We start from the raw sequence: 51784 nt of genomic DNA, 5'->3' as shown, positions 1-51784 counted from the left end.
CAAAAACTACCATAAAAGCCCAAAAAACCTTTTTATTTTGCTCTTCATCATCAACTCCAGAAGGTCTAGTGAAGTTTCAAATTATGGCCTTGTGCCCCTCCCCCTGTTGTCCCTTTTGGGATTCCCCGCAGTAGACTGACTGTACGACTATCAACAACAGTCCACCTGACAATCAACATTTTTTTTGTCCTCATCATGATACAGATAGTCATGATGCTCTACCGATGAGGACAAAACAAAGACGTCGACTATCGGGTGGACTGTTGTTGTTGATAGTCGTACGGTCAGTCTATTGCTTACTGAATGGTAGCGAAATCAACTCAGCTTTACTGACAATTTCTACTGGTTATTAATTATTTGATATATAACAATTTTAGAATTCGGATAGACAAAATATTGCCCTGTGCATGATCTAGCTCGTGATGTATTTTACAATCAGAAAATAACTTGTGTAATACGGTTTACTATCATTTCTAACCTGCGATAGTATCTAATCCGATCATATATAACCCAATAATTTCTAACCCGGTTGTTTTTAACCCGATCACTTCTAACTATTTCTAACTAATTTTTTTGAAACCGATCATTTTTAACCAGACCATTTCTAACCTGATCGTTTCTAACCAAAACAGTAAAAATTTGTTGTTTTTAAGATTAATTTGTATCAATATTTATTTTTAAAACAAACTAAGCTAAACACATTTTTATTAAATTAAAATATAATTTTCTTATTAAAAACAATTAAATACATTGACTTTTTTCTTTATATCAATCTGCTTAAGTCGAAATTTTTTTGATAAAACATGATTTAATAGATTGTTCTACTTTTTTTAAAATTTTGCTTTGTTGAATTCTAAAAATAAGCTGATATTACTAGGTTTGAATCATATCTTATTGTCATTTACGTAACTAGAATATAATCTAACGCAAGTAAATTTTAAAACTTAAATTGTTACAAATGTAATATTTAGATACAAATATCTTCATGTTACAGTATAGTCTACTAGACGCTATGCTGTAAGTCTAACGCTAGCATTGTATAGTTGTTGACTAATGTATTACTTTTTTATAGTCGGTAATTTTCCATTTCAAGCTTTACAACTTCCTTAAATTGTTCTACAACTTGCACAGACACCTTTTTAAACAATGGTATTAAAACAAACATTAAGCGAGCTTAACAACTCGTGTTTTATTATTTGGAAAATTTTAACTTTTATACATTATCACTTAAACATACTTGTTTGTTAATATAACAAGTCCGAGGGTTATTCAACTTCGTACAGTTAATATTATTAAAAAAAAATCATTTAAGTTTATATGAAATCCATTTTATTAGTACCGACTTAAATTAGTACTTAACTTATTATAATTATTTTTTTAAAATTTCATTTACTTTATAACAAAGAGTTTTTACGAGCTTTTGCTCGTAATTATACTTAACTTATTATAGTTTAATAAACGAAAAAAAAACCCTCAAAACATTTGGTCCTAGGAACTGGTGCATGAAAAAAACATTATTAAAAACAATTATAATAATTATTATTATATAAAATACCAAAATTTAACTGTAAGTACAGTTTTTTTGAGTTCTTTTTTTGATGGTGCTTACGGCGTTTTAATTGTTTTTAATAAAGTAAATAGAAAAAGAATAAATACATCAACATAAGTCTAATGTAGTTGTACTTATCACCAAAAATATAAATCAAAAGATTTTTTTTTTCATTATATAAACTTATCTGAAAATTATAAAGAAGATTAACTAGATGATATTTGATCATCCTCGGACTTGACGTTGTTAGACTTGAGGGTGCTAGAGCCCATAAAAAAGTGGGACATTTCGGCTTTTTTAGTCTGCGTAGAATATAAATACATTTTTTTGTTAATTTTCTTTTCAGTGTTCATCAGTAAATTAACCTTGATAGTCAGTATTTTTTATTTTTATATAAACTTTATGTTTTATGTTGAATTGGCCATTTACGGTTTTCTTACTTAATAAAAAAAAACTTAAAAATATTTTTTATTCGTCAGTGAGTTCAGATTTAAAAAAAGACTAAGCAAAATCTTAATTAAGGACAAAAACTGGAAAGATCAAAAATGACCAATATCCCAAAAAATATTAAGTTTATATATAAAATAAAGACACTGACTTTTACGGTTAATTCACTGAAGAATATTGATAAGAAAGTAACTAAAAAATTATGTTTGTTTTTAGAGATATGCTTCTCAAACCAAAAAAAATCCAAAATGTCCCATTTTTTTTATTGGCACTAGCACCGACCAAATAACAATGATAAAAAAAAAACACAATTCATTTTAGCTGTATCATTTAGCTATTAAATTTTGTAAATAACATACTTTAATTAAAAAGTTTATACTGTTGTTTGTTTAAAAAATAAGTCAAGAAAAAAGTCTTAAACTATTCCCCTTAATTTACAATGATTTTTATTCAGTAAATCTTATACACTAAAAAAAAATTCAACATAAGCAGATTGATAAAAAAAAATCAAGTTAGAAAAATAATTTGAAACCACAACAAGTTGAAATTAAATTGATATTAAAAGTACATTTTAAGAAGACCTACATATAAAAACTTAGTTTTGCTTGAGACAAAACAAATTTCAATAAAAGAACAATTTTGTAGTTCTGCTTAGTTTTAAAATAAGTACTGACTAAAAAATATAAACAAGTTATCACTAATTGAGTCAGAAATGATCGGATTAGAAGTGGTCAGGTTAGATATGATCGGGTAATAAGTCATCAGGTTAGATATGATCGCGGGTTAGAAATGATTGGTTTCCATGTGATACAGATATAGTTGAGCATTTTGATTGCAAATAATTTCAAATGTGAAGGTAAGTTTATTTTTCGATAAAATTCAGTACTTATTCAATGGTTATTTCAATAAAATTTTGCGAAATGTATTAATAGTATGATTTCTAAAATTACTAGGACTACTGAGATAACTTTTTAATATTTCCTGCCTACGCAAAGTTTTCTGGTAAATCTAGTTTGTCGACAAGAAAAGTTGCGCACCCTTATCACAGGTAATGCTCGGAAAAAATATTAGAACTGCAGTTTAGCATTAATATATTCAAATCATATTAATTTTTAAAATACGTCTAATAAGATTTTAGTCTAAAAATCAAGATAAAAACATTCTTGATAATAATTGTATTAAAAATTGTTAACTATATCATTTTATAAATGTTTAATTTTAAATTTTTCGTGAAGGCGCAGTCACTTTTTAGACTTACTAAAATGATTAGTTAAATAGGTGAAATGTAGATAAGAACAGAAGAAATGTAGTACAAACTAAATTTGTTGTATATCCAAAGTTTTCTTCAACAATAAATTTTGCTTAGTATTTTAAGAACTGATATATTTATAATAAAAAAACAACTTCCAAAAAAGTTTCTACAACTTAAACTTTAAATTGATCTCTGTTTCAAACAAATTTAGCATACTAGTAAAAAGCTTTTACATCTTTAAAAGTCTTATAAACTAAGGTCATATTGTAATAAAATAACTGTTTTCCAACATTAGTCTTTTCATAATAAAAATAATTTTTTGAAGTAAAAAAAAAGTTTGTACTTAATTAGTTTTATGTTACTATAATGAAAAAAAAATATATTTGCAAAATAAAACTAATAAAAATTAATTTCATGTAGTTATCTGTATTCAAAAATGTAAAACAATAATTTTTTTATTAATTATATAATTCTAACTACCTCAACAATGTGTAACTTTCCTACTATATTGTTATAAAATTATTTTATAAAAGACAAACAGCATTTAAATATTAGTTTATTCACAAATTACAATTATTTCAACGTATGTGCAAAGTACTACAATAATATACTTATGATTTTTTTTTACAAAATCAAAACTAAGTAAATATATAAACAGTAAAAACAAAAAAGAAAGGCATATAGGCGAAGGTGAAAAGTTGTGATTAGTTTCCTTGAATCTAAAGTTGAGCTTCTTGAGATTGTATTAGTTTCAAAAAAAAAAAAATTATTATTACTTTAGTAAACTTTAAGTCAACTTTTTTTTTAAACTGTAACCTATTCATTATTTACTACTCTAATACAGAAGTACAAAATTTATATACATGTAAAACTATACAAAAATACCATGATTCTGAAGAAGCAAAATATTTTTTGTCATTGATTAAAAGGGTAGCAGGGCCACCAACGAGCAGGTTCACAACACGACCCCAGGGGGGGAAGGGAAAGGAGAGAAGGGGAGTTTAGGAGAATGTTATGATGAGGTATGATGGCAAAATTAACTTTAATATTTAACTATGTTTTGAGGCAGTTTTTGAAATACTACAAATTAGAGTGAAATTTAAACGCTTTTATTCTATAATTTTTAGTATGATTAAAACTTTATTTGTGTTATACGTCTTAGTTAACAAAAAATGAAGAAATAGAAATCTGTGCAATAGCTCTAAAAACAAATTTAGACTTTTTACAACTTGAAAGTTGAAAAGCTAAAACAAATTCAACTCAGCGCAGCAGCACAAGTACAAAACAATCTAGAATCAAAGAGCGAACGTAAAAAAAAACGAATTGACACAGAACGAAAATGAAACAGCTAACTTCACTGCTAGCTAAAGTTTTTGTCCTATTAAAAACTTATATCTAACATAGTATTATACATTATTTAGCTTGATGAAAGAATGTATACTGCATCTTAAATAGTACATACTTAGCAGTATATCAAACTATTCTAAAACTGCATTATAAAACCACTTGAAACTGATGATTGTGAGATAATTTTCGAAAATTATTCCAACAACAAGTTTATAAGTACAAAGTTTCGAAAAAGAAGGTACAAAAAACAGATAAAAATTATTTCAAACCTTTATTTACAAGTCTTAGGAGTATAACAATCAAAAAATATAGTTACAAAAATGTATTCACATTATTTATAAATAATCTCGTTTTGACATTACTTCTCTGAAACTAAAAAAAAAAAACAAGAAACTTATTAGATTCTAATAACAAATATGAGAAACTTCAAAGTTCTATTAATAAAAATTAGCATAGTGTAGAGAATATTTGAAAGCGTATTTACTACTAACTTTTGTTTCAAAATAAATGTTCTCAATTCTTCTAAATACAATTTAAAAAAAAATACACTGAATAATGTAGTAAGTACAAGTTGTTTTTTAATTATTAACTTTTCATTAAAAAAAAAACGGCAAAAAAATTAGAATACTACATTTACAATGTATTTAAAAAAAAAAATTCTTTACTACAAATAAAACAACATTTTAAGCAGTATAATGAATTAAACTATTTTTGACTTAATAAATATATTTAATAACTCTCAATGCTTGTTTCATGCTCAAATGTCTTAAACTTTATACGTGGTATTAAAAGAAAAAAAAGAATACTTCACAGATATGAAAAATTACTACAAATCCTTTGCTTTCGTTAGTCACTTAGTCAAAAAGTATCAAAACTTTAAATTACTAATACTATAATGAATAAATTATTATTTAGGTTATATTGTTAAATTATAAAATTATAAACTTTTTTAATTTGATGTTAATTTACAATATTCCTGAAGTCTATAGGAGGCTAAGTATAGTATAGTTCAAGTATTAATTAAGAGTAGTTACATTTCGTAAAAAACAAAAAACTTATTTAAAAACCTAAAAACAATTTTTAAACACAAACCAGTTAGTTTAAATAATTAGAAACATTGTACAAACGATGTAATTTAATAACATTAATTTTTGAAAATTAAAATATTAAATTATAAAACAATTACGTTTTAATAACTTGTATATCTAAACTGAATTTTTAGTTTCAAAATTAAAATACATTACTTTTTATAAGTTGAAAGTAATTATTTAAATAAGTTTTAAATTTAATACTTCATGTTAAGAAAACCAGAGAGATTCAAATTAGCATGAATAATAAAATCTATCAAGTATATTCTGGACTAAATAGTTTTAAAATAATTTAGAGCTAATTCACAAAAACAATTGTGAAATTTTCTTTTACGAGGAATTAGAGAAAACACTATTTATTTTTTTGAAATGTATACTATACATTCTGTTTTTAGAGCACACTTACAACCTTTTTGAAATTAAATTTAGTTACCCAAAGATGTAACCAAAGTACATAAAATACACACACACACACATAAACGTATTTACAATTTGCACCAAAAAAGGTTAATTTAAACAACTCAAAGAATCAAGATATGTAAAAATATTATGTGCTGGCTGGTTGAATATAAACGTGGTCAAGGTTAAAACATCAGGAAAAATTCCAGATTAAAATCAGTCAACAAAACAGGAAAAGTAAGTATGATTGAAAATGCAACCAAAACTTTCATCAGGCTATTAACTTAAGACTAGTGAAGCCCTCCTTATTATGGTTTTTTAGCCATTCAGCAGGAGGTGGAGGAAGATCCACTGTAGAAGGACCAGAATGATAATTTGTGCCTGCAAAGGTACAACTTTCTTTCCTAGCTGGTTTTTGTCTAACACTATACACCTTTGCCTTCTTAGGTAAATTAACAGAACCACGTACAGCTACTTTGCTATTGGAGGTGGTTACATCAAATTCATTCCTTATAAGTAGTTGGGAGTTAAAGCAATTGATTAAGTTATCATCAGAAACTGATGAGTCAAAATTACTTTCAAAACCACTCTCTGAGCCACTAGAAACTTTTCTGTTGCGCTTTTTGTTTAGCTTGGAATGATTATACAACCTATTTTTTGTTACACCTTTATTGAGAGCACTGCCAAACTCACAAGGATGTACTTCACTTTCACCAACATCAAAATATGTTGGTGAGTTTATGGTATTGTGTCTTTCAGGTATCTAAAATACAAAAGGACTACTTATAATTATTTACAATACTTAATTTTATAAAATACCTATTAAAATAAACAATAAAAAAAAGTTATGTTATAAGGGTCCTACAATATTACACCCTTTGCCTCAGTTTTTTAATAATTCAAACAATTTTCATAAAATATTTAGCTTGAATAACCAACACATTTTTACTTTATTAATAATTAATGCTAAACAAACAAAGTATGAATAAAATACAAAGTTTTACAATTAAATATTTAAGGTTTTAGTTTAAAAAGTATTGAAACATTACCAACTAAATACATATTAAATTATAAATACACTAATCAACAAATAAAACTTACATAAGAACACCAATGGTTGGAACTTCCTTTCACTGAGGCTTTTATCATAATTAAATTATAATAACACCTTTAATAAAAATAAATTTATTTTGAAATTTTATTTGTAACATTTGATCTAATTTTTTTATCTATCTATACCAGGGGTTGGCAAACTGCTTTTAAAATTTTTATACCAACTATTTTTTATGTATTTAGTTTTCAAATAACTTTTTTTAATTTTAGTTTTATCTTTAAAATACAACGTATCACCTTTTTTTTTTGTTAAAAAAAAGAAGTTTTTAAAGCATACAAAAATTGTTTCTGCTGACCCCTGATCTATACTTATAAGAATCTACTTATGAGTTTTAAGATTTTTGCTATTTAACACAAAACGACTTAATTTTGACAACTTTTAAATTAAATTACTAAATAAAAATGTAAAGGGGAAGCGCATTCAATTCTTAAGACTAGTTTTAACTGATAGTAATTTTTGAAACCCTTCAGCTAATTTTAGAAAAAGTTTAATTTCTTTGAAAGTATTTTTTTAGAGTCAACAAACTCACAAAATTTACAGTCTCTTACCACTATAACTTAAAAGTATTGTTTTTATATACTTATATTTATATACTTTTTATCTACACTTTACTTTATATTGTTTACAAAAAACTGAGAAATATAAGTCCTCAAAAAATGAGCTTAGAACTTAATTTTTAAAGTTATTTTTGTTTACTAGGTGTATGTGCCCAACAGCAGAAATAGTTCATTTTAAGTTTAGCAAAATTGTTATTTACTTGACCAAATTTTTTTTTACTTTTATCTTTAAAAATATGAAATATGGTTTCTACAAGCTGCTCATAATTTATAACTGATTACAACAAAAAAGTTTCAAAACAGCTGCTCAAAAACTATATAATAAGATAGAATTTGGTGAATTATTCTCAAGTCACTGTTTTAGTTTGAGCCTTTCATAATGAATTTATTGATTCTCTAACTTTGATACCTTTTATATCAAAAATTTATTTTTCAAAAAACAGTTAAAACAACTGGTAGCTTTGTTTTAAATATAAAAAACAAAATAAAATTTTAAACAAGTAATTTACCCATTTAAACTTTAATAGAAGAAAATAGTAAGGTTTCAATACCAAAATTAAATAATAGAACTTTTGATGTAGTAATAGAAATAATAATATATGTAGTATTAAAATGGTAAATAATATTCAAATAGTATAAAACTTATACTAATTATTTTGCTGTCATATACTGGACCAAATACTTTTTATAAAAACATAAACTACAACAATTAATGATTTTGTTACTGAGAAGAGTGAAGATATAGTTTTTGATGATTAGTTAAATCAGGGGGGAATGAGGTAAATTTTTGAACTTCAATTAAATATTTTAGAACTTTTGCCTTGTTAAATTAAGGTAATAAATATTTAAACGAAACTACTTTGAGTTTAACTGCATTTTTACTTAACATTCAATAATGTAAATTTGATCTGAGTGTGGCTGTTGACTGCTTATTTAAAACAACCATTGTTATGCAAGAAATAATTGTAAGATATGTTTCTGTTTGCCTGCTCTGAATCACATAAACTATTTGTTTTATAAAACTAGACTGCTGAAATTAGATGAAGTGTTTGATTTGAATATTGTTGTAGAATATTTGGACAAGTATTTTGCTCTTTTATTTTTAAACCCCCTTTCTACTACAAATAACAAGCATACATAACTAACAATTCTACCAACAATATTAACTACAGAGGCCATAGTCAAATATGGCAACATATTGTTTTATCCCTCAGATTTCCATTTTTTACTGCTCCTTTCTATAAAAACAACAAATATTTTGTCTATTGAAATCCTTTTAGTCAAATAATTCAAGATTTTAAGTAACTTTTTTTAATCAAGTTAATAATAAATATGCTTTTTAAAAACAAATGTTACATAGTTAACTTTTTGAAAGGTAGAATTAGAGTTTAAAATTATAAATATCAAGTATAACAAAGACCTTTTCACAATTCAAACAAAACTAATTCTGCTAAAAGCGCGCTTTTGCTGTGACGTCTTAATTATTCAACTGAATTGTCTTAAAACTGAAGCGTGCACCTTTTCAGGTCATCATTAGTGAGTATACAAACTTTCATTTCCATACATGCAGTAACTTAGTCAAACAAAACCTATGGTTTTCAAACACAACTATCCCTTAATAAGATGTCCATAATCTGGTGGTCACACCACACAGTGTATAAGCCGTAGAAAAGGTCATGGCACTTTATTTTATACATCAAAGCTTTAAGTACAAACATCATTAAGGGCATAGGGGGGGGGGGGGGGGGTAAACACCCTTTTTTGGTTTTTGATTTTATTTTATATAGTTTTTACTAAGCTACAAAATACTTTTTACAGATTAAAAAGATTCAAAATAATTTTTAAGATATAGCTGGTCAAAGTCGGAGCCAACAATAGGTTCCTTATGGGAGGCGCAAACTAAAACGGCAAAAATAGACTATTTTACTAAAAATCTATCTTTTCCTACATTTTTTGAGATAACTACCTCAAACTTTCAGGAAATGTTCCTTGATATATTTAGAAAATTCTGTCGGAAGGAATTTTGAAAAAAATAAAAAATAGAAGTTTTATATAAAAAATAAACAAAAAAAAATGTTTTTTTTTTGTTTTTTTGTTATAAAATTTCTATTTTTTATTTTTTTTAAATTCTGTTCCGACAGAATTTTCTAAATACTGCAAGGAACATATCCTGAAAATTTGAGGTAGTTATCTCAAAAAACGTAGGAGGAGATAGATTTTTAGTGATTTCTAGTTATTTGCCGTTTTATTTTGCGCCTCCCATAAGGATCCTATTGTCGCCTCCGACTTTGACCGGCTATATCTCAAAAAATATTTTGATTTTTTTTAATCTGTAAAAAGTATCTTGTAGCTTAGTAAAAACTATATAAAATAAGATCAAAAACCAAAAAAGGGTGTTTACCCCCCTATGCCCTTAAAGGGGTAAACCATGTTTTTTACAAGTTGATCTTATTTTATAGAGTTTTTTCTAAGCTTAAAGATGCTTTTTATCGTTTTAAAAAATTCAAATTATTTTTTGAGATATGATTAGTTAAAGTCGGGCCGCATAATATGTTCCCTACAGGAAGGGAAAACTAAAACAGCAAAAATCATTAATCTAAACTAAAACAGCAAAAGATATTTTATTTAAAATCTATCTCCTCCTACATTTTTCAAGCAATCTTCTTCAAACTTTCACAGTCTAATCTTTATACAATAATAAAAAAACATTACTTTGGAATTTAAAAAAAATGTTGTAAAATTTTTTTTTTAATTTTTGTGATAAAATTTTTATTTTTTTAATTATTAAAATTCTAAAGTAACATTATTTCCTTTTATTATAAAGAATGTTTCCTGAAAATTTGAACAAAATTTCTTGAAAAATGAAGGAGGAGATAGATTTTTAGTGAATTTTAAAATTTCTGATAAAATTGACCCCGAAAAATTTGTAGTCTATACGTTTATATTGGAAAGCTTTTACAAAAAATTAAATATCTCAAAAGTTAAATGATATTTTTGAATTCTATAAAAACTGGATTGTAGTTTGTACTTAAAGCTTTCATATAAAAGCCAAAATTAATTTATGTAAAAAAAATGTTCTTTGTCCTTTGTTGTTTCTTGTGAATATTAATGATATTTTTTCCTCTACTGAAATAAATATGAGATTGTTTGCTGATGATGCCTGCTTAAGCTACCTACATAGTGATCCTGAGTATTTAAATGAAGTTTATAATAAAAAATTGGTTAAAGTTAATAAATGCTAATAAACTTTTTAATTAATTATTTAAAATTTTTTTTTTAGTTTTTCAATAAAAATTCAAAAACTTTTGAATTTAGTGCTAAGATTAACGGTTTTCTTATTGAGCATTAATGATAGTATAAAATACTTGGGTGTGGTTTTGGATGATAAGCTGAATTGGAAGAAACACTGGAGTTCTCTGAAATCAAAATTGTCTAGGAGTTGTTATGTTTTGTCAAAATTGAGATATTTTTTGGACACACTTACAATTAAAATGGTATATTATAGTTTATTTATCCGCACATCCAATATTGTATATCTGCTTGGGATAGTGCTGCTTACTGTTTTTTAAAACCAATTGTTTGTATGCAAAAAAGAGAAATCAGGTATGTTTGTTGTTTGCCTGCCTTGACCACAACAAACCATCTGTTTAAAAAAACTGGTGTGCTAAAATTAAATGGTGTGTATAAATTGCAAATTTGTAAGTTGATGCGTAATACTATAACAGAGTTTGATGTAGAGCACAATAGATTTACACTTGCTAGCTCTGTTTACTCACACAACATAAGGTTTTCAAGGAAAATGAATTTTATAACCAAAAGACCTAGAATGACACTTGGCCTAAACTGCTTTAGGTATTTGGGTCCCAAGTTTTGGTGTACTTTTAAAAACTTAAAAAAAATATTGTTCCAAAGCTTAGGTTTTTTTAGTTTTTTTAATATTAAATTTAAGGTTTTTTTAAATAATTTTCAAAATCTAGGAATCTAGGTAAAATGGCCATCCTGTAAGAGGTTATTGTAATTGATAGCTAGAGATAAAATACTTAAACAAAATTATAAAATATATATATAGAAGTCTATAACAAAATAAGATATAATAATAAGATATAACAATATATATTAGCTTGTAAAACTAAGGTGGATCTCTCCCCCAAAATAATAATAAATTCTGGCCACAAAGAACACAAACCAAGAAAAAACAATATTTGATATAACTTGAATAAAGTTAAACTTTTAGAAAAGTGTTTTCTTTCTTACTAACTCTGCCTAATTAACCAATAGTATTGTAATAAAGCAGTTACACTTATTTTAATTATTTAAAGTAAATATATTTATTTTATGACAAAGAAGATAGTGATTACTTTACTGCAAAATGATTATTCTGATACTTTAATTGTAAGCAATAATGAGAGAGAAATCATGGAAGACATTTTCAGATCTTCCAGTTTACATGCTTTTATCTGAAGCTATTTTTTAAAATTCTTATCTGATATTCAGGGACTTTTTTTAAGGTTATAAAGCATCAATCTAAGTCGAAAACTCTACTCTTTGCAATAAACACTAACTTTTGAAAATTATTTAAAAGACATATTTGTTATTTGTATCTCAAGAATCGTTAAAATTTTATATTTTGATTTTCTTTTGACTATACTGAACTTTACATAGTTATAAAATTTATTATTTGAACTTTATCAATATTACAAAAGCTAGTTACAGTTTATTTTGCTGAATATAGTGTAGTATTCGATGTAATCTTGTATCAGCGAATTATCTTATAAAGAATCTGCAGCTGACGTCCTTATAAAAAGTCAAAATTGGTTTTTTAAAATGGTATGGACGTCTTCAGCAACGTCTTTAATTTTGCAGTTTAGTCTTTGATATTCAATTTATGAATAATTTTTTTCAGAAGTATTGTCACAAAAAAAAATCATTTGCCGCCTTTAAAACCTTTTAAGTCAGCAACTTCTCTTACAAAAATTTAAAATTATTCTTTCGAAATGATTTCGGCATCTTACCAAAGGTATGTATTTTTTAACTTAGTCTTTAATTTTTTATTAATTTTATTTTCTTGATAACTTTATTGAATAACTCATACCATACAGTTTTAAATTACATACCTAGTGCGCACTAAGCTTGTATTTTAATGACTAATTGTATAAATGTAGCTTTAAAAACTTTAACAGTCGCTGATTTGATTGAACTAAATTTAATTTATTTACAAAACATGAGAAATTCTTAAACTGTTTATTTCATTTTAATTTTTTTTTTAGCTCTTTAACTAAAAACGAAGAAAGTTTATGTCTTTCGCACGTAGGTTGTGGTTGGTCTGATGGACCAGGTTGGCTACGGCGCGAAGAGTGTGGGTCAACACCCCTTTTATTGATTCCTCTGTCAATGTTTCGCTGGCTACAGCGAGTTTCGGGGTTGTTGACCTTGTCTAAGGCATGATGTATGTCCTCTTTAGAGAACATACTATCCTTTTTGGTGGGCTTGGCTCTATTACTCATTATGCTATACCCACTATATACTATATAATAGTTAGGTATGGCCCACTAGTTATTTAATTAAATTTAGATAATTTAGATATTTAGATATTTTAGATATTTTAGATATTTAGATATTTAGATTAATCAAATTTGGTTTGTAAATTTCAGAGATTATTAAGAGCACCAAAAAGCAGCTTGCTTCTTAACTAATTATCCACAACAAAGCTTATTTATTCAATTTTGTATAACCAATTTACAGATAATTTCAATATAATGATCTATTAACACCAAAGTTTAGTTATTTAAATTTATGCAAACCACAGTAAAATTAACTTCAATTTACTTTATTAGACATTTCAATTTTAGAGACAGAACAAAAAAATAAGAGATTAAATTACAATACTCACAATTTAGCACATAGGAAGTTCAGCTTAAGCTTTTTGCAAATCTCATCATTTAAAACTAAAGGCGGCAAAGTTAACAAATTAATAAAAAACCCCTAATTAGAGAAAACTCTTTTGCTAAATTTAATTTTTAGCCAGAGGCGTTACATTTTCCCCTCTTATTAAACATTTTTAGAATTTTAACTTAGGTTTTTTAGATAAATATTAGTTTTAAGGTGTTAAACGTTTGTTAAACTGAAAAAAACTTTAAATATAGTCCAGGTGAAAACCATTATACACTAAAGCACTCAACTTAGAGATATATAAGCATGCAACATAAGTTTATAACTTTCTTTTTGTAATATACATGTAATAAACAGAAATAATATTTTAAGAGATACTTATGATCATCAACTTTATGTGCTAAAACGTACTTGCATATAACAACATTTTTGAGCTAATTCAAAATCTGGATTTAAACACTCTACTAGCTATTTTTAAAGTAAAATTAAAACTATAAGTATTTAAATGTAGTAAATGCTTAAGACACTTTTTAAGTGTGGTAAAAATGCTTTTTTTACAAAATAAAAAAGAAATTCTAAAGAAATTGTAAAGAAAAGACTTTTTTTGAATATAAATTTACAAATTCCTAATTACAATCATGAGTCAAAAGTTTGTTTAAAAGTCAATGTTTACCGTTCATGATGAAGGTTCCTTACTCTTACACTGGAGGTTGAGGCTCGGCCTCTTCTTACTCGCCTTCTCCTCCTCTTCTCTGGTTGCTCCAGCTGCGGCCGCTCTTCTTGTAGCGGTTCTCCCGGAACTCTGGCGGGAAGTTTGGCTCCACTGACGTCCTTCTCCGCGAATTAATCGCTGGCGACCTGGCGTTGTTCACCATCGTCATCAACGCCAACGGATTTGAGGGTCTGCTTGACATCATCAGCAGACGGGTTGGCATTGCCCCCCATGGCATTCGAAGGTGTGCTGCCATGTATGCATTTCCATAAGAATCGACATCGTCACTACAATTCTGCTGTACGTAGTGGCAGTCTGTTCCTATTAGAATGGTTCATTCTGAGGTCTCTGGGGTGTGGCAGTTCGACTTACCCCACCAAACTAAATGAGTGAAAGTTACTGAGCCATGATTTTTACAATTTGCTTGGCAAGCTTTCCCAGTGCTAAACAGGAGACAACCAAAACTCAATGCAATATAGAAAATTTTAGATTGTTATATACAATATCACACAGTACCTATTTTAGCTAAGATAATTACAAAAAAAAAAAAAAACATGTCTATAAGATACCAATTTTTAATGGTTGTACAAATAAATATAAAATCAAATAACCCCATTAATTTTAAAATTAAAAAAAAATCTTAAAGTTAAGTCATTTAACAGTAATATAAAAAATGCAAGCAGCTTCTAGGTGTTGTACAAAATAATCAGTGAAAATCAACTGTTGCTTATTTGAATAAGCCCTTAAGTAGTATTCATCTAAAAAGTACCAAATATCTTTCTATGCTTGTACAAAAAAACACCAGGTCTCCTGGCTTTGACCATGGCAGGCTTGTAATTATCCAATATTATCTCGAGCTCGTAGTTGTGTTTTGGCTTTGCGTGGTAGGTTGGCTTCCTGGTAATTTCAGGGAAGTCCATTAATAGTCTTTTGCATTTTTCTTCTAACGGAGTCGTATTCTTACCACCCAGATTGATGTGGTTGACTGAAGCGACTATTGGGGTGGGCAACTCAGCAGGTGCGAACAGTCTAGCTGATTCGTTTGACCCCGTCTTGCATAGTTGAGAGGTAGATGGCAGGATTGCTAGTTTGTTCTTTCTTAACAGGTCCATGCCAATAATGCCAAAGTGGCGCGATTCTTGAGTAACCCAGAACGAGTGGTTGATGGGCTCTAAATTCCCCAATTGAAGTTCGACATCCGCGCTACCAATAGGGTGGGTTGTTTTGTTACCAAACCCTTGGATGGTTCTACTTTGTTTAGGAAAATATTTGTCTATACCGTTAGTCAATTCCTTCGGCAGGATTGAAATTTCGGATCCGCTGTCAACCAAAAAAATGACATTTGTGTTTGAATCCGCTACAAATAGTAGGCCCTGAGGGAGGTTCTTCGGTTTGGGTGCAAGGAATTTATTTAGTTGAAATGTCCATTTTTTTAAACTTTTATCTTTGTTGTGATTGGTAGTGTCGAGAGATTTTTGTTGTGATTCTGGCTGCGGTTGCACTGACCGTTGGGACTGCCCGTTGTGGTGCTGGCTAAGGTAGCTCGGATCGTTGGCGCTTGTCGTGGAGGTGCTGGCTTCGGTGGCGCTGACCGTTGACGCTGGCCCTGGTGATGCTGGCTGTGTTTGCGCAGACCGTTGGGACTGCCCGTTGTGGTGCTGGCTAAGGTAGCTCGGATCGTTGGCGCTTGTCGTGGAGGTGCTGGCTTCGGCGGCGCTGACCGTTGACGCTGGCCCTGGTGATGCTGGCTGTGTTTGCGCAGACCGTTGGGACTGCCCATTGTGGTGCTGGCTAAGGTAGCTCGGATCGTTGGCGCTTGTCGTGGAGGTGCTGGCTTCGGCGGCGCTGACCGTTGACGCTGGCCCTGGTGATGCTGGCTGTGTTTGCGCTGACCGTTGGGACTGCCCGATGTGGTGCTGGCTAAGGTAGCTCGGATCGTTGGCGCTTGTCGTGGAGGTGCTGGCTTCGGCGGCGCTGACCGTTGACGCTGGCCCTGTTGATGCTGGCTGCGGTTGCTCAGAACTTTGGTTCTCATCAGGTGTTTCTGCTGCACTACGTGAGGCTGTTTGCTTTATATGAAAAGTCATCTTTGGTTTGTTTGAAGGTGTGGACACTTCATTTCCTGGATGACTTATAGTGCAGTTTGAGGCATTTCTGGTTGATCTCGGTTGAGATGGGGGTTGCTGTCGAGGGGCGGTTTTATTTACAAACTGGACAGCTTGAGTGTGAGATAGTGTAGCCCCAATCACTCTCCCTCTCACTGCGGAGAGTTTGGGAGCTCGTTTTTTGCATGAGGCGGAGATATCACCTGGCTCCTTGGTAGGTCTTGAGCCTTTGAGGTGTGTGAAACCTGGTGGGGAACCTGGATTTGAGGATCCATGTATGTATTCTGTCTAACCTGAGTTGAGATGTCGTGATTTGTCCTTGTGGATGGATTTAGACTCTTCAATTCATGTAATTCTTCTTGTAATTTTCGAAATTCCTCTAGAAGTTTAGCCCGTCGAATTTGTTCCTTCAAACCTTTGATCCCCTGTACTAACTCCTCGGCACCCAGTTCTTGAGGTGGCACTTGAATAGGGGGTCTCCTGTTGTTTTGGAGGGAATAGTCCCTGTTTAAGTTGTTAGGTTGGAGTGGCAAGGGTGAGGTTCTTGCTGGAGGAATGGAGCTGTTGCTAGGTGGTCCTGTCACCCTTGGTGGAGGCCCATAGTTGCTAGGTGTAGAATTTTGTTGGGGTGGGTAGCTTTGTCTTGGCAGACCACTTGGATTAGGCTGGTCTCTAGGTTGTTGATAACTGCCCATTGCTGCCTGGGGCTCTTCCCCCTTTTGGTTATTTCCTGACTGATCCTCCCCTAAGTTCATGTCAATCTCGGCACTGATTTCTATACCCTCAATTAAAGCGTGTTCACTCACGTCCGGGTCACCATATCTTTCGCACGTAGGTTGTGGTTGGTCTGATGGACCAGGTTGGCTACGGCGCGAAGAGTGTGGGTCAACACCCCTTTTATTGATTCCTCTGTCAATGTTTCGCTGGCTACAGCGAGTTTCGGGGTTGTTGACCTTGTCTAAGGCATGATGTATGTCCTCTTTAGAGAACATACTATCCTTTTTGGTGGGCTTGGCTCTATTACTCATTATGACACAATTGAAACGAAAATTTCAGAATTAATACTATTTTAAAACATAAAAAAGTTACTCTGATTTAAAAATTTATACCATACACATGTCAAGTGTTTATACTAATAAAAATGCTAGTTGAAAACCATAAACATTTGAGTTAAAGAATTGGAACGAAATTTTACAATTAATAACAAGTTTAGAATGATAGCAGTAACTCTGTATAAAAAAAATAATTTTTGACATACGTCAAGTATTTATTTAAAAAAATAAAAATTTCAATAACCAGAAACATTTGTTTTACACAATTTAAATTATTTACAAAAAATGTTCAAAATACTTTAAATATGATTAAGTATAAAACTAAAAATTTGATACTTAACATGATTACAAAAGCGACAATCATAAGAACTTTTATATTATTTTTTCGAAATAGTATAGTCTGTGACCCAAAAAAATAAAAAGAAAATTCCTTTAAAAGCTTCTGCAACTGATCTGTTGGAATATCATACTCTTTACAACAACTAAAAAACTACAATTTTTTCAGTTTTATAGTTAATCATATTTAAAATATTTTGAACATTTTTTGTTGATAATTTAAATTGTGTAAAACAAATGTTTCTGGTTATTTTTATTTTTTTTTAAATAAATACTTGACGTATGTAAAAATATATTTTTTTTATAAAGAGTTACTGCTTTTATTCTAAACTTGTCTATACTTGTATGAAGTCGTTATGTGGCTTCGAATAACCGTTTGAAATAAATAGTTAATCAAAGAGAAGATTGAACAGTAATGTAAGTCTTAGGAGCTTTTGCTTGGAATTATACTTAATAAAACAAATAGTATTGTAATTTTTAAATAATAGCTCATTTAGTATTTAATAATTACGAAGTCTTTATTTAATTAAGTAGTTTTTAAGTTTCTGTCATTTCGTTAGTTCTTTTATTGTACCATTTCATTTTAATTATTCAGAAATTAATAACAATTTTACAAAATTATAGTTATATATTCATAAATGAGGAAAGAGAATGATAAGCTATAAAAATGTGAAACGTTAGTTGTATAAAAAATTAAACACTAAACTATTTCTAAGTAAGTTTGGTAACATATACACTAAACAAGTTTAATAAGTTAAATAAGTTTATAAGACATATAGTTTTTGTTAAATTCAACATACAAAATATAGAAAAATAACATGTGTGTAAAAATATGACATTCATAATGATTTTAGAGTTACTAAAGTTAAGATAAAAGTGAAAATACTTCCAGCAGTTTTCTAGTCAAAATAAATACTTAGTTAAGAAATAAAAACAATAGTTAAGATGATATTATACCAGGGAGCGGGTATAAGCTTTTTAGGCTGGGTATTATAGATTTCGTTTGTATTAAAACATCAAGTAGATTTTGATAAATTACCTAATATAATGGTCTTATGTTTAGTAATTAGATGTAGGATCTTTATACTACATAATAAATATGATATTGTAATTTGCTTTAAATTAGACAATTGAAAGTTCTCAACTTAAGTAGCTTACGTAGATTCGTTATATTTTATTTTCACAGTTTATTACGAACAAAACATTATTTCATTCTTATATTAAGATATAAGAGATCATCAGTTGTTAAAATAATTCTGAAAAAAGTTATTGATATAAATAATAAAATAAACAGAAGGCATATAAAAATAAGTAAAACAAAATGAAAAAACAAAGTATTGAAAAACTTATGATTTAATAAGCTTATGTTTAAAACTAAAACTTGCTACTACTACTGCATTAATTTTTACTGTGAAGTATGAAATGTTAGTGCTAAAGTGGGTTATATAAAAAAATAAATTTATATTACTAAACTTTAGTAAGAATTTAAAAGTAAAAAATAAAAAAAAGTATGTTTATGTCTTACATTTTTGTTTTTAATAGTACTTTTAGTTTTACACACACTAAAGATAAAAAAATCAATAAAAATAGTAATAAACCGAACTTACATGGAAATTATTTGCAGAAATATAAAAATATAATAGTAAACTTAAAGTTTGTAATCAATAAAGGTTTTACTTTGAATGTTGAAGATTAAAGTTCAAAAAATTCTTGTAACTTAGCTATATAACGTAATTATGTTGCTTTTTGAACTGATTTACAACTTGAAATAATTTATTTTTGCTATAGGTTTATAAAATTTTGCTAAATTTCAATATTGAACATGGTTTATGTAATCAAACTTATAAACTTGTATTTTATACGGTTAAAAATAATTCAACTTACTAATTAACCAGTGATAGTTTAAATTTTAAAGCAGAGTTTCTGAAAATACGGGCAGATTGCAAACAGTTCGTATTTCTTATTCAAGTTGATCTTTTTGTTAGCGTTGGCTATCTCTATTTTCAAGTTGTGTAATTACTTTGTGTAATTAATCACTTGATGATAATTAAATTAAAAGTACAAAAGTTTTTTGTAGTGAACCATCAGATCCAAACTTTAGACTCAATTTAGGGTCCGGCTGTATCCGAACCCGACCAGAACCTAATTAAAAAAAGATCCAGATCATAAATTGAAAAAAATATCCCGCCGGATACTTATTTGTGGATCCGGTAGATCACTAATTTTAATTTAAAATTTCCATGTTTGTTGTTCACTAGAAGATTGTGTTATTTAAACTATAAACAACTTATAGACATTACTAAAATGCCGCTTTAAAATTTTAGTTAAAATTGGATTATAACTTTATTAAAACTTTTAAAATTTAACTTAACGAAGATGTTTAGTTTTAAGTATAAGTGTTTATGTACTTAACAAAAGTTAATAAATTTAGCATTTGTAATACAGTGCTTCCTCACTTATCCGGTTCTCGCTTATCCGGCTGGTCAAGGTCAAGAAGTAGATTCATCTAACTCAGCTAAAATCAATGTTTTTGTGTACTTTTAATATTTAAGATTGCAATAAAAGTTCTTAACTTATAAATAAGGTTTGATGTCAACCAGAAGCCACACCAGAAAGTGTGCCACAACACTCGTACGATTCCGTGAACTTTCTGCTAAGAAACAAGAAAGCAAACCACCTCCTTTCTTTCAATTTTCAATAAGAGTTCCGATATTAGATAAAGTGTTTACGGCATAATTTATTTTCTTTAAACCAATTTTAAACTTCATTGAAGTTTAGTTTTTTTAATTTTCGTCTGTTTTAATTACTTTTTCGTCAAAGATAATGAAACGAAAGTAAACCAACTGAAAATTTAGCGCTTGCTTTATTTTATTTGTTGAATAATATAAAAGAGGTAGATCATAAAACACCATGCTAAGAAGTGTGTGCGGATAACGGATATCTACTTCAAAACAGCGCTTCAAGATAGTAAATATAAAACAAAAATGCTTGTAGTTTAAAAGTAAGTTTAAAAAGGTTAAGTTTAATATCATCAAGTTTGATAAGATCAAGTTTAATATTATGGAGTTTAATATAATGGAGTTTGATATGACAGAGTTTGATATGATCGAGTTTAACATGACCAAGTTAGAAAAATAAAAGTTTTAAAGGATCAGGTTTAAAATGATCGAGAGTTAGAAATGATCGGCTCCTGATTGAAAATACAACTTGCAAAAATCTTTAAAAACGATTTTGAGACTAAAAACAAAATTTTTAGTAATTTCTTTAGCCTTTTTATTGTATGTGCTCTAGCCAGTAAAAAACAAATGAAGTTTCATAGAGGTGTCTTAAGTCATATAAACCCCAAAATATCCTTAAGTTGCCATAAAAGCACTGTTTTTATTTTTCGAGAAAAATTTCAAAAAAAAAATTGAGTTTTCTAACAATTTGTTTTTTTTTACATTAACACTATACCATATCCAAAAAAAAAAGATTATAAATAGCCATATATTTATGCAATATAAAACTATAAAGTATTTTTATTATTTTACATTTGGTTTGCTAACAGAAAAAATCTATTTACGATAAAAACCATCTTTTTTTGTAGTTATAAACGTTACAAACAAGTTAAAAAACAAAAGCTCCAGACCCCATTTTACTTATTTGCAAACATATACTTAACTTTTTTATTTATAAGGTCCTTAGACCAATCTTATTGAGGGTTTTTCTATTATTGTGCAATAACGAAAATGCTGAAAATAAAACTTAACCGTTCGTAGGTTAGTAATACCTAAGAAAGAACTAGCAAAAGAGGTAGAGAACAAAAAGTATAAAAAATTTATATGCACTTTAAATGTCACAAAAACAGTTTTAGTTTTTGATCTTTATCTACTAAAAGTTATTTAGTGTATATTTTTAAATATTTTGAATTCTATTTGTTTGTTTTACAACGACTTCTGTTCTAGTTACGATAGTAGGAAATTACAAGAAAACTAATAAGCAGCTAAAGTAATAGCAATAAGATTACAAAGTTTTAGCTGAAACATTAAATTTAGTTTAACACTTAAACTTTATTTTTTCCAAAGTTTAAGTTCCTGAAAATTAATTTCGACAAAGACTTTCCGTTAAAATCTCGATGATATAAACCATGAGAAACTTTTACATAGCAATTTTAAAAGTTGAGTTAATTTAGTATATCTTCTTTATTCTGTAAAACATTTCTTAGCTATTATTGGTCTAACTTTCAAAACATTCTTTAGCTTCAAAATATTCTTCCTCACTAACACTACCTTCGCTTTTATTTTGAGAAATAACTTTTAACAATGAGTTGTTCCGGTAAATAGTTAAAATGCAGCTTTCGCAAACTTTGATAGTTTGTTGGCTTAGGTTGGAAATATTTTGCGAAAGTGTTCTTACCGCTTCGAATGACTCGTCGTAGGCATCTGGGTTTTTTAAATTTCGTTTCAAAATATTTTGTAACATGTCTTTGAGCTCATTTTGACAGAATAGACTCAAAGTTCTTTTTGTCACAACACTACTTGTTGTAGCTTCACTGGTAGATGTATCAGCTACTAGGTTGGCGGTTTTTACCGAATTAAAACTTTCGTCTGATCTTTCTTCCAAATGTGCGTTTTTAAAATGATCCACAGCAAAGTTTAGTATACTTTTGATAACAGATTCGTTTTCATGTACAAATGGGCGATTTTTAACTTCTGTAGTGGAAAAAGTATTTTCTACTTTAGTACCACAATTTTTTAGATCACAAGATAACGTTGGTATATTTTCTTTAGACTCTTTAACGTTTGTAAGTGAATCCATCTTGTAGTTAACAAATCACTCTCTTTATATTGACAAATAATCTTTTGAGAACATATCGACATTGAATACACTAACCGAAAAAAAACTTAAGTCATATTAGTTTACCTATGTTTCAGTCTAGTCTAGTCTAGAAGGTAAACTTAACTATCTATACAAGACATTGTTGCTATGCATTTAAAAAAAGCTGATTTTTTTTTAATTAAAATTTTTTAAGTAAAAATATATACTTGCATCACACGATCTGACGTTTTAGAGATTTAATATTATATTTTGTCACAAAAAATGTTTTACTTTATATTGTAGTGGCCAGTATAAAACCGAACACGGTATTATTTTAAATTTTAAATCAGAATATTGTAATAAACTAAACAATCTTGGAATAGCATTAAAAAAACATCAGTCTTATATCAGATGAGTTACAGCAGCTACAATATAGTAGGTAGCAGTAGCGAAGCGTAGTGTTTTTGCTAGGTGGTGCATAGAATTTACAAGTATTTAAAATTCCCTTAACATGATGTTTTTATAACTAATACAGTAAGATAGAAATATAACAACGACAGCAAATTACTTTTCAACAAAAATGTATTAAAAAAATTACATAACAGTCTTATAATATTATAATATATTTTTTTACTTGTTTACGTTTGGCATCTGCACCGCCCCACGCGACGCCCCTGGTAGCACATGTCTATTAAATTAAGTACTTTACGGAAGCTAAAAAATTTAGTAAGTTTTAAATGTGTTTTATTATTTTTCTTAAGTTTATCTTATCATAGAAAATTCGTTTTAAATTAAGTTTCAACTTTTTTTACAATATTTATTGACAATTTATCTAGAAAAACCTTAAGACTCTTGTTAAACAGTTTAAGTATTATATGAGTACAAATTTACTCCAATGTATAAGTTAAAAGATTTTGAAAGGAAAAGAGAAATTTAGCGTTGTTTAAAAAAGTTATATTGACAGGATTAATTGTTGTTTTGATGGTCGTTAAAATAAAAACAATTTATAAAAGATTTAACATAGTATAATTTTTGTTATTGAAAATTGTTAAACATAAATCCTACTAGGGGTGGCATTTAATTTTAAGAACATCCACGTGTGATTACTATTTTAGTTTGTTTGATATGTAAACTATCGTTGGTTATCGAACTTTCATTTTCTTGTTAACCTTAGTTTTGATTCATTTGTTTTTTATTAGTATATAGTTCTTAATGAATTTAAAAAAAAAATCCGCCTTAATTACTTGAACATAAATTCTTAGGTTATCTATTTAAACGCTTGTCGCAGGATTTTTTAAATGATATAATATTTGTTGTTAGGAATATCCATTCGCTCCAGTTTCTAAACAGTACACAAAGAAGTTTCAAATATAATTATCAAACAATATTGTCAAAGCAGTTTACCTTTTGAACAAAGGTAACAAAAGTATTTGTACAACAGGGTTTCCCAAAGTGGGTCATCTTAGTAAGTCAAGGGGCAGTAAGCTGCAAAGGGGGGAGGGGGACGTAACTAGTAAATGGAAAATGAGTGGGTACATTCACGAGAAATTCGAAACTTACACTAGACATTCTTGGATTTCTAAAAAGTTAGGGCGCTAATTTTTTTACTTTTTAAAAAATGGTTTAGGGAGCCCTGGTCTACGCTCTTTGAAGTTACACATCTTTAAAACTATATACTTTTTAAACTTTTTTGCAACTTTAGGAATAATTTTTTTTTTGCTGTTTTGCAACAATGATAAAATACTTCTTTAAACTCGTCTTTAGTAATTTATATGTTTAAAGTCAACTTATATCAGCCAAAATTAATATAAAAAAGTTTAATGAGCGTAAATTTTTAACAGTAAACATGTGTAGATTTTTTTATCGTTTTGCTTCAAAGTAGACAACATTGTTATAATTTAATGATACTTGAAATATTTGTTGAGTTTAAAAACTGAACATTAATCTTTTTTAATTGTCTATTTTTAGCTTCTGTTTAATTTTTTATAACTTATGAACGTTACAACCATTAAACTAAATTAACATTTAGATGTATTTGTTTTTATATATAGCTTATATTTTTAGTTTGAATAAACATTTCAAAAGGTTTTTTAGGGTAAGTATTTATATTATGATGTTAATTTTTTTTTAATTTGTAAAATATTTTATGTATAAAACATTAAATACTCTACTGATGTAAATGTATTTTAAAAGTGTACGAAATAAAATTTAGAAAACTTACTATTAGTTAGAAAAAAAGTAACTTAACAAAATTAAATTTCAAGGTAATTACAGTCAATATAGTTAGTTAAACTATTGAGATATTCTTCGTAAAAAAAGGTATTTAATTTTCTTACAAGAAACTGATTCATGGCATTATTTAACAGGACTTTTTTGTGATTAAGCTAACAATATTACTTTTTAAAGTTTTGTCTGCCAAATCATTTATTAAAAAAACTAAATAAAAAGAAATAATACATACCAAACAATAAAAAAGCATTTGTTTTTCTTAAATAATATAACTGTAATTTTGTATCACGTTCTTTAAACCTTATACTTTTATTCTACTAACTTACAACATAAAAAACATATATAGCTTTAAACTAAAATAGTTTTTAGTTACAAATAGTAGTAGTCTGTAATTTAATTAGAATAAACACTGGTTAGTTTTAAACATAATTGAACCTTGAGTAAGTAGCTAAACCTACTCAAAAACTCTCTCAGCTAGAATAGTTTAATGTAGACTAGTTGTTTCAAATAATCATTTAACCTTTTTGAATTTTAGTTCATATCAAAGTATATATTGTTATGTATATAATATACATTTATATATTACATTTACATATGTGTCAGCAAAAACTTGATGATACATAAGATGAAATAATTTTAATATGGATAGTAAACTGTTATTGCAAGATATTTGTCTTTAGATGGACCAAGGTATCAAAACATTAGGCCACTTAAAGTGAAAGACACAAAAGTAAGAGAAAAAAAAACACTAAATAACCAAACTGTTTAAAATCAGAACATAATTTAACTCAAAATTTAAAGACTTACATAAAATTTATACTTATTAACTTTGTATTAAAGTTTTTTTAGTAGAAATTAAATAAATATAAATTTTCTGACTTGTAAAATGTTTACACAAATCATAGCTAAATAAAACTAAACCTTTCAAATTTCAGTGAAGTTTGCAACCGATCATTTTGTCTGCGAGTTTAAAGTCGGCGTGTTTCGGCAAATTAAAAATGACAATTCATAATTCAAAATGACAATGACTCTAGAAAAAGTTGTGAATGATCCTGAGGCCTTCCAAGCCTGTGAACAGAAGAAGCCAAACTGTGAGGAAAGTGAAACCAGCTCGGGCGAAGCGAAAAGTTCCCGCGTAAAGTTTGCAGAGTTTAATTAATTGAAACCTGTGAGGATGGATCGTGGTAAGTTTCTCGGGTCTTTGAGTCTTGTTAGAAGTTTCAGAGGTGCCCTCTTGCAGTCTGCAAGCAACAGGGATTTAGAAATGCCACCTGGAAGTTATATCGTCCTCGCGTAATTCCTACTCGTGATGATGATTGCTGTTCCAAAGGTTGTAATTCAAAGGGACGCTGCTGTGTCCAGTAACTTGCGTGTTGAGACCTTTTGCGCCTTATTTGCGTTAATTCTGCAGTACGATTTTGTTAGTTATTAAAACACTTTTTTCTGTTTGTGTGCTTAGTTTTTTCAAATATTTCTGGCTTTCAGAAAGAAGGTTGTCAATAATAAATTAAACACAAACAATCCGTTTGTTTTTAAACTGTTAGCAATTAAAAATGGGAAGGAATATAATTGAACAATAACTCCTAAAAACGTGAATACTAAACATAAATATTAATCTTAATTAAATATCGATAAGTATTTCGATAACTGTTAACTAAAAAAAAAATATGTTGTTATACTACAACTACAAAAAATTTCTAAAACTACATTCACATGAAATTCTTAGATTTCTATTTGTTTTTGGTTTGGAAATACGTTATAAAATTTAAATCATGAGAGTTTTATTAATTATTTAGATAAGTATTTTGTTTTCTGTGAAAAAAAAAAGTATTTTGCATTTTTAAGCTCTAAGCTTAATAAATATCATACTGTTTTGAAATTATAGACCATTTATGTAACCTTAAATCTATTAAACTTTCCAGCGTAAATTTTTAGTTAAAGGTGTTAAAATTTTAATTGCTGTTTAGAAAACTACTCGAAAATAAATTTTAGTTTTCTACGATTTCAAAATAAAGTGTTTGAATAATTAAAAAAAAAGTACCAGAACATAGACTCAATTGGTTTTTTTCTAAAAATAATGTTTCATGATATCATATTTAAAAAGAAACAGTTTTCAGCTTAAAATAAATATAAGATGCCTTAAAATAAACTAAAGAACAATTAAACATAAAAGCTAATTTTATTTGAATACAAATTTTAAGGTATTTGATTAAAACTTGTTTTCAATTAACCTCCAAACAAATTTAACAGAAAAACCTTATTTTTATATCATAAAATAGCATAAGTCCTAAACTATAAACATCAAATTATTTACTAAGATACTTGGTACAGAAAAATCAAAGTTTTAACAATTAAATCACCAATAGAACTTGTAAACACGAACGATGTTCACTTAAGTACAATGATGTAAATATTTCAGTAGCGTTATAAAATATTTTTTCAAATGAATTCATTTATAAACAAGACGTTAAAGGTACCCGTTGTATGCGACTCGATAACCGAAAGGTTTTTTCGTGCACCAAGTCCTACGACAAAATATTTTGAGCGTATTTTTTGTCGTTCAATAAACTATATTATTATAAAATACAAACTAAAAACGTTTTTATTGTTTCTTCAAATATCACATACAAATAACTAGATTTTAGTTTTCTTTGTGTTAGTAATTTGTACAACAAAATATCAGATCTGTCAAGTCATTCAAGCTAAACTTTTAGTTTAATCTACTCTCTAAAAGGGTTCAAATTTAATTTTACAGTTTTTAAATTTTTGTTTAACTAGAAAACCTTGTGAGAGTTATAACTACTAGTTTTTTAACTTTTAAGTGTATTTTGTATATATATTTATATAATATAGCTTAAGTTTATAGTTCGAACAAACATTTTTTAATTGTTTGAGAGATCAACAATTTCTGTTAAGGAAAAAAACTTCTACTGTCACATGTGTTTTAATAATGTAGAAGACGTAAAATACAAATACGTGATTTAATTCCAATCCGTCTAAGTTTTTATGCTGTAAGAAAAAAAAGGCAATAAAAGCTATATTTTAAAATGCAACAAAAAAGTTACTAAAGTGCCTTTTTGAGTTTTTAACTTTTTTTGAGTTTGTTATGTTAAATACTAAAAAAAATGCATTTTATACTTTCAAAGAACTTTTGCAAACAAAGTTAACTTTTTTGGATGTCTGGTTTGCAGTTCTTTCAATTTGACAACTTTCAAAATATCTTAAAAAACTTGTTATAAAACGAAAAAACCACAACTACTCAATATTTAACAATTAAAATTTACATGACAAGACGAAAAAAACTTATAGTTTTAAAAGTAAATTACATTTAACGTAGTTCGCAAAAATGTATAAGTATTGTTTTTTCTAGCAAAATGTAAGTGCGTCTAAAAGTATTAATTAAAAATAAAGTTAAATTCGTAATAATAACACTAAATTTATCGAACTATACTTGAGACAGAAATAAAAAACATTATGGAAAAAACACCAAAAATCTGAATTAAAAAAAATTAATTAGTTTTGGTATTAATTAAGTCAAAAAGTAAACACACCTAAAATTAGTCTATTTTTATAATTTACTGCATGAAAACTTTAGTTTTGCAAGTTAAAACATGTATTTTGTTTATTACAGATTTTGTTTAAATAATCAACTAAGTAACATTTGGTTGAACATCTATGCTTAAATTATCTTAGGCTTTAAACAAATTAAATATAAAAAAGTTATTGTAAGTAATACAATGGCTTAGTAATTTTGTTGATTTTAATTAAGATTTTTTTTGGTATAACAACTGACTATATAATACTACTTAAACTTTTTATTAAAAATTTAAGAACTAGAATTGTGAACAAATTATTAAAGGAATGGACTGGAATAGGAAATAAAAATGTTAGAAGTTGTCTCAGCATAGAAACGGTTCTCCTCTTATACACAATAAACTTTTAAGTGCAAAGGTGGTGTATCCAGTTTAACTGACATATAACTCGCATTTTTCTGTTGTAAGTATTAAACCAAATTCTTGGACAAGACGTATCCAAGTGGTGCACGACTCGATAACCAATGGGTTTTTTTGTGCATCGGGTCCTAGGACCAAATATTTTGAACGCTTTTGTTTTATCGTTTAATAAATAAAATAACAAAACCCTGAAGTGCTTACACTTTAATAGGCTAGGTTGTAAAATTTACTTATATGTGTACTCTACAATCAGTTAATCCTCCGAAAGCTGCTTAAGAGATGTGTGTGCAATAACTTTTCAACACTGTTTGGTATAATAACATCTCTTGTTTTCATTTTAAAATTAATATTATATTACATATACATTTTTGAGCTATGTAATTTGTAGGTAAACTTTTTATTTCTAACTTGTCCGTTTAACTAAAGAATTTTAGGTTACAAAAAAATAATAAATGTGGTAATTAGTTTTATTCGAATTATATTTCATCATAAAACCACGAGTTTATTTCTAATAGCTTAACCGTATCAATTTTTCTACATAAAAATTGAAAAGAAAAGTTAAGAGTTTACTTAGTTAAGAAAGCAAAAAAGGTATTAAGTATAAATTACCGAGTGAGAAAAGTAAACATTTGAAATAAACAGGTTGAAAAAATACAAGTCAAAATGTAGTGTTACCATTAAAGTGATAAAGTTTATAACTTCAAAATGTTTAATATAGTTTATTAAACAATATTGTTCATCATTAAGAAAAAAAAAATTAAAACATTAACTTTGTATGCATCATAATTATAGGGGACAGTACATTTAAAACAACAATGTCAATTTTAACTAATAAAATAAATTAGAACTCCAAATATCCGTTAAAATTATGTTTCTTTCTATTCTGCACTTTTCAGTTTAAAGATCGAAATTAACGCAAACAGTGAGCTAAACTGTTTTATGGCTTTTACAGAAAAAAAAACTCCTAGCTTAATTAACTATTAATTGGTTTTATTAGAACATATTTTTTGTTACTTATTGTCAGCATTTCTCAAGTTATCATTATATGCTTTCTACAAACAATTTTAACGTTTAATGTTCGTATAACTTAACAAAAAAGGAACTTGTCCAACTTTAAAAAAATGTTGTTTGAACATTTGTATTTGTATTAAAGCGACAATCTTTTGAATGAAGAAACTATTTTAATTACATTATTAAACTCAATTAAAAGAAATTATTTTCTATTGAATACAAATTAAATATTAGCTGCTAGTAAAACAGTTATTTGAAAATTAAGAAAAAATCAGAACATAGTTTGTTCACTAAAAAGCTGAATTTGTACGGCAGACAAGAATATGGGAATGCTTCTCTGTTGGTGAAGATGGGTGTCGATTAATTCCACAACCATCTTTTGTTTTGAAAACTCACTTTCCACCAAATCATAATAACCTGCCATATCTCCGACCTTCATAAAATATGAAAAACTATTTTCAAAATGCTAATACATTCAATTGATAAAAAAAAAAAGCAAAATCAAAACTTTTTAGCTTATTTAAAAGAATGTTATCAATTAAAATTCCTATAATAATATTTAATTCTATAGATATTTTAGTTCTATAACAAGAAATTGAATGTTTTAAAAAACCTTAAATAGTTTTTAAAACTTTATAGTAGTGCTTAAAATTTTCATTAACCTCAAACATTAAGAAATCATCTTTTGATTCAGCGTACATAGATAGAACTTTAACTTGTCTTTCTGACGGCGTTTCAATTGACCATCCGAACAAAGAATACACTGCCTTTTAAATTAAATTGGTTTAATAAACGAGTAAATTAAATAATTATCTGACTAATAACTAGTTAATCTAAATACTTGTTTGGTTTATCGAATATTATTAAGAGAAAAACAAGGCATTTCACAATTTTATGTCATTCTTTGTAAACAAATGACTAGATTAACCAATTATGATTGAAATTGATCAAAATGTATTTATTGACTTAATCAAACATTAAAGACATTTAATGAAAACTAATTTCAAAGAGCACTGAATATAATGAATTTCGAAGTAAATACGAACTACTTAAGGACTTATTACAATGATTAAACAAGCAAGCTTTTAAAAATTAAACTTTTAAGAAAATAGTTTTTTAGTTTTAAATAGATAAGGCCAACTTGTGTTAATTCTTTATTGCGCTTTATCAACAGATCCTTGTATTTTTCAGTTCTGCAATGTGCAAGTTCTAACTCTTCTTTTGCTTTCCGCGAAACCATAACTGTAAAAATCATTTATACAAATAAATAACTGTTTCAAAATACTTTCCGCGAATCTCTACAAAACATTTTTAATTAAGTAAAGGTAGGATGATAACAAAAAAAAACTAGATTTTTTTAATTCAAAGGTTTTACAAATCTGAACTATATATATACATTATCGTTAATATAATAACACAGTACAAAGGTTGCCATTGCACGTTCAACATAAATAATTTTACAACCTTCACTCATAGACACTTCATGGCCTTGTTCAACTTCGCGCAATTTCTTTTTTAATCTCAAGTTTTCCTGGTAAATCTGCTCATTCTTTTTTCTACTTTCTTCTCGCTTTTCGTCAACTGGATTCATTTTGAAATGAATAACCTATATACCGTAATTGCATGTAAAAATACTACTTAAATATATCCATAAACAATTCACCGTTAATATTATTTTTTTAGTAAATTTTGAATCCATTCTTAAGCTAAGTTTCCTTTACTAATAGTTTTATATCAATTTTAGCTTCTTTTAAAACTCCTCCATGATTCTTCAAAAAAAAAAAGCTGTTGTAGTTTATTTAAAAACATTATCATGTTCTAAAAAAATAAACTTAAGTTTTGGCCTTATAATAACACCGGTATTAAAGGATTATCACTGCTAAACTGACAAAAGTCATTCGACTAAGCTATTTATTTAAATATTATCTATATATAACATATTGTTTCAAAAATCTTAAAATATATTCAATATTTTGATGTATATACACTCTTTTAAAAACAAATAACATTAAAAAGTTCAAAAATAAAATATTTAACTACGTACTTGATTTAAAATAACTTAAAGCTTTCAACTAGCAATAAAAATAAATGAACAGACTTACTAATTCATATTTGGTTTATAATTATAACAAATTATACAATATCATTCTTTTATTACACTGTCATATGTTTCTGTAAATTAAACGAGTTAATAGACTTCAACTAAGCTATGAAAATGAAGGAAGTACTGATTAAGAAGGATACTGTATAATTTGTTATTATTTATTCCAATGAACTTGTTTCGCTAGGATCTTTTGTTAACAAACGATTAAATTTATATTTTGACTAGTTATTTAGTTTTTTAGAAATTTATCAAAAAAACCAATTTTAAAACGAAAGAAATCATCAACTTACTCTACAAAGCAAAACAAAAAAGTAATAACACTTCTTAGTTGTACTCAATTTGCTTTACTCTGAATATAAAGTAAATTAAATTATTCAAGGTTAGCCTGGTTCACTTTATCCAAAGGTCTAAAGTTCCCTAAAAACTTTTAAATAACTTTAAGTCAGAAAGATCTTTCTTTTCAAAATTAAAAAATACAACTCAAGCGCCTTAAAAAAAAATATAACATGGTTCATTAAACTTTGATATAATTTTAATTCTAACTTTGCAAAAATTTTAATACTCGTTACTACAATGTGTTTGTAATTTAAATGCTCAAACTTTCTTTCATGACAATGTTACGAAAACAAGTCAAATGTAGATTCGGAAAAACAGTTTTAAAAAAAAATAGATATGAATAAAAACAAACTGAGTGTAGGGTTTAGAATAGTCTTAAAAAGTATTAAATTATAAATTTTCAATATATATATGTTATATATATCTATATATAGAACTAAAATACACAAAATAAACTTTTGCTTGGGACAGCTGTTTCTGCGTTTAATACGCGTCTTCAGCCAAGTTTTATTCAATGAAAAGCAAACTTGTAAGTACAGCAATAAAATTATACAAAATTAAGTATTACGTAATAATAGAATAGATAGCTATTTTTAGACAAAATTATTAACAGAGATTTTAGATAAATTGTTTTCGATAATGTATGCAGCCAGTTTGTAATTCGTTTCTTTTGTTTACAGATTCAGATTTTTTAACTTTTAAAATTTCGATTTTTTCCGCATAGCACAATTTACACCCGTTTTTTAAATTATACTTATTTTTCGTTCTTGTTAATATTTCCCACTGAATTTTAAAATTGACTTTGTAAATTTTTAGTTTCCAAATGTACTGCGATAATGTTGTCGTATTTTTATGTTTTTTGTGTTCGAAGCTGTACTTGTGCTTTGTGTAGCGATTCTTGAAAGATAGTCCAGTCGAGCCAACATAAAACTTAGTCTGATTTTCAGTTATGACTGTCGCTTTATACATAATATTTTCCATTAGGCAACTTCCGTTTACCGGGCATTCTTGTTTTTTGCTATATATATATCTATATATATGTAAAAAAAAAAAAAATTAATAATACAAAATAATAAATACAAAAAAAAACAAAGTAATAAATTACTAATAAATAAAAAAAATGTCCTGTACAAGACGTTAAAAGGTATCCGTGGTGTGCGACTCGATAACCGAAAGGTTTTTCGTGCACCAGGTCCTAAGACCAAATAGTTTTAGCCTCTTTATTTTTGTCGTTCAATAAACTATACTAAGTAATCTAGTAACCTCGATTATATGATATCTTTTTTATAATTCATTAAGTTATTTCTTTCTATTAATAGTAATACTACAAATCTAATACTTGAAAAATTTTGAACTGTGATTTAATAAATTTAAACATATATTGTTTTAGACTTTATCTTATTAACAAAGTTCTATCGACTTAATTAAACAAAGGCAATCTATCTAGTAACTTATATTAACTACAGCAGTGCTTCTGAACCTTTTTTTAGTGGCGGAACCCTTTTCCAAAGTTCAACTTTTCCGCGGAACCCCTGATTTTAATTTTACATAAAATGTTTAATTAAATAAATGTTCTTTTTTAAATTTCGAAAGGCTTCGCGGAACCCCTGAGAGGCGCCGCGGAATACTAGGGTTACGCGGAACCCCATTTCAGAAGCACTGAACTACAGGGTACATTAGGAAAGTGTCTTAATATCTAAACTATTTAATAAACATATATAATTTAGTTTTTGATATTACAAAATATAGTAAAGTTTAGAAAAGAAAACAATAAATCTATAAACAAAAAGCTTCGACTTTAATTAACAATTTATTAAAAGCAACACTGGTTTATTAAAACATTGGTTACAGCCTGATCTTTTAATACTTTTTGTTTTTCTTATCTACTTTTTCTCTACAATTGCTTTTTTTTAAACCTTTATTTCTTAAACGTTCACTCTGTCAAATTAATTTTCTGTTTAGTATAATTCTTAAAAGGTTTGGTGTTAAAATAAAAGGATGTTATAGAAATTCAAAAACCTAATTATAAATAGTAAAACTATCATAATATTATGTTTTCAAACTTGTCAAAGGAGTTTCATCAAAAACATTAATTAATTTTTTTTTTTTGAAATAACTTTTGAAAAAAAAAGGCAAGTTTGTTCTAAAAAGGTAAAATAAGCTAACTTAACATTACTAAACAATTGCTTAGTGTAAGTCAAGCTTTCCAAAGTGGACAATACCGCCCTCATGGGGGCAATTTTGGCTATAAGGAAGCAATAACTAGTAAAATAAGTGGATAATTAACTAGTTAAGTAGCAATATACAGTAACCTGCCACATAGGTACGCACTTTGAACACAGCGCAAAAATGCGTTTCCAACCGACAGTAAGTACCTGCAAAACTAAAACTACCTACATAAAGCATAATACAAACATGTTAAAAACAACTCAAGTTTACAAATGACTATTAAAACAAGACCCAAAAACAAAAACTTTCACCATACAAACAAAATATATTAGTAAGTTATAAAAGTTATGAGTATATATTCAATAATATTTATCTATATGTAAGTATCTATTTAGGTCTGTTTATTGATATTCAACCGACAAAGATCTTTAATATATCTTGTTAATTGCACTGTTCATTATTTTAGTTTATCTAAATATTGAATGACTTCTGAGTATTTTGATTTATATTTTTAATCATGGGGTATGCAAATTTAAGTTGCACTGTTCGTTATTTTCGATGAATAAATAAACTGTGTTATGTTTGTCTTAAATATTGGATTTGATATACGATATCTAAGTTTATAACTTATTTTCTGGTTCCTTTAGTTATAATTTATTTTAATTCAGTACAGTATAATTATTTCAATGTAACACTTTTGCATTATTCTTTTCAGGTTTGGTTTTTTAATTTCAAAGTAAAAAAATATTTTGAACACAACGTTTTTTGGCTCAAAAGTGCGTACCATACAGGCAGTACGTACCTAGGAAACGCGTACATAGATGACAGGTTACTGTATATTAAAAAGAAGCAAATATTTCTATTTTATATTCTGCTAAGAGGGTGATTACAAAACTAAGTTGTGGAAACCCTGCTATAAATTTAGTATAAAAATCATGCAAGACCCAAATTATGGTTAATAAATTAAATTGGATAAAGCTTTAAGTATTAAATACTTTTATTCATCTTAGTCGTCCTATAAATAACATATATTTCTGATATTTAACTTAACTTTAAAACTAAAAAAAATCAAACATTTCCGCTGTAGGTACATTAAGATACAAACCAATGCAGTAAGTATATTTAATAAAATTTAAGAAAAAAACTTGCAGAGCTGAATTAAAAACTGCCTTTAAAGGAAAACAAGTGTAGATTTCTGAACTTAAACTGACTTTGTAGTTTAGTAAGACTCTGAATTAACGAGTATTTTCAAGTACACAATAGCTGAAACTTTAGAAAACAAACAGCTTCAGTTTTTTGAAAAAATTAGAAACAACTTAAAAAAATTCAAAAATGGATAAGGTTGGTTTTTAAAAGTGAAAAAATTTGAGTTTTTTATTGAACTTCTAGATATTTAGTTAAATTAGTAAATGTAGAAAATTGTAATGAATTTGTTAATTTTCAAATAGAAAATATAACCAAAAGTTTAATTGAAATTGTAAGTAATATTTTTTTTTGTTTTTTTAAACAACTACTAACTTTAGTACTGTCTGGATTGTAGTCTCCTTGTAGTTTATTAAACTCTAGACTATTTTGAAGGTTTTCAATTTCTTCATTTTGACTCTGTATCTTCGCTTGTAATTTCTCATTCTAAAAATTACAAAATACATTATATATAACCATTTGCTAGTTTGGAGAACTAGATGTACTTGAGGTTTATTGCATAAACTATATAAACTATTTGTGGTAAATATGTTTAGTGTAAAGTCATCAAAAGTTAACTATTTTATTGCAAGTTTTCTTTACATTTAAGTGTGAAATTTGAAATGGTCTTACATCTAAACGTGTGTAACTTTTAAAATTGGAAACGGTTGTTTCAAATATTTGCTAAATTAATCTAATTCAAAACTAATTTACAGATTTTAATTTCATAAAATATACCATTTAGTTTAGTGAATTTTAAAATCATAATAAGTTTAGGATAATAAAGATTACATCAAAGGTGTGAGTCAAAGTAGCTAAGGGTGAAGTAATAAAAATGTAGAATGCTAAAAAAACTAAAATCTTTAGAAAATATATTCTAGACATATAATATTTAATAATGTTTCGGTGATACTTTTTACATACTTTTGAAATTATTTACAGATTATGTAAATTACTTTTCCTTGCATTTGGAAGGGAGTTTTATAAAATAAATTCATAAAAAAGTAGTTTTATTTTTATAATAAAAAACATTAAAAATAAACTATATACTTGAGAAAAGGTAGAATTTAAGCAGCTATAACATCTTTAAATTTAAGCTGAAAAAACATACTATACAGAAGAATTTAATAACTAAAAATAAATAAACTTTCATACCTTTAAGTAACTCCGGTGTGTTTGTTGTTCAATTTTTATTACATTAAAAACAAAATTTAGTAATTTGTATAAAATTTAAAAAAATGTCGATATAACAATATCTATAACAACCAACTTACAACCAAAATTTTGAATACACTACTCATAGGATGGGTCAGAATCCTTGGACTAATTTGAAAATAGTTTATTGGCAAAAATACAATACATATATGAAAAATAATGGAAAAATTTTACTAAAGATTTTTACTTCTGTTGTATAATACTATTATTACATATCTTTAGTAAAAAACCTCTTTTGTTATATCTTCAAGTTTCTTAATGCAAGCAACGTTTGAATCTCCCGAAATAACGACTTCATTTGAAGTTTGTATAGTCTAAGAAAATATTGTTTTAGTGTTTTTTTCTAAATAACAATAAAAATAAAAACCCAAAACGAGATGTAATTAAAAATGTTATTTTAGTCATGAAAAATAAAAAAAACTGTGAGTTTAATACCTCATTGTTAAATTAAAAAAATAAAAAGTACACCGAATAATTATGCTAAAAAAATGCTTTTTTAAACATCAACTGTTTCGCATAGACCAATAAAAAATAATTGAAATTAATTGAAGTTTACACAAGAACTTTAGTAGGTAGAATTCAAATATGAATCAAGTGGATTTTTTGCATAGAACTAAAAGAATTTTTTTAAACAATTAATATTAAATAGATTTTCCAGATAAAAAATAATATTTTGCAGAACGATTTTATATTCTAAGTTTAAATATTTCATTAAAATAGATTCAAACATTTAAAAACTATGAAACTAAAGACTTGTTCATTTTTTTTATTATAGTAAACGTTGAGGCAATTGATGCAATAGGGGTGATCCAACTTTTATTTTTTCATAAGTTAACATTGGCTTTTATTTGAAATCTTTTGTTTTTTGTAGAAAAAAAAATCTAAATATTTTTTGAGATACAACCAGTTTTGTAAAAATAACGAAAAATCTATCTCCTTCACTTATTTAGCGATTTAGTTGAATTTGAAAGGAAATGTTGTTTTTTATATTACGAACAACTTGTAGAAAGCTAATTTTTGAAATAAAACTTGGACTAATAAAAAATTATTAACAATATTTATGCTTAAGTTTTTTAAGGTTTATGATAATTATATCTAAACTCTAGTACAATTTAATTTGCAACTAAACTTAGTATATAGAAGTCACATCTGCAAAAATGACAGGCAATGCATATTTAACCCGTTTCTAATTTTAAAATGCATTTGCTGAACAAGTAGATTTCATTTCAATCAAGATTTTATCTTAAAAAAATAGATTAAAAACGTATTTATTCCTACCTATTAAAACTTACAATATTTTACTTAAAAAATATAAACTAACATTTAGCTTATTTTCCAGTTCTTTTACATAACTAGATTGCTTGCGATTAGCTTCGTTTAAAGTTTTTAATCTTTGTTGAAGTTGCAAATGGTGCGTAGTTGTTGTTAAATCAGTATCGTATGACTGTAGGTAGAAAATTTTGCATTCATTATATGAATGATAGACTTTTTTCTATTTTTAAAATTAATTGCTATATATACTAAAAAACATTTTCTAAATAAATAAAACTGGTACGAAGTTTTATTATCTTTAGTTTAGTAAAAACGTTATGTACTATAAAATTACTTGTAATATTGCTCTGAGTGAATTCTTTTCATTATCAACTATTTCATACTTTTTTCTCCATCTTAATAACTGCTCTTCATATCTATGATTCTTTGAATTCTTTTTTGAAATCTAGTTTTTATTTGTAACATGTAAGTGACCATTAAACCACATAGAAATATACTACAACAAAAAAAGTAAGAAAATTTTCAAATCTACTATCTTTAAAGCCAATTTGTTCCAATAAAAATTGTAGCACATCACTGAATGCAGGTTTGGCACATTGCAAAATAAACAAAGTCTGCCTGAGTTACTATAGAATATTTAGAGTCAATAAACTTATTAGTTGAAAGATACTTAACTCAACGATAGATACAGTAAAAAAACTGACTGATAACTGAGATTTAAAATAAAAAATAACAAAAACTTGATCGTAGTATTATAATGAAATTGCACCCTTCTTGTTTGCATTTCATTTGTTTGAATGTCAAGTTGTACAAAATGGCTACAAATGAGCCAATACCAATGCGCCGAGTATTGGTTGCCCAAAACCGATTATTTGTAAGCAATAAGAGAAGGTTCTTTAGGAATGACAGACTTTTAACCGGGTGATACATATTACTATGCGGAGTGATCCAGTGACGGTAGTTTTTGTCAGAGTCGGCGCAAACATGCTGTAATTCAAAGTCTCACTTTTCTGATTTCTATTTGGTATCCTCAGTTCAACATTGCAACAGTTAGACTAAAACAGTATCATAACATGTGAACAATTTTCCTCTTCAAAATACTTTTGGTTAAAAATAAACTCTTTTTTTTGTTTTCACAACTAGATAAAAGCTTTTGTAGTATTACACTAAAAAATAAAAAGACAAAATACAAATAAACAATTCTTATTCAAGCCAATTCAATACATTTGTTAAAAATATTCTGAGTCTAAAATAGTTGTGCGTTTCAAATTTTGTTTTGAGTATTTCAATTCAATTTATATAAGATTATAGTTATTGTTTTTTCTATATAATCGCATTCTAAACTTTCATTTTTGTGAATACATTTATTCAAATATTATTTTTAATATCCTGAATCAGATGTGGGTTTCAAATTTTGTTTAAAATTTTAACTTAAATACAAGTTTTATTAGACTGTGCTTGTTGTTGTTTTTTCTCATAAGACAAATAATAAAATATAATTTAGGTTGTTATATTTCTTAAAATTATGTTTGATTTACCCTAATTTAGTTTTGAATATTAATTTCTGTTTAAATTCTATTCTTAAACATCATCAGTACAGTACTAATAGATTAGTTGTTTATTGGTTCAGGCTAGAACCTTTTTGTTTTGTCTGAATTTTAAAATTTAATTTTTTAATATGGTTAATCCGAGTTCATTAAGTATTCCGGCCCCATTAACACATCTATTGCAGAACCAAAAAAATTACCCCTTAGGTATTCTGCCCGCCTGCAGCAGAAACGTATATTTAGAGGTCTAAGGACCATCTGACTACAGATCGTCCACCCGACTGAAGTGAGTTTTGATGTTGATTGCTCATTTAAATTGGTGAAAGAAATGTCATTGCTCAAATGAGAAAACTGTTTCCATGGTCAAACATTTAAATTACAACTAACTTATTCACCATAACTGTTTGTAAAAAAACTATTTAAACTTAACCATACTTTTCTTTTATAATTATTAATACTATTATGTTATGGAGGGTGGTACTTTATGATTGTGACAGTCAATAATTCTTTATCAGCTTCTAATTCAGGGTTGCCAAAAGTTTTTTGTACAATTCTTCCAGGTTTTTAAAAAACAAGTTTTTTGGCCCATTTTCAGTACAAAATTAAATATAAGTAAAAAACTGTCTTAAATAAACAACATTAAAAAGATACTGTAAAGCTACTTTGAATGTGTTTTTGAATGAAAAACTATTTTAATGAGATAAAAAGTCTTTTTTGTCTTTTTGATAGATTTTTCGTACCTAATCGAATTTTAGTTATTTTACATGTAAATAATATTACCAGGATTCGGTGGTAAAAAAAATTACGACATTGTAAAGTATAATAAGTTAAAATAGTAAACTGCACTTAACATTGAATAAAATACTTAATTTGCACTAGTACTATAACTTAAAAAAGCTAATTATATTCCAGTAAATTGAGCAATACTTTTTAGTTAAGACAAATAACTATAGTACTTTACATGAAAAATTTGTTTAGAATTCCAGGTTTTTTCAAAATTTATCAAAATCCGTTTTTTTTTTTCTTAAATTGTCAAATTCCAGGTTTTTTAGCAACCCTTGTAACTTTTTATTAAAAAACTCATAGAAACATTATTAAAAATTACAAATTAGCTTTTTTTTCAACGAAAAAATAGTACTGTTATAGAATATATTTTTATGTCAAAGTATAAAGGTTTAACTTATTAAGATTAAACTACATATTCCATTAGTTTTATTATTGCGTATGAGAAGCACCAAATCAAATTGATTAGAACATTTTTTTAATACCTCAGTTTTTAATAAGTTGGACTGTTTTCTTCCATCGCATCTTTCTTGCTGAAAAGCAGCCAACTCTTTTTCTAATAAAAGTTTGTCTTTTGATAGTTTAATATTTAAGGCATCCAGATCTTCATTCTTTAAAATAATACTTTATAAATTAAGATAAGAGAGAAAAGACAAAAAAATTATTATAATTTTAGGTGTATAAAAAATTATATAAAAATATATGGGTTTAAAAACTGTTATCATAAAGTTTCGCCTAATAAATTTTTATGTTACAATATCGTTTAACATCAAAAAAAATTCTATATATTTCAATAAAACACCTGGTTGATAAAGCGTTAAGACGCTGAAACGGCTATCCCAGCCAAAAGTTTATTTTTGTGTAACTAAATTTATATATAATATAAGCACACATTTTAATTATGATTGTTATGAGTACTGGATAAAAATACAAAAAAATATATTTAAAAAAAAATCATTCTTAAAACTCAAAGTTTTATATAATTAATGAAGTTTTAACACCTGTTATAAAAAACAATTTATATAAAAATAAGTTTCTTAAATGTCATACCAAATATATACTCTATGAATACCCAAATACAAATAAATTAAAAAGATAGAAAAAAATTTACAAAACTCTTTAAATAATTTGCATTGTTTCGACTTACTTCTATCAAATTCCGAAAATATTTTTAATTTATATAACTTTAATAAAGTTTCCTAAATTTAAATACTAATAAATAAAATCGCTTAAGTATTATTTTTAAAAAATTTTTAGTGAAGTTTGTAGTTTTTAGCACATAATCCTGCTTTTATATTAAGTATTGTTTTGATAAACTATCGATAAATCTAGCTTAGTTTGCTTATATAACATTAACAAATAAAAATGTTTAACCTGTTTTCTCAGCGATTCTACTGAAACAAACTCTTGTTGTTTTTGCTTAAGCTTAGTTATTTCTTCTAGCAACCCAGAATTTACTGCTTTAACTGAATCAAGTTCGTAATTTCTCTTTCTCGAAACTGCAAGATCGTTCTCCAAAATAATAATTTTCTCTTTTAATATTGCTACATTTTCGTTGTGTTTCCTGTTGTAAGATTAGTGGTATATTTAATTTTATCTAGTTCATTATTCCTATCACTACTAAAACGATTAGATTGAGAACAGTTGAAATGTTGTCAACTTACTACATTGCATCCTCGCTTATCTGGCCCTCACTTATCCGGTCGGTTTCAGTCAAGAAGTAGATTTATTTAAGCTAAAATAGATATTTTTTAAACCGATATAAACTAATCTTTTATAGATTTGATTTGTTTTCATTATATTAATTATAAGTTTTATCAAAGTTTTGTTTAGTTAGTTTTTAGTCTTTTTTATGTTTAGTTTGTTGAAAAAATTAAAATAACTTAATCCTAAGTGTACGTTTTACTATAAATGCACTGCACAATATAGAATAGGTACATTATTTATAAAATAAAATGCTTATTCTTAACCAACCAAAGGCTAATTCTGTCATAATTACAAAAAAAGCTTGCCCTACATGGCCGGAGATGGATCGAAGATGCACTATACTTTTACTTATTTATTATAACTTTACTAACTAATACAACTAAAATATGTTAAATTTATTATGAAATTAATTAAAATGTTTTAATAAGCTACACTTTATTTTTTAACTAAATTTTGTTATAGTTATTATATAAAACTTTTTATAAAACTTTAAACTACTAATTAACAACTAATTAAATCTTAAAATGTAATTGTGTTGTTGTAATACAGTAACTGCTTGTTTGGTTGAAAAGCAGCACAAACATTACAGTACAATGAACTTTATAAAAAACTCGAAATTGCATAACTGCAGTGGCATTAATCATTTGTTTAACTTTAAATTATTGCACAAAGACAGAAGATTTTTAATACTAGTTGCAGAGATTTTTTGATTTAAAATTTTCTTATATTAGTAAAAAAAAAACACTGTAAGAAAAGAATAGAAGCTAAAGTAGGTATATGCATGTGTCCATTAAAAAATAAAAATAATTGCTATAGATTTTTATAGGTTAATGGTTAATAATAGATAAAATATTTTATGTTAAGTCCGACTGGTATAAAAAAGTATAATATTTGAATTAACAGGTTAACCATTAACCTATAAAAATATATAGCAATTATTTTTATTTTTAATGGACATATGTATATACCTACTTTAGCTTCTTTTCTTTCCTTACAGTATTTATTTTTTTACAGAGCTTTGTTGAAGTGTGTTAATCTGTTAACACACAGAAACATGTGTTAGTGTAATAAAAGAAGGATACTGTATCATTTGTTATTATTATATAATCCAGTGAACTTTTTTCGCTAGGATCTTTTGTTAACAAACGATTAATTTATATTTTGAATAATTATTTTTAGTTTTATAAAAGGCTACTAACCCCTGTTTTAAAGAAGGGGTCAGCAAAGTTGTTATCTTAAAATTGTTAACTTAAAGATTACAATTCTGTTAATCCTATTAAGGTTTTACAACAGTTTATAAAAATAAAGAAAATAAACATAACATTAATTTCTACCGACTTAAACAAAAATATATAGTAGCAAGGTGTTCCCTTTACTACTCTTGATCAACAAATTACTTTTTTTTTAAGTTTTAAAATAATAAGATTTTATTACTACAAATTTAAGTTGAAACTATCAAAACAGTTTTACTTATTTTTTATAGTACATTGTGAAAGTACTCGTCGGTACTTTAAATAATTCCACTTATTTATTTCTATAATAATACTTATCCACTTATTTATTTCACAACATTTTCATATACAATCACAAACATTGAGTTTAATACTATATGTTTCCTCTATTTTATTATATACCGTGTATATTGTACTGTATATTTTAAACTTAGTTTAAATTTTTAGTAAACATTTTGCTGCGTAGTTTGTTTTTAAGCTGAAAAGCTTATTGATTAATTTGTTAAACTTATTATGACGTAACATTTCTGCACAACTTAATTTATGTTTCGTTTAAAAAAACTTGCCTATTCTTAGAGTTTTTTTGAGGTTAGTACATGCTTTTAAAAAATTTGTAGTTTTTGTAGACAATTTTATATTTTTATGTTTTTATTTCAAACTTTGTTTTTAAACCATAAAGTTCGTTTATAGTTACTAATCACATTAATATTATACATAATTATACATGTTTTTTTTCTAATGTGTGTTTATATTTAATAGACTCCGTAGATCTGTTCTTAAATTTGTTTGAGAGCAGTGAAACGACGTTAGTCGGAATAAAATTTTAACACAAAAACATCTGTGGTATATATATAAATTAAACTGGTTATTCAAACTTGAACACCTTCTACAGAACCCACTTGAAGGGCTTTTAAATAGTTTATCAGAAAAATACTATTTTAAAATAATAGTATATATGTTTCATAAAGCTAAACGCTTTAATCATCAGCTAGTTCAATTTAAAATAGCAAGCACTTTACTAAACAGAGATGTAAAAGTTATACGAAAAACACAAAACAGTATGACGTAATATTGTGCATTACAAAAATTCGGTACAAAAATTGATCTTTTCATTTAACAAATCAAACAACTAAGAATTCTCAAAAACCACAGTTAAGTGACTATAAAATACTTCAAAATGTATTGTATTTTTAGAGGAGCTTTTTTTAAAAGTCGACAAGACGATATGAACTCACTCCTCTTATTTAAACAACCTTCCGTTTTTAACGCATACATAATTGCTGTTGAATCTTTTAAGCACAGCCTACAAACAGGGTTATTACCATCTGCTATTGGCTGCGCTCTTTTTATCACCTCCTAAGTTAATCTAAAATTAATGTATTTGCGCTTTAGACCGCAAACATACTTTGAAAGCTCAGTCTTATTTTCGTATACACCACCTTTAAAAGATTTTTTATGGTTAGCATACCGAAATCTAAACTGAGTGGAGCATAAGCCGATGTAAAACTTCTTTTCCAGGTCAGAGTTAACTGTTGATTTGTAAATTATGTTCTCTGAACGGCAATTTCCCCTTTCAAATCATATTTACAGCCACCAGCGCAGTTACACTAATTTTTAATCAAATTACTTATGTTTAAAATCCTTGATTGTGTGACTTAATTAATCTCTTCAAATTTGCCATACATGAATAACTTATTTGCATATTATGTTTGTGAAAGATCTTTGGTAATGGGTTATTTTTGTTAAAATGTTTTATTACTAGATTTATAAATTCTCTGCTGATATTGTTAAAAAAGGAAGGCTGTTTAAATAAGAGGAGTGAATTCATATCGTCTTGTCGACTTTTTAAAAAAGCTCCTCTTAAAATACAATAAATTTTGAAGTATTTTATAGTCACTTAACTGTAGTTTTTATGAATTTTTAGTTGTTTGATTAGTTAGATGGAAAGATCAATTTTTGTAATGCACAATATTACGTCATACTGTTTTGTGTATAACTTTAGCATCTCTGTTTAGTAAAGTGCTTGTTATTAAAAACTGAACTAGCTGATGATTTAGCATTATGAAACATATGTACTAGTATTTTAAAATCGTATTTTTCTAATAAACTATAAATATATATATACAGCTTATAAAAATAAAACCATCATTCAACAGTTAGTAAATTAAATAAATAGTTATTTACGTTACAGCTTGTTGACTTTCATCAAACTCCTTTCTTGAATTTTCATACTCTTTAAACCTTTTGAACTCGCTTTCAAAGTTCTAAAACAATAATTTTTTATTAAAAAAATTAACTTAAGAAAAATATAAAATGCTACCTTTTTCATATTCTCTGTATACTCAACATCATTAAGCTGTTGTTTCAGTTTAGCAATCTGAACTTCTTTTTCAGTCAAAACTCCATTTAGTTCTTCATTGATGTTACGTAAATTTGTTGATTTTTCAACTCTTAATATTTAAAAAAAAAAATGAAAAAAAAAATTAAAAAAATATATATATATAGAGCAATTTTTACTTTTTAAAATATACTGTTTTAAACGTACAAAGGTTTGTAATAATCAATTTTTATTTGAGCCTCTTCAAAATCCAAACTTATTTTTTTCTTTTCTGACTCTAATTTTTTAACTTTACTTAAGTAATGACGTTTTTCTTCATCTACTTCTTTAATTTTTGATTCCAAGTCTGTTTTAATTAAAAATTAAAATAAGTTTTAATAGTGTAATTAGTTTACTTGTATTACAAAAGTTTCAAAATAAGTTTTACTTATACCTAAACAATTTCATACTTATGATGGAAGATATTTGGATATCATTGTATATATCATTTTACTTTTAAAACTCAGTAAATATAAATAAAAACTATATTGGGTTATGTTTATAAAATTTAATTACTCACTACAAAAGAATGAAAAGACCTAGTTCAAAAATCTATACATAAAAGGAAGAAAAATTTGAAAAAACAAAAAAAAATCTTGGTTTCATCATTAAATGTAAGAAGTGTATATACCATGTCATTATTCTATTTATGTTTCTTGATGCTAAAACTGTTTAAAAGCAATTGATTTTTAAAATAAAACATAAATAAACCTTCTACAATGCTGTTCTTCTGGTTTTTTAATTGTATAAGTTCCTGATTCAGCATATTAACTTTTTGATTTTTTTTAAGCAACTCAGAAGTAACATCTTCAAGGTTATGCAAATTTGAATAGTTTTGATTTTTTTTTATTTGTAGTTCGTTATACCTTTGCAACAAATATTCTTTAAAAACTTTATACTTAGACTTTAAAGTGCTTTATTACCTTAAAAAAACTTCATAATTTTTGAATTATGTATTAAAAAGTTGTTATACTTAGAAATTTAGGTAACCAAGTTAAAAATCAATTTGTGTTAATAAAAATTGTTGTGACATAAAGTAAGGATTAATCTAATCAGTTTTTGAATAGTTTTGAATACTAGAAGCTATACGTATCAATCAGGGTTGCCAAGTAAAACTTTGTAAATTTAGTCAGACTTTTAAAGATTTTGACCGATTTAGCCTGATTTTTACCTTCCTCTAAGGTATGCGTTTTAAGTACACACTTTTAGTTAAATACGCATTCTTAATACGTATATTTAATAAGTATATATTTTGAGTACACATATTTTGACAATTAAGCATTTTTGTACAATTTTCTTATTCAGTACACATTTTTGAACCAAAATAAAAACTTTCTGTCAGGTTTCTTTTTTATTTAGACTGGTAATTCTTAGCTACAAACTTTCTATTAAGTAGCTGCTATGTTCAGAATGTGTACTTCAGCAAAAGATTACTGTAATAATAAGTTATTGGAGTGTATAAGTAAAAACTTTAAATTAAATAAATACATTACTTTTACATACTTAATTATAAATATAATAAAATAAACCATATATCTGTTTTATAAAATACTTCTCCATTATTTGTTTTAAATCTCTAATATACAAAAATAAATAATATAATCTGCTTTTAATACTTTTTAAATCTAAACAACTCTGAAAAAATTATATAAAGAGGTAAACCACACGCATAAAATTGTTACATAAATCACTAAACTACGTGCTTAATTATAAAGATCTTAATAACTTACTTCAACAAAAAACAGTCTGATTCTAAAATTTTACAAAATAGACTTTTGCGTATATATCAAAGTTTCACTATGGAAGTGTCCTTGTCACAGATCATCAATACTAAAAAAATTACATACAACAACTGCTTGTTCAACTAGGGTATAGTTCAACATGTTTCTAAGAAAATTTTGCAATTTTAGTCTGATTTTATCAAGGGTTTTTCTACTTAATTTTACCATTTGAAAGCTTTGGAGTTTAATGATTTTGTAAGTAAATTTCTAGGAAAATTTTGCAATTTTAGTCTGACCTTAAATAATCTTTTGTCAATTTTTTTACTTTTTTAAGGCTTTGAAAATTAAGGAAATTTGATCTAAAAAAACTGACTTTTTACTATTAAAACCTAAAAAACTGAATTTTGGTCATTTTGACCCCAAAAAAAGTGACTTAGCATGACCCGTGGCAAACGTCTTGATTTATAATAAATCTATTTTTATAATCAATCATACAAACTCCTGTACCATGTTCAATTTTTAATTTTAATTTAAAATTTAAATAACTCTTTTGTTACATTTATAAATTAACAAAAAAAATATAAAAACTTGCAATAAACTTTTTTTCAAGTTGAGTTAACTTTTGTATTAAAATGTGTTGTTGTTTTTCAAGCTCTATATTTTTCAGAACAACCGTTTTTTCTTTGTCTGCATATTTTTGTCTTAAATCACTCAACTCCATCTAAAAAAAATTATTTGTTTTTTGTTTAAAAAGAATGATAAATAAATTAAAAACTTACTTGGTGTTTCACTTTGAGTAAATGGTTTTTACTTGAATTGACTTGCATTGGGGACACTGATTGAGTTTTTCCAAATAAACTCTGAAAATGCATAATACTGGAATTTTAAAAACAATTAGAAAACACTTTACAATATTATAAACTAAATTTATTTATGATGTACCTAAAATAACAAATTTGTACAATTATAATAATATAACTTACTTATTAACTTGACTTTTTTTAGGCAAATTTACATGCAGTCATTTATTGTTAAAAGGTTTTAAAACATCTATAAAGTTTTATACTAAACAAAGTGAGTTAATAATTGTTGCAAGGTTACCACTCTTTGAAACAAAAAAATCAGCCTGAATAACCAAAAACTAGCCCGTTAGATCAAAATAGCCTGAGTCTACAAAAAATTTAAAAAAAGTAATATGAGACAAGAAAATGGAAAAGAATATATTTAAGTAAGCTTATATCTAAAAATACTGAAACAATAACAAAAGGACTTAAAAAAACAAGAAGACTTCAAGTCATAGAAAACTAGCCTGTACTTTTGATTGGAGTAGAGTTTTTTTTTTCAAAAATATTTTCAATGAAGTTACTCTGCTTACAACTGTACACATACAATTAAAAAAATTTATAACCATTCAGTAATTATGAAGTCATAGCAAGGATTCGTTTTTAGCTTAACACTTTACTATTTACAATGTGTTAGTTATGAAAACTTGTATACATACTATTGATAATCTTTACTCTACAATATTGAAATTTTAAGTCCATAATTTTATTTTTATGACATTAAAACGAAAACTGTCTTTACTAAGAACTTTATTATTAGCCTGTAATTTAAATTTAAGTAATATACCTAAAAACTTTAAAGTTACTTCACATATAATAATGGAAACTTGTATACAGAGTATTCAAAACTTCTATTTCAATTTTACTAAATTTTAAGTTAATCAGTTCAGTACTTATGAAGTAACAACACTATAATTACTCAAAACTACAGTCTAACTAAACTCCAGACCAATAAAATATCTTGAATTTAAAAAAAATAATTCTAAATAACTTGAGTTTTCAAAAATACAGGGTTGCCACTCGTTTTTTCAATTTTTTTCCAGGTTTTCCAAATTTCTTCCAGGCTTTTAAAAGTACACATTTTGGGTCTATTTTTAGTTTTAAGTTAAATTCTATTTAAGAAACTGTGTTGATAGTATAAAAATATTGAAAAGATACTGCAAAGTTACTTCGAATGTGTTTTTTAATAAGAAAAATTTTTGATGATGACAAAAAATCTAAACTATATGATAGATTTTCTGTGTCAAATCAAAATTTTACAAATAAAAATCTTAAAATTACTAAAAACTCCAGGTTTCTCCAGATTTTGTGATTAAAATTCCAGGTTTTCTGGGTTATTTTTGCCTAAATTGTCAAATTCCATGTTTTTCCAGGTAAAGTGGCAACCCTGAAAATAGTCAAACTAACCCAAGTCAGGGTTGTCAAAGGTTTTTTGAAAACTTTTTTCAGGTTTTCTAAATTTTTCCAAGTTTAGAAAAAACAGGTTTTTTGATCCATTTTAGTATAACATAAAATTTAAGATAAAAAAACTGTCTTAAATAGTATACGGACATTAAAAAGATACTGTATAGCTACTTACAGGGTTTGTGCTCAACATTTTTTTTGTTTAGCCTGACTGAGACAAATTTAGCCTGACATTTTTTCAAAGTAAGGAAATCCTCTCAAGAAGTTATTTTAGGTTTTGAGGAGTCTTGATTTGTACTATTGTAGTCTCTGAATTCAACCAGCTTTATCTCAATTATATTTTGAGCTTTAAAAATCTGCAAAATGCAACTCATAGCTTAGTTACAACTCAATTGAATAAGACTAAATTTAAAAAAGTTGAATGACCCCCCTCCCCCTTATAAGATAACAAATTCAGTGATAAGTTTTATGGTAAGTGTTATATCTAATCTATTACTAGTGTAAAAATTCAATATATTTAACTTAACACAATTGTTCAATTCAACTAAGCACTAATTACAAACATTATAACCAGAAGATTTATTTAAAGATAAAACAACCTGTATTGTGTGTTTTACTAAAATTTAAAATGAAACGCGCTTACAGGAGTATTAAAATTCAAACAAACAGCTAAGTTGTTGAACTAAAGTGTAATTTTTAACTTTAAACTCTTTTTTTTATGAATTTTCATAATTATGATGTATATAATCTACTCAAAACAAAAAAATGAAGATTCTTAAAAAATTCTTAGAGATTCAACAAAAAGTTTTAAGCATTTATTTTTAAAAATACTGACTGATTTTTTCTTTAAAAACTTTTTTTTTTTTTTCAAAAATTTTCAAGCATTTGAACTGAGAAAAACTGAGATTCTCAAATTTTTAAATAAAAAACTGATTTAGCCTGACATTTATCAACTTTTTTCAAAAAAACTGATTTAGCCTGACGCGCACAAACCCTGTACTTAACTTTAAACGTTTTTTTTTTATTTTAATGACAATTTTGATTATATGATAGTTTTTTTGTAACTTTTCAAAATTTTGTTACTTGACATGCAAAAATTAAAAAAATTATTTAAAAATCTTTAAATATGTTTTTTAATAAAACAAATTTTTGATGATGACGAATTTTTTTTATTTATATGATAGATTTTTGAGTCAAATTGAAATTTACTTCTAAACATGTGAAAATTGTTGAAATTCCAGGTTTGTCCAGGTTTTTCTAGTGATTTTTGTTCGAAATTCCAGCTTTTTCCAGTTTTTTTTTTGCCTAAACTGTCAAATTCCAGGTTTCCAGGTAAAGTAGCAACCCTGTACATATCATATTTTATTATTTATTATTATATAAAGGGGGACATAGTTTTTTTTTCAAATAGTTTAAAATTATACAAACAATTTTTATTCTATGTTTTTGAACTACAAGTCTTCTTGTCCCTTTTTAGTTAAATTAAGATGAATAAAAGGTGGTTTTAGAACTTTTAAATAACTTAATGAGTTAAGTATAATTTAAGCACTCTATTATAAATGTTCCAACTGAAAAAATAATAACCAATTATAATAGGTTTAATAATAATATACATTAATAGATTTCAAAATTTTTTGTTATGAATTATACACAAACATTGAAATTTATTAATTACAAATTAAAGTAAAATGAAAATATTAAACAAAAATTACTTACAGACTTACTCAATCCAGGAATTAGTGAATCTAAATCATCATCAAACTCTTGGTATATTTCATCCATTTGTGTTGAAGGTCTACTTTGATTACTAAAGCTATGAGACATTTTTTATTCTTTTATAAAGTTTAATATGTTTAAACATAGAAATTTCTGAAAAAAGATGTATTGTGTTATCAAAACTAAAGCAAACACTTTGATAGTGCAACATATTTTAAAAATTAGCTTAGAATTCTTTTTATTCAAAATTAACAACTGTGATAGAAAGTAATTTTAAGAAAAAAATGTATTATAAATAAAACTAATCTTCTTATTTACAAAAACTTTTTGTTTTAATAAA

At 26.6% G+C, this 51784-nt stretch overlaps 1 protein-coding gene and 1 long non-coding RNA gene across 2 annotated transcripts; both read right to left on the bottom strand.

Moving 5' to 3' along the window:
• Positions 1–29788: 29788 nt before the first annotated feature.
• LOC145845335 (mitotic spindle assembly checkpoint protein MAD1-like) lies at positions 29789–46045 on the bottom strand. The gene is made up of 13 exons (XM_082952695.1): positions 45930–46045; positions 45705–45834; positions 45569–45648; positions 41820–42009; positions 40931–41056; positions 38450–38560; positions 38165–38287; positions 37074–37157; positions 35965–36075; positions 31302–31443; positions 30979–31079; positions 30500–30604; positions 29789–30270 (listed from the first exon to the last, which is right to left on the bottom strand). The coding sequence occupies exons 2-13, from the start codon at positions 45711–45713 to the stop codon at positions 30109–30111; spliced, it is 1344 nt and encodes a 447-aa protein (XP_082808821.1). The 5' UTR covers positions 45714–45834; positions 45930–46045; the 3' UTR covers positions 29789–30108.
• Positions 46046–46513: 468 nt separating this feature from the next.
• On the bottom strand, positions 46514–51501 carry LOC145849168 (uncharacterized). The gene is made up of 4 exons (XR_014372330.1): positions 51445–51501; positions 48262–48342; positions 48082–48203; positions 46514–46627 (listed from the first exon to the last, which is right to left on the bottom strand). It is a non-coding gene; the product is annotated as an uncharacterized LOC145849168 (long non-coding RNA).
• Between the last annotated feature and the right edge of the window lie 283 nt (positions 51502–51784).

Source organism: Thalia democratica, chromosome 1, assembly GCF_965202585.1.
Source record: "Thalia democratica chromosome 1, ktThaDemo2.hap1.1, whole genome shotgun sequence".
Classification (NCBI taxonomy): Eukaryota; Metazoa; Chordata; class Thaliacea; order Salpida; family Salpidae; genus Thalia; species Thalia democratica.
Note: the sequence above shows the minus strand (reverse complement) of the source record. Positions and strands in the feature narration are given on the sequence as shown.

Excerpts from the sequence above, each read along its gene's own strand:
- LOC145845335 (XM_082952695.1), bottom strand. Across the intron at positions 41,057-41,819 it reads TAGAATCGCTGAGAAAACAG|AATGAAGATCTGGATGCCTT; the intron begins GTTAAACATTTT and ends ATTATTTTAAAG. Across the intron at positions 30,271-30,499 it reads ATGATTTCTTAATGTTTGAG|GTCGGAGATATGGCAGGTTA; the intron begins GTTAATGAAAAT and ends TATTTTATGAAG.